This window comes from Mustela lutreola, chromosome 2 (assembly GCF_030435805.1).
Source record: "Mustela lutreola isolate mMusLut2 chromosome 2, mMusLut2.pri, whole genome shotgun sequence".
Classification (NCBI taxonomy): domain Eukaryota; kingdom Metazoa; phylum Chordata; class Mammalia; order Carnivora; family Mustelidae; genus Mustela; species Mustela lutreola.
The window spans coordinates 64209308-64277883 of record NC_081291.1 but is presented as its reverse complement, the minus strand read 5'-3'; the positions used below and the strand labels follow the sequence as shown (position 1 = coordinate 64277883).

At 43.2% G+C, this 68576-nt stretch overlaps 1 long non-coding RNA gene across 1 annotated transcript; it reads right to left on the bottom strand.

Moving 5' to 3' along the window:
• Positions 1-28792: 28792 nt before the first annotated feature.
• Positions 28793-38532, bottom strand: LOC131824333 (uncharacterized). The gene is made up of 3 exons (XR_009350828.1): positions 38454-38532; positions 29956-30060; positions 28793-28963 (listed from the first exon to the last, which is right to left on the bottom strand). It is a non-coding gene; the product is annotated as an uncharacterized LOC131824333 (long non-coding RNA).
• Positions 38533-68576: the final 30044 nt, after the last annotated feature.

Below are 68576 nucleotides of genomic sequence, written 5' to 3'. Positions count from 1 at the left end.
CACCCAGGCGTCCCTGGGACTTGGACTCTTTAGGCTGCCTTTGGTTTGTCCTCTTAGGCTCTGCCAGCAGAGGGCGCAAGAGGGAGATGCATGGCTGGAGGAGGCTGAAGGGGCTTAGGTTTCTGAGGCTGCTTGGTTTCTGAGGACTTTCTGTTTCCTTGAAGTTCTTCAAGCATTGCCCTACCAAAACTCCTTCATCTTGGCAGTAGCAGTTCCTTTATGGCATTGCAGCTGAATGGCGTTTTAAGGACCCATATTCAGCCAGAGCGGCCCCACCCTGGTTGAAATGCCATTTTGTTGTAGAACTTAAATTGTCTCCCCACCGCCAGGGGAACTTACTTAAAAGCAAGTCCGGGAAACCAGCCCCAGGTAACAAAGTCCAAATACAAGTGTGGGTCAGGCCAGGTGGAGGTATTCAATCAGGGGGGCGCATACTGTCTCCTAGCTGTTGGGCTGGCAGAAAGAAAGGGCTACTTAAGATGGCGAAAGTCCCCACCACAAAACCTGAGCTCAGACAGGAGAACAAAGACCCAAGCAGGAATCTGAAAACCCTCCCGCCCGGGGCTCCCGTGGACCAATGGGACCCTGACAAGGGGGAATTTGAGACCCCCGCCCCAGGTTCCAGTGGACTAATGGGACCCTGACAAGCAGGTGAAATATCCAAATAAGGGAAACTTGCCAAAAGACCCCTGAACTCCCCTTGAGGCCCCTTAAAAGCCCCCTTCTCCCTGCCTTGAGCTCGACTTCCGCCACTCTGCTTTCCAGAGTCGCGGAACCTCGCCCGAGGGTGCCCACGTCCTCCCGGCACAACTTTCCTGGCGCCCCTTCTCCTGAGCCCTGAACCTTTGCAAGAGAGTGCTTTTAATAAATCTTGCCTTGCACCCACTTTGCCTGGTGTTGTGTTTATCTCGCCAGAAAAACTTTATACTAGCTACCAAGAAGTATGGGCCCCGCCCTTTGAGCACCTTTTGGGTGCCAATTCTGTACTAGGTGATAGGCTGGTTCAAATGTCTACTAGGGTAAATTGTAATTCAAATGGTTACCTAGCATCACTCTGGAGTTTCCTGTGTGTGTTACAATCTCATTGGCCACCTGTGTGTGGCCAGGCCCAATCACACGGCCTTTGCTCTATAAAAATTAGTCTGGGAAGCAGGGAGGGGTCGTCCTCTCTGTAGGGGCAGCCCTGACCAGTCTGTTTGATGGTCGGTCTGATTCTTGATGCTTGGCGTGAAATAAAGCTTTGCTTGACCTTCACTTTGTATCAGTCTCGCTCCTTTAATCACGGAGCCATTATTGGGGTACCCAATTATGGGGGTCCCAGCAGGGTCTTCAGTTTTTCCTTCACTTACCAAACCAGCTTCATTGTGTTATCCCTTCCCTTCACCCCCATTTCCTTATGTTTCCTCAGCTCTGGGGGAAGAAGCTGCTTTCTACTGTTGCTACTTTTGTGATGTGTTAGAATTCTCTTTTTTCTCTACTTAAAAAATCGATAGGGGCACCTGGGTGGCTCAGATGGTTGAATGTCTGACTCTTGGTTTTGGCTGAGGTGGTGATCTTGGGGCCTGGGATCGAGTCCCATGTTGGACTCTGAGCTCAATGGGGAGTCTCCTTGAGATTTTCTCTCTCTCCCTTCTACGTTTCCCCCTTCTTGCTCTCTTTCTCCTTCTTTGTCTTCGAAATAAATCAATAAATCTTTATAAAAAATATATAATTAGTTAACAATTATTTATGTAACTTTTTCTCAGTTCAAATAACTCCTTTCTGACTGGATCCGGACTCACAGAGAGAGGAAGAGTTGGCTCGTGTTGTGCGGCCCCAAATGCACAACTCCCCTTGATCATTTACATATAAGTTTAATTTAGTCAAAAAACTAAAATTAAAAACTTTTTCAGTTACATTAGTTACATTTTAAGAGCCCAATAGTTAAACTGTGCTTACTGATCGCTCTATGGAACAGTGTGGATATAGAACATTTCTGTCACCACAGAAAGTTCTATTGGACAGTGCTGGGCTAAAGAAATGGGAGGTCTTTCAAGTGGGGAGGAAACATGAGGGGAAGACCTTTAGTAGTGCCAGGAAATGAGGTGGAAGAGACTCTGGATGAGTTCTTCTCAAAAATGTTTGAAAAATATAGACAGATTATCTGATCATAATGCAATTAATCTAAAAATCAATACAAGGTAGAAAACCTTCATATATTTATGAATGACTGATACGATAATGAAATTATAATAAAACACTATTGGGGTTAATGTAGAGCATGAAATCAGCCATAATACCTGGCTTGCTAAAATATAACGCTGGAGCAGGATGGTTTTGAAGAATGGACCAGGCCTTTGGAATGCGGAGGCCTGCATGACCACTCTGCCTTTGGAATACTGAGGGAAGTCACCTTCCCCAAAACTTTCTTTGCTTAAACAGCCACCCTGTGATCTATGAGATGTATGCATTGTCCCTGAGGCTACGTTTAGCATATCCTATCTGTCTGGTAAACAGGTCCTCCTAGTTTCAGGAAGACTCTTTGTCACACATTATTTGCTTGAGAAACAGTGATAAGGATGTGTGATTTTCCTGAAGGACCAATAAAAATGGGAGCAAAGAAGAGCAAAAGGTTTTTGTCTCTGAGCGCAGGCCCCATGCCTGCCCCCATGCCTTCTCCTCTCTTTCACAGCAAAGTCTGGTGTAATCTTTCATCCATCTGTACAGGACTTGCTGGCCATTCCTGGAAAAATATTGTGTATTTAAATTGGAGATTGTAAGTAAGTAGTATTTGCAGGGACATTTAGAAACTTAACTGAATATTTAGGAAAGAAGAAAACAGCAGGATTAATAAGTTAAACATCCATCTCCCAAGAATGAGAAACAGAGCTACAGTTGTAATAGTAGATACTAGAAATTAAAACAAAACAAAACAACAGAATCATGAAAAATGCTCAATATCCTTCATCATCAGGGGAATGCAAATCAAAACTATAATGAGATGTCACCTTCCTCTTGTCAGAATGGCTAAAATTAAAACCACAAGAAACAATGAGGGTTGATGAGGATGTGAATAAATAGGAAGCCTTGTGCAGTGTTGGTGGGAATGCGACCTGGGGCAGCCACTGTGGGAAACAGCATGTGGAAATGCCTAAAATGTTAAAAGTAGAACTCTCCTATGACCCAGTAATTCCACTACTGGGTATTTACTCCCCAAATACAAAAACATTAATTCAAAGGGATACATGCACCCCTATGTTTATAGCAACACTATTTGTAATAGCGAAATTATGGAAGTTGCCCATGTGTTCATCAACTGATGAATGGATAAAGAAGATGTGGTATATATACCAAATGAGATATTACTTAGTCATTAAAAAAATGAAATCTGGCCATTTAATATAACAGATGGAGCTAGAGAGTGTAAATGTTAAGTGAAATAAATCGGTCAGAGGAAGACAAATACCATATGACTTCATTTATATGTGAAACTTAAAAAGAAAATAAATGAGCAAAGGGAAAAGAAAAGAGAGAGGCAGACCAAGAAACAGACTCCTAACTGTAGAGAACAAGCTCATGATCACCAGAAGGGAGGTGGATGGGGTGATGGGGATTAAGGAGGGCACTTGTAATCAGCACTGGCTATTGTATGGAAGTTTGAATCACTATATGGTACACCTGAAATGAATATCACACTCTTCGTTAACTATACTAGAATTTTAAATGAAAACTTAATTAAGGGGCGCCTGAGTGGCTCAGTGGGTTAAAGCCTCTGCTTTCGGCTCAGGTCATGATCCCAGGGTCCTGGGATCGAGCCCCACATCAGACTCTGTGCTCGGCAAGGAGCCTGCTTCCCTTCCTCTCTCTGCCTGCCTCTGCCTACTTGTGATCTCTCTTTGTCAAATAAATAAAATCTTTAAAAAAACACTTAATTAAAAAAAATTCTAAAACTAAGTATATTAGAACAGAAATTAATTAGATAGCAAAAATAATAGAGAAGGCTAACAAAAACAATTGTTAGTTTTTATGAAATGATCAGTAGAGTTGGTAAATCCCTGGGAAGATTGATCAGGGAGAAGGTAGAGAAGACACAAATAATAAATGTCAGTAATGAAGAAGGGGATATTACTATAGATCTGGAAGATACTAGAAAGGTAGTAAGAGGATATTTTGAACAACCCAAGGCCAGTAAACTTGAAAACTTAGATGAAATAGACCTATTCCTAGGGGGAAAAAAAAAGAAGAAGATATTAAAACCCACTCTAGAGGGGCACCTGGGTGGCTCAGTGGATTAAGCCACTGCTTTCGGCTCGGGTCATGATCCCAGGGTCCCCGGATAGAGCCCTGCATCAGGCTCTCTGCTCAGCAGGGGGCCTGCTTCCACCTCTCTCTCTGCCTCTCTGCCTGCTTGTGATCTCTGCCTGTCAAATAAATAAATAAAATCTTTAAAAAAAGAACTCACTCTAGAAAAGTAGATAATAAGAATGGTTCTTTAACTCTTAAACAACTGATCCATGATTAAATACTTTCCTTCCTTCAAAGACAATTCTGGGCTCATCTTTCCTTATTCAATTCTGTTAAACATTAAAAAAATCTTAGTGGCGATCATTTACAAATCTTTTCAAAAAATAGTGGGGGAAGGGCAAACCCCAATCTCATTTCATGGAAGTCTCTAAACTTTACTACCAAACCAGACAGAAGGAGAAAAGTTGGAAAATCTCATATGTGAACAAATATCTAGAGGTCCTAAACAAAATGACCATTAATCAAATCAGGCAGAATGTCACGCAGCTAAGTTTTTTTTTTTTTTTTTTTAATATTCTAGTATATGTGCTGCTGAAGCGAGCACTTTTTTTAATATTCTAGGACTATAACATTGATTGAAATTTTGAAGACACATCCATGTAATTCATCACATTAAAAGATTGAAAGACAAAAGTATTATAAATATATGTAAAATAATTTGAGAAAATTTATGATTAAAAAGATTTTTTTAGTATTATGGTGCCTGGGTGGCTCAGTTGGTTGAGTGTCGGATTCTTGATTTCCACTCAGGTCATGATCTCAGGGTTGTGGGATTGAACCCTGCATTAGGCTCTACCCTGAATGTGGAGCCTGCTTGGGGCTTTTTCTTTTCTTCTTCATTTGCCTCTTCCCCAATTTGCATGCATACAAAGTTTTCTAATCTGATAAAGGGTATTTACCCAAAACTTTAGAGTTAAATTTTACTTAAAAGTAAAACAGGGAGAATTTTGAGTTCTAGAAGACAATGAAAAGAAGTAACAGCTATGAAGTTTACATGAGAACAAATGAAATTATAATTATCCACAAATGATATTATTAGGTAGAAAAACCCAATGACAAATTATGGGAATTAATTTGAAAACTTAGCAAAGTTGTTATAATTTAGCTCAATCAATTTTATTTTATACCCCAGGAATAAAACAAATGAAAGGTAAAAAATTAATAATACAGCCATTATAATAATATAAAAATATGAAGTTCCTAGGAATTAATCTATCAGCTGTGCAAAACCTCTATACACATTATTGAGAAACATTAGGAAAAGATCTAAATAAATGGAAAGATACATTACATTCAGTATTTCTTTTTGTGTGTGTGTTTAATCTTCTTTTATTTAAATTCAATTAATTAACATATAGTACATAATTAGTTTCAGATGTAGAGTTCAGTTGTTCATCAATTGCATATAACACCCAGTGTTCATTACATCTATGCCTTCCTTAATGCCCATCACCCAGTTACTCCCTTTTCCCACCTGTTCAGTATTTCAATTCTCCCTAAATTGATTTAGAGTCAGTGTCATCCCCCCCCAAAATTCCATCCCTTTTTTATGTGCTTGCATTTATGTGTGTGTAACCTGGTAGGATAATTCTAAAATGTGAAAATGGAAAAACAAAACAAAACAAAACAAAACAAAGATAATTAAGATGATATTGAAGATGAATAAGGTTGGTGATGATGAAGATGAGTAAGATAATATTGAGGATGAATGAGGATTGACTTTAGCAGTTATTAAGATTAGATACCAAAGCTTGAGTAATTCAAAGAATGGATGGTGAAAGATGTTATCCTCTGAGCTGATCTTGAAATGTTCTATTACCTACTATTCCTGTTTTGTTAGAAATATTCAAAACAATTTTCAAATCCAATCTATTCAGTCTTCATTATAATGCAATGTTGAATCCATGGGACATGAATATGGAAGAGAAGGCTGTGTTCACATAGCCCTCTTTGGTTTCTACATTTCCTCATGAACAGAGAAATGGTGGTGAGCTTCTAACTAGTTTTGACATTTTGGAAATGTCTAGGACAATGATAGAGGTATTGAAAAACTGGATATGGATAAATACTACTAAAATAAATATTAAATTCTGAAATTAAAATATATTTTGAACAATATGGATTGATGAGCTCGATTATCACTTTAGAATGAAATGCCCCAATGGATTAATTAAAATATATCTTTTGAGCTCTTTTGAAAAAGCAAAGTGCTTGTTGTTAGTGATTCTGAGTTTACTTAGAATAAGGTCCTTCAAATTTCCCAAATTCCTTTGCTGAATAAAGCTTGTAAGTTGATTGATGAAAAAAGTGTTACAGATATTCTAGCCTGTTCTGTTTCTGTGCAGTGGCTATTTGAGGTTATGCCGGCTAAGCATTGTTGATGTGTTCAGGAAACATGGGGTTAACATGGACTTAGAAAATTTAGCAAATGTATTCAATGACAGAATAGAGATTTAGAGCTAGCTTGAAATAAAGGACTAAGTTCAAGAAGCTGAAGTGTGATAGGGATTAATGGAAACTATTACAGTGAATTTACAAATCAACTAACCAAACATAGAATGGACGAGATGTGTCCTAACATTAATTCATAAAAGAAAAAAGGACCAGAGTTTGTTTTCTTTCTTTCTTTTCTTTTTGTCAAATATGAGCTCATGACAAGTCAATGATGTAATATGTCTGCTTAGACCCTAATTCAATCTTGGGCTTCATAAATGGGTAGGTAGGCCACAGTGACAAGAAGGTGATAGACAATAATAACAGCCCATGGCAGATCTCACCTCATTCATCTCACTTTACTGAGATGACACACTTGGCAGGTGATTCTGATAAATGGAAAACATTTAAAGCACACAAAGCCAACTCCCCAGTGAGCAGGAATCCAAATGCAGGGCTTGGTCCCAGGACCCTGAGATCCCACCTGAGCTGAAGGCAGCCACTTGAACAGACTGAGCCACCGAGGGACCTCTTCATGTGTCTTAGGTCATCTTCACACTTGTAGAGCAAGTGTTTCAATTTTAAAGATAAGCAGATTAGACTTAGAGAGTTTAGAGAGTCTAAGGAGCTACTTTATGGTCAATGTGAACATTAACTAAGCTCTTCTACCCCAAGTATAGTGTTTGTTTTCCACTACCTACACCAACTGAAGTAATTAATAGCATGAAGTAATTAATAGCCTCATTTCAACATCTCAATAAATCTCTTATTTCTTCAGTAAATATCTACAAGATTTCTAGTATTCCTGAGATCTCTGTGTTATATCGTTTGGCTGATCTCAAATAAATTTTGTTCTTCTGTATGTTGTTTAATATGTTGTTTTTCTCTGGCTTCATTCTTCAGATTTGCTGGGGAATGACTACTCCCTTTAATTTCCATGGAAATAGAACTGGCTTATGCATGTACACAGGCACTTGCTAGATAGGAAACTGGGACTGAATTGAATCTCTCAATCAAGGTGGGGTCAGTTGAAACTTTACAATGCCCATCATCCAATCGATGATCCTGTTCTTTTAACCTAGGTAACATGTTAACATATTGGACATCCCATTGATTTAGACCATAAATTCCCCCTGAGTAATCTTTGATGGTTTTCTGGGTGGAGACTTGCTGTATAGAGACTGTATAAAGTCTTTGGATAGATGAAGTCCTCGTTTTGGTGCTCTCATCAACAGGATGTTCAGCCTTTGTTTGTATGTCCCAGAATGCCAATGAATTTTTCTTCTTTTTAAACTTATATCTGATGACTTTGATTCATTCACTTCCTGATTCTAATACCTTGTACATTCTCTTAGAATATCTTTCTATACAAATTTCACTCATTTTACCCAGTTGTTATACCTTTCATGTTTCCTCCATCACTCCTAATACTCACTAGGACGTCCCCGTCTAGGTTTCTAGAACAGTTGTTCAATTTTAGGTGTTCAATACTACCAAATTTTGTTTCTGCCTTGGTGGACTGATTAGGTATCTTGTTGAAGCAGCACATCATTATATGTGTATGTGGGTATTGATGCAATCTAACAAATTTAATGTTTTTATTAGAGTATAGAGACCATTGATATTTCATGAAATGACTGAGCCCCTCAATGTTTGTCTGTTGTCTTGCAATTTGTTTGCTTCATCCCTTTTTAGACCCCTTTTAAAAATATATTTTTTTCATTATGTTTTTTAAATGCTGAAAAATGCTGTCAGCCTCCAAATCTCTGGTCACTTAAAGTACATACCAAATGAGAAAAAGGAATGTAGATTTACAAAGAAGAACCATATAGCTTTTATAGGTCCTTCTTTTAAACACTAGAGAATTTACTTTCCCAAAAAGAAACAAATTCAGAAGGAAAGAGTAGGATGAAAGTCACTTTTATCAGCCTCTAAACAGATACTCAATACCAAAAAAACTGTAAACTCCAAAAAGATGCCAGCTGTTTTTAAAAAATATGGCAGATGACTTTAGGTAACAATGACTTTCATGAAGATTGAGAAGGTAGAGGTGGTCGAATTGTTCAGGAGGCACCATGCGAATAACCTTGTAATGAAAGGAAGAAAGACTGAGATTCTTACCAAAAATGTTTTACTAGCCAATAAATAAATAAATAAATAAATAAATAAGTAAATAAAAGTGTGTGTGTGTGTGTGTGTGTGTGTGTGTGTATGCATATAAACTATCCCAGTCCTAAACCCCAGCACCTGGGAATGTGACCTTATTTGGAAATAGAGTCCCTGGAGATAGAACTAGCTAGGATAAGGTCATATCTGAGTGGGCTGGGCCCCTAATTCAGGAGGACTTGTGTCCTTCTAAGAAGGGAAACTTGGGATACACAGATATGCGCTGAGGGAGGCGGCCATGTGAAGAAGTTCAAAGCCAGGGCAATCCTGCAAGCTGGGAGAGCAGCCTGGAACAGATCCTTCCTTAATACTTACAAAAGGAGCATGGCCTACCAACATTGTAGCCTCTAGAACTGTGACACTGTCCAGTGTTGTTTCAGCCACTAGCCTTGTGGTAACTTGTTATAGCAGCCCTAGAAAACTAATACAAGCCTTGTTAGAGGAAAAGAAACCAACCATAAGCCCATGGGGAATTGGAAAAGAAAAAAAATCTATCTATCTATCTATCTATCTATCTAATCTAACTCTTGAAAACATTGAAAAGGAATGCACATTTGTGAACCCTGTGAAAAAGAAAACAAGCAAACAAACAAACAAACAAACAAAACTGAGCCCCAGGAGTCACTCGGCTTTTCACCTGGAGTTCTGGATGGTGGGGGTATGGAGGAGATTCCAAGGAAAAGATGGGAGTCTCCCTGGTGTGAGGAAAGAGAGATCGGAATTCAGGAAGGCTAGAGTGATGAAAAGGCCATGGGTTCCAGAGAGAAGGAAGTCAAGTAGAAAACAAGCTCTTGAAAATACACACTGGAGTCCTCTTGAGTCCTTGCTCCATAGGAAGCAGTGTGTGTCTAAGAAAATGGCCCAGGTTCTAACAAAGAGTCAAGGCAACTGAACCAGATGGTTGCCAAGACTCATAAAAGGCGAGAGGTCATTGGAGTTCCAACAAGCCATAGGGAAGTGTTCTTTTGGATAAGTCAGAATATTCAGGGAGACCTGGTAAGGAGCATGAGTTAGGAGCAGGACAAAATGATCCCTCAAAGAAAGCTTCCTCTACAGATTCCCTGAACAAGTGGGAGAACAATTTTAGAAAGGGTCAGAATTACCTACTAATCTCTCACTGCCCATGTGACAGCCAATAATAGAAGACACAGAGCAGCCTACAAAGAACTCAGTTCATTGAAAGGAAGACAGTTCAAAAGGGAAGAAGGAACAGACGAGAAAAAGAAAACACGACTAGTGAGGTAGTAGACTTCCACTTCAACATTTCAACAATGACCTTCAGAATGAACTACTAATATTCTATGTCAAGAAAAGACCTAAATATGTCAGTGAAATATAAAATATACATAGAAGGATGCAGAGGATAGTATAGATTTTGTGAAAAGAAAATGGTACAACCTTGTTTTTCTTGGCCTTCACACCTGGAGCTGGTTTCTGGGACTTGTTTTTAAGTCACCTGGGGGAGGGGAGCAGGGACAGTAAAATAGGTCCTTACAACCATTACTTCAGATGTTGGAGATCGTGATTCAGCCTCTGCAGATTGGTCCTGCCATGCCCTAGGTCCTAAACCTAAAACTAGCTTGTGTTTTCAGACTTCCATCCTCACACTTCTGCCCCACAAGACCTCCAGATTGGAAATTCTGGAGGCACAACACAGCATTCTGCATGTCGACCAGAAGGAAAAAGTGGCCTATGGGGATGCACAAACACACAAATGAGGATCAACGTGCACAGACTTCGACGGAACTGCAATTTCATAGGCCGCCCTGTGCACTGATGCTCTCTCTGACACAGCCTGAGTCCAGACCACCTGTCAGCCACCCAGTTAGCTGAACGCATATCCAGCAGATCCGAACTGCCAGGGCCCTCGGCTGTCATCTCTATGGAACCTAGGTTTTGAGACATCTGTTCCCAGATCTTATCTCAAATCCCTGCACCTGGGGGAACCTGATGCTCAGAACAGAACTCCTCCTTTCCCATTTCAAGAAAGCTTGCTGTTGGGATGCTGATGAAGGTCAAAGTGAAATACTCAAGAGTAGAATAATCCTGAATGGCCCATGAGGCCACACCCATGCTTGAGGGTCACCTTGGGCACAAACATGCATTGTGACCCTCAACAAGAACCCATAAGGCCTCTCAGAGGCTTGTCCAATCGCTCGGGTATTGGGCTGGCCATGACTCTAGGCCCCAGTCTTAACCAAAGGTGGGGTTTTCTGGTCGTCCGTACCTGGGGCTCTGCTCTGGAATCCCTCTTTTGGAGGGACCCCTGAGATAGAAAACAGGGCTCCTCCCTTCCCACAGAATGACCCCAAACGATTGGGAGCTGGGCGAAATCCGCAGAAAGGGAGAATCGTTCATGGCCCATGAAGCCACCCCTACATTCCACGGCCATCCTTGACACAAAACCCAGAGACAAAAGCCTGAGCTACGGCCTCACACTTTCCCTTATTTCCTATCCAGAGGCGCTCCCCTCAGTCTGTAGATCCAGCCTGCCTTGCCCTCGGCCCAATACCTAAGCTGAGTATGTGTTTTTACATTTCTGGCCCCACAGCCCTGATCCACACAGCCTTGAGGCTGGTGCCTCTGGAGCAACAACACAGGACTGTGCCTTCCCTCTCAAAGGAAGCTTGGCCCATTCCATTGGCCACAACCCTACAGATTAGGAGAAACCTATAGTTCCCCCGAGGCCACCCCAGTTGCTTAGTCCACCCTGGACAAAAAGGTGCTTTCTCACACAACCTGAGCAACTACCTCCACTCAAACACGCAGACAGATGTCCCACAAACAGAATATTGAACCAGACATGCCCCTAGGCCCTAATCTAAATGCTAGCTTAGATTTGCAGGCATCTCTCCTCAGAGGACTGGTCTCCAATACTAGCATATGGGGTTTCCTGAGGCACAAAACAGAGCACCTCTTGTCTCCACATGGGAAGCTTGCTATGGGGAGCTGTGTAAAACCCTCTGGGTAGGAGAATCCTGCAGGGCCCCTGAGCCACCACCACATTCCAGGGTTTCCATGGACACAAACCCACATTATGACCCAACCTCATGAGAGTCCATTTCAACTCAGCCCCCTCGGTAGCTCTGCCCATAGTGAGCAGATCGAATCTCCCTTGTCCTTAGGAGCCAATGGAAATGTGAGCCAATGAAAATACAGGTATCCATCCTTAGAACCCTGTTTTCAAGTCTTTCTGTATAGTGCATCCTTGAGCCATGCAAGAGGACTCGCCTGTCCCACTGAAGGAAACGTTGCAGTTTGGAGCAGCTCATATCCCCCAGAGTAGGCAAACCTCCATGGCCTCATGAGGCCCCCTGTTCATTAAAGTGCCATCTTGGACACAAACTCCAGCCTGAGCCAATGTCTGATCCTTCCCCTTACTTCAGAGGCCTGGGATCTCAATTCAGACTCTGCCGAGTGGGCCTGCCATGCCCTCGACCCGAAACATACCCCTAGCTTGTGTTTTCTGGAATTCCGTCCTCATATTCCTGGCCCCAAAGGCCTCCAGATTGGGAATTCTGGAGCCACAACTCAGCACTCTTCCTGCGCACCAGGAAAAAAAAAAGTGCACTATGGGCCTGCCCAGAAACCCCAAAAGAGGATCAACCTGCTCGGCCCACGAACGCACCCCAATTTTCTAGGCTGTCCTGTGCACTAAGGCTCTATCTGACACAGGCTGAGCCCAGACCTCCCATCACACGCCCAGATTGCTGGCAGCATATGCTGCAGATCGAACACGCCAGGCCCTCATCCATCATCTCTTCCCAACCTAGGGTTTTAGCCATCTGTCCCTACACCTTCTCTCAAATCCCTGCATATGGGGGAACCTGATGCACTAAACAGAACTTTTCCTTCTCCATGGCAAGATAGCTTGCTTTCCGGTCGCTGTACCTGAAACTCTGATCTGGAATCCCTTTTTTGGAGGGACTCCTGAGACAGAAAATAGGACTTTTGCCTTCCCACACAATGACCCCAAAAGTTTGGGAGCCGGGCCAAATCCCAAGAGAGGGAGAATTGTCCATTTCCCTTGAGGCTACTACCTCTACATTCCTCGGCCATCCTTGACACAAAATCCAGAAACAAAATCCTGAGCGACCGCCACACACTCACCCTTCTGTCATATCCAGTAGAGTTCCCCTCAGTCTGTAATTCAGGCCTGCCATAACCGAGGTCTAAAACCTAACTCGAGATTGTGTCTGAGCGCTCGTCCGTAGGGCCCTTTGGCTGAGGCTTCTTCAAGTAGGTTTGGAAATCACGTCTGTCTACCTAGAACAGGGTTCTCGTGGATGGCGCAGGCCGCGCGCACCAGCCTCCCAGGTGAGATGGCTGCACTGCTCCCTTTTGCCTCACACATGCTCCCGAAGGCATCTGTGTTCTCTGGCAGGAGCAAGTTTGTGGAGGTACCTTTCCTCAACAGCGTTGTTGGAGGGGCTACTCTCCCAGCAGACCTGTTTCTCGCTCCCAGGAAAGGGCCCGGCACATTCCTCGAGCCTCCACACACCCTGTGGAGAGTGCTGCCCTCTTCTGCCTGGGTGGATGCGGTTTCGGGGTGACCGGTACTCACGGCAGTTTGGGCCCTGGGCCTCGACGGCACCGGGCATGGGCTCTGGCTTCCAGAACGATGCTAGATGAATGGCGGCTTTTCCCGCCCTGTAAACTCCCCAAAGTGCACCAGGAATAAATTGACAACCTGAATAGACCAGTATCTAGTGAGGAGATTGAAGCAGTAATCCAAAACCTCCCAAAAAACAAGAGCCCAGGACCTGATGGATTCCCTTGGGAATTCTACCAAACTTTCAAAGAACAAAGAACACCTATTCTCCTGAAGCTGTTTCAAAAAATGGAAGCAGAAGGAAAACTTCCAGACTCTTTTTATGAAGCCAGCATTACCCTGATCCTCATACCAGGCAAAGACCACACCAAATAGGAGAATTTCAGACCAATATCACTGATGAATATGGATGCTAAGATTCTTTTTTTTAAAGATTTATTTATTTATTTGACAGACAGAAAAGGAGGCATAGAGGCAGGCAGAGAGAGAGGAGGAAGCAGTCTCCCCACTGAGCAGAGAGCCCGATGCGGGGCTCGATCCCAGGACCCTGGGATCATGGCCTGAGCCGAAGGCAGAGGCTTTAACCCATTGAGCCACCCAGGCACCCCTGGATGCTAAGATTCTTAACAATATCCTAGCAAATAGGATCCAAAGCACATTAAAAAGATTATCCACCATTGGGTGCCTGGGTGGCTCAGTGGTTTAAGCCACTGCCTTCAGCTCAGGTCATGATCTCAGGGTCCTGGGATCGAGTCCCACATCGGGCTCTCTGCTCAGTGGGGAGCCTGCTCCCTCCTCTCTCTCTCTCTCTCTGCCTACTTGTGATCTCTCTCTTTGTCAAATAAATAAATAAAATATTTAAAAAAAAGATTATCCACCATGACCAGGTGGGATTCATTCCTGGGTTACAAGGATTGTTCAACACTCACAAATCAATCAAAGTGATAGAACAAATCAATAAGAGAAGAGAGAAGAGCCACATGGTCCTCTCCATTGATGCAGAAAAAGCATTTGACAAAATCCAGCATTCGTTCTTTATTAAAACGCGTCAAAGTATAGGGATAGAGGGATCATTCCTGAACTTCATAAAATCTATCTATGAAAGACCCACAGCAAATATCATCCTCCATGGGAAAAAGCTCGCAGCCTTCTGGTTGAGATCAGGAACATGACAAAGATGCCCACTCTCACCACTCTTGTTCAACATAGTATTAGAAGTCCTAGCAACTGCAATCAGAAAACAAAGAGAAATGAATGGTATCCAAACTGGCAATGAAGAAGTCAAACTCTCTCTCTTCACAGATGACATGATTCCTTATATGGAAAACACAAAAGACTCTACTCCCAAACTACTAGAATTCATACAGCAATTCAGTAACGTGGCAGGATACCAAGTCAATGTACAGGAAACAGTGTCTTTCTTATACACTAACAAGAAAATACAGAAAGGGAAATTAGAGAACTGATTCCATTTACTTTAGCACCAAGGACCATAAGATACCTGAGAATAAACCTAACCAAAGAGGTAAAGGAACTGTACTCAAGGTACTACAGAGCACTCATGAAAGAAACTGAAGAAGACACAAAAAGATGGAAGACCATTCCATGTTCTTGGATTGGAAGAATAAACATTGGTAAAATGTCTATACTGCCTAGAGCAATCTATACTTTTAATGCCATTCCAATCAAAATTCCACCGGTATTTTCCAAAGAGCTGGAGCAAATAATTAAAAAATTTGTATGGAATCAGAAGAGACCCCGAATCGCTAAGGGAATGTTGAAAAACAAAAATAAAACTGGTGGAATCATGTTACCTGATTTCAAGCTTTACTACAAGGCTGTGGTCACCAAGACAGCATGGCACTGGCATAAAAACAGACACATAGACCAGTGGAAGAGAGTAGAGAGCCCACATATAGACCCACAACTCCATGGTGAAATAATCTTTGACAAAGCAGAAAAAAATATACAGTGGAAAAAAGACAGTCTCTTCAATAAATGGTGCTGGGAAAACTGGACAGCTATATGTAGAAGAATGAAACTTGACCATTCTCTTACACTGTACACAAAGATAAACTTGAAATGGATAAAAAGACCTCAACATGAGACAGGAATCCATCAGAATCCTAGAGGAGAACATAGGCAGTAACCTCTTCGATATCAGCCACAGAAACTTCTTTCAAGCTATGTCTCCAAAGGCAAAGGAAACAAAAACAAAAATAAACTTTTGGGACTTCATCAATATCAAAAGTTTCTGCACAGCAAAGGAAACAGTCAAGAAAACAAAGAGGCAACCCAAGGAATGGGAGAAGATATTTGCAAATGACAGTACAGACAAAAGGTTGATATCCAGGATCTATAAAGAACTCCTCAAACTCAACACACACAAAACAGACAATCATATCAAAAAACGGGCAGAAGATATGAACAGACACTTCTCCAATGAAGACATACAAATGTCTTTCAGACACATGAAAAAATATTCATCATCACTAGCCCTCAGGGAGATTCAAATTAAAACCACATTGAGATATCACCTTACACCAGTTAGAGTGGCCAAAATTAGCAATACAGGAAACAACATGTGTTGGAGAGGATGTGGAGAAAGGGGAACCCTCTTCCACTGTTGGTGGGAATGCAAGTTGGTGCAGCCACTTTGGAAAACAGTGTGGAGATTTTTCAAGAAATTAAAAATAGAGCTTCCCTATGACCCTGCAATTGCACTACTTGGTATTTACCCCAAAGATAGAGATGGAGTGAAAAGAAGGGCCATCTTTACCCCAATGTTTATAGCAGCAATGGCTACAGTCGCCAAACTGTGGAAAGAACCAAGATGCCCTTCAACGGACGAATGGATAAGGAAGATGTGGTCCATATACACTATCAAGGATTATGCCTCCATCAGAAAGGACGAATACCCAAATTTTGTAGCAACATGGATGGGACTGGAAGAGATTATGCTGAGTTAAATAGTCAAGCAGAGAGAGTCAATGATCATATGGTTTCACTTATTTGTAGAGCATAACAAAGAGCATGGAGGACAAGGGGAGATGGAGAGGCGAAGTGAGTTGAGGGAATTGGAAGGGGAGGTGAACCATGAGAGACTATGGACTCTGAAAAACAACCTGAGGGTTTTGAAGGGGCGGGGGGGGGAGGTTGGGGGAGCCAGGTCGAGGGCACGTATTGCATGGAGCACTGGGTGTGTTGCAAAAATAAAGAATACTGTTACACTGCAAAGAAATTTAAAAAAAATCTGTATTTTGGTTTGTCTCTTTTTTTCTCCTTTATGTATGTATGTTTGTTTCCTCAATTCTACACAAGAGTGACATCATATGGTATTACCTTTCTCTGACTGACTGTTTTCACTGAGGATAATCTTCTCTAGTTCCATCCATGTGGCTGAAAATGGCAAGATTTCATCATTTTTTTTGCCTGAGTAATATTCCTCTGTGTGTGTGTACGCATCTCATTTCATTTATCACTTTATCAACAGACACTTTGGTTGCTTCTGTATTGTGATCCTTTAAATATTGCTGGAAGAAACAAAGGGGTGTATGTATCCTTTTGTGCTCTTGTTTTTATGTGCTTTAGGTAAATACCCAGTAGTGTTGTTGCTGGATCCAGGGAAACTCTATGCTTAACGCCTTGAGGACCCTCCATACTGTTTTCCAGAGTGGCTGTAGCAGGTTGTTGTTCCACCAACTGTGCACGAAGGTCCCCTTTTGCCACACCCTCCCAGCACCTGCTCTTCCTTGTGTTGTTGACGGGAGTCATTCTGATAGTATGTGGTAATATATCATTTTACTTCTGGTTTGTATTTTCCTGAGCTTGGGTGATAGTGAAGCAGCTTTTCATGGGACCGTTGGCCATCTCTATTTCTTCTTCAGAAAAATGTCTGTCCGTGTCTTCAGACTATTTTTTAACCAGATTACTTGTTTTTGTGGTGTTGAGTTGTATCCATTCTATATATTTTGGATACTATCCCTTTATTGCATAGGATATTTGTAAATACCTTCTCCCTTTCAGTAGGTTATCTTATTATTATTACTTCTTCCTAGTTCTCCTGTGTGGAAACTTTTTATATTTTTTTTATATAGTCTCAGTAGGTTATTTTTGCTTTTCTTTCCTTTGCCTCAGGAGACAGTCTAGAAAAATGCTGCTTGGTCCATGTCAAGAAGTTACTGTCTGAGCCCTCTTGTAGAGTTTTTATGGTTCCTGATCTTTCACTGAGGTCTTGAAACTGTTTTGCGTTTGTTTGTCTCTATGGTGTAAGGAAGCAGAGTAACTGCATTCTTTTGTTAGTGGCCGTCCAGTTTTTCCAAAACTGTTTGTGGTAAAGACTGTCTTTTTCCTTTTTGATATTCTTGCCTGCTTTGTGGAAGATTAATTGGGCACACAACTGCGGGTTTATATCTGAGCTTCTGTCCTGTTCCCTTGGTTTCTGTGTGTATTTTTGTGCCAGGACCATCTTGTTAGGATGACTACAGCTTTGTAGTAGAACTTGAAATCTGGAATTGTGACTCCTCCAGCTTTGTTTTCCTTTCTCAGCATTGTGTTGACTGTTCAGTATCTTTGCTGGTTCCATACAGATTTTTAGGAGAGTTTGCTTGAGTTCTTTTTGTTTAACTTAAATTCAATGAGCCAACTTAGACTACATCATTAGTTTCAGATGTAGTGTTCAATAATAGATCAGGTGTGTGCAACACCCAGTACTCCTTGCATCCCATGCCCTCCTTAATGTCCATCACCCAGTTACAGCATCCCCTAGCCACCACCCCTCCAGCAACCCTCAGTTTGTTTCTGTAACAAACCCAACAGTTTGTTTTTGTACTGAAGAATCTCTCATGGTTTTTCTCCCTTTCTGGTGACTTCCCATTCAGCTTTCCCTCCCTTCCCCTCTGATCGTCTGTGGTGTTTCTTCTATTTCACAAAGGAGTGAACCCATGTACAACTGTCTTTCTCGGATAGACTTATTTTTCTCAGCATAACACCCTCCAATTCCATCCAGGTGGATGTGATGCTAAGTCTTCATCCTCTCTGATGGCTGAATAATATTCTGTTGTAGATATGAACCACATCTTCTTTATCCATTCATCTGTCCATGAACATCTGAGCTCTTTCCATACTTTGGCTAGAGAGGATAGTGTTGCAATGAACATTGGGGAGCAGGTGCCACTAGTTTTTATTCAATCTGTGTCTTTGGGATAAATACCTAGTAGTGCAATTGTTGGGTTGTACGATAGCTCTATCTTTAAGTTCTTGAAGAAACTTGGTAACATTTGGCAGAGTAGCTGTATGAGCTTGTTTTTCCACCAGCAGTATAAGAGGATTCCCCTTTCACCACGTCCTCACCAACATTTGTTTTTCCCTGCCTTGATAATTTTAGCCATGCCAGCTGTTGTAAGGTGGTATCTCATTGTGGTTTTGATTTGTATTTCCCTGATGCTAAGTGATGTGGAGCACTTGTATGTCCTTTTGGTAGAAAGTTGTGTTCATGTTTATACCTACGTCTTAATCTAGGATAGGGGTGGTCCAAGGAGCATGGAAGGTGTGATCTGCTTAGGTGTGGAGACCTTCACAGACATCTGAATTGAGGGCTAGAGTTAAGGAGAGTATTAGGCTCAGGCTTTGCATTCAGTATGGTTTGGAACTATAAATAAGCAGGGATTGGTTCAAGATTTCATTCAGATTTCTTCTCTAAATCTTTTCTGCAGTTCCAAAAGGCATGATTTCTGACTTTGTTGTAGGATGAGCCCTCTGCTTTGCTTAGGTGTCCCCATTCCCTGGGGATCTGGAGCCAGGCCTCTGGGCATGGTCCTTTAAAAAGCCAATCTAGGGTGAGGGTTGGGGTCTAGGATCATGGCAGGTTCAATCTGCCAGCTGTGTGGCAAGACTACTGAAGGGCTGAGTTCAGGGCATGGTCAGGGTGAGTGTCAGACTCCAGGTTTGAGTCCAGCCAGCACTGAATGTGGGGGTTGCTTTAGGTGGGCATGCAGATTTCTCCTGCTCTGAACCATTTCTGGAGTTCCAAATGGCATGGTTTCCTTCTGGGTGGCAGGAAATCCTCTGGATTTGCTCAGGTGTCCTTAGTCCCTGGGGCTTTGGCATCAGGTCTCTGGGAACAGACCCCTCTGAGCCCAACCTAGGGTCAGCGTTGGGGTCAAGTTTACAGTCAGGTTTTAGGGTCACAGGTTAGGGTCAGGGGTTAAGGTTAGGGGTTTGGGGTAGAGTTAGAGTCAGGGGTTGAGGTAGGAGTAGGTTTAGGGTTGTGCTAGGGTTAACTTTTTGCCATTCTTGTGGGACAGAAAGCACACTACTGTATTATATCCTCCTTGCACACTGTGGCTAACAAAGGGGAAGCACACACTCATCCTCATAAGTTCACACTTACACCTTTGTTTCTGTGCATCACTATCATGTACAGTGAATTCCTGTTGGGCTGCAGACATGTAGATGTGCCATTTAAGGTTTAAATAGAGGAGGATGGAGATGGAGTTCTGGCTAAAAGGATGGAAGTCCTTGCCTCTGGGGGTGAAGAAATTACATTTTACCCAGAAGGCGCTATGCTCTGTTCAAAGAAGTGACATGATCCTAGGACCTTTGAGACCAGGGATCGACACAGACTTTTCCATAAGGTCTCTGTAAAAATTTTCTGTCAGGTTTGCTGTCCATGTGGTGTCTCTGACAATGACTCCACTCTTGCACTGTGGCTTGAGAGCAGCCACAGACCATCCATAACTCATGTTCCATCCACACTTTATTGACAGAATACAGGGAGAGGTCCCATTTGGCCCATGGGTGATAGTCTCCCACACTCCAGATCTGCAACATGATGGATGATGGGGGAGAGGGCTCTTCTTTTCCGGTGGCAGAGTGGGAGTACACTGGGCCATATCCTGCCTGACCCTGGCCCTTCCACTTGAAAGGAAAAAAAGATGATAGTGAGATTGGCCAACAATGAAGGCCTCAGGGATTCTCCTGCCTTTCTCTGTAGGCCTCAAGTTTGCCACAAGACGTTTGTCTGTGGTTGAATTCCATGTGGGTATTGTTTGGCTGAGACAGTCCCCATTGCCTGGTGGGTATATCTTGCAGGTTATATACCACATAGATGGTCATCTTATTCAGGCCAAAACCATGAGCACATTTAGGGTTCTCCTGAGTTAGCAGAGGTTGTAGCATGTGTGGGCTTCAGGACAAGTCTGATTCAGCCCTCAGCAATGTAATGGAGCATCTGGCTTCCTGAGCTCTCTGTGGCACTGGCACAGGCCTGGCTGAGGCTACTTCTGCGGTCATGATGGAAAACCCCCCTGGCCTGGGCAGTTCACCCCATCCTTGGCCCTGCAGGCTAAGACCAAAGGTTCCTCCCACCTCATTGGCTGGGACCAGGTCACATGCCCATGAATGAACCAATCCCTGGAGTCAGAGAGTGGAGCCATGGAGGTTGGCACATGTTGTTAGGACTTCTGTTGTGGTGGCAAGATCTTATGGGATGTATCTGTTAATAAAATGAATATTAATTTCTGATAGTAAGTGGGTCCAAGGTGCTGGCTTAGCACCTAGCACCTCAGTCCCAGCACCTCAGTACTGATGTACTTCTCTGCAGAGACAATGGCTGAGGAGCAAAGTGGATGGAAACTGGCCCAGAGTGCACAAGAGAAGTGTGTGTGTTTAGGGGATTGGGGATAATAGCTCTGGGCAAGCTATAGCTCCAACTTACCTAGGTTCAGGAAGGTGCAGGGAATACGTGGTGTTTCACCATCCATCATTTTGCAGATGGAGAATATGCCTTTGCATAGAGTCTGGCAAGACTTGTTCCAAGACTTTTCTAGTTGGTACGGAAGTCGGGAAGACAGTACCCTCCATCTGCTGGGATAGGCATGAGAGGCTGAGTGCTCTCAAGAAAGTGTCTGGCTTTCTGTGAGGCTGCACACAGGCCTGATGAGGACAGTTCACGGTTTTGTTCTGAGGAGGGAGTGGTGCCACGTTTGATCCCGGGAAGAGGACAGACCTGGAGTCTGCTGTAGAGCTACTTCATGAGAGTGGGGGTGATCTGCAGTATACGCTCCATGGGATGTCTGTCCTTTATTGAGTTCTGGGTATGGTTTATGTGACTGTGTCCTAATGGCTGGGATTTCCAAGGAGCAGGATTTTTTGGCTTTACATTAAGAGTTGGTCCACCCGGACTGGGCAAGTCCCATTCTGCTGCTGAGAATTGTGTCTCCAGTGGTTGGAGTGTGTATTACAGGCCTAGAGGAGGTCAATGGTGGGGTGGTTACAGTGGTCAGTAGACTACTGTTATTGAGGATTTTTGTACGTGAAATCTATAGGATGATATGTTAAATCTTATGGTTAGGGATCCACATTAGGTGCCCATAAATGGTGCTTTTTCTGAATTTCATATTTGGTATCTTTTTACTACTTCTAATAGCCCTCCTTGTACTTGGTATTCCAAGAAGCAATGCATCACAACGTTGCCTGCATTGCGTTGATGGGAATTTGAGCATGAAAAGGTTATCAGTGCTTCCACAAATTGTCCACTGGAACAGCCAAAAAATAAAATTTTATTTTTGACACTAAGGAGGAAATATTCTGCTGTGATTCTTAATTTAAACCAGGGGAGGGGTCCTCTTTTGGTACTGGTAATGAGTACCATAGGCCTTCCTAGGGAACATTATCAGATTCTATTGGAAATTTGGTCTTTGTTTTTGTGGAAGAATCAGGAGTCAACCAGTTATTTGTGTCCTGTCTCATTTTCCATGATAGTTCCACAATATCTGGTTTCACACCTCTACCATTGTGAAATCCCAACTTTGGCACCAACTTGCCCTTCTCTGTCAAGGGCAGAGAGCCAAGTTTGAGCCAAGACAAGAGCTGCTTCTGGGTGACTGGGAGACTCTAGGATCAGAATGCTGTTGGTAGGGAGTTACTGGGATCCTAAATTAAAAACCAGCTCCTGATACCCAGCTGAAATACATTTCTTTTTTTTTTTTTTAAAGATTCTATTTATTTGACAGACATAGATCACAAGTAGGCAGAGAGGCAGGCAGAGAGAAAGATGGGGAAGCAGGCTCCCCGCCAAGCAGAGAGCCTGATGAAGGGCTCGATCCCAGGACCCTGAGATCATGACCTGAACCCAAGGCAGAGGCTTAACACGCAGAGCCACCCAGGCACCCCTAGATGAAATACATTTCTGACTTAGACACTTCAGATAGAAATGTTTTGTCCATGATGACAACTGAAGAAAATGTGTCATCCCTAAACATAACCTTAACCCCTAACAATGCTGAAACCTAAGCTGACCTTAAAGCCCAAACTAGAACCCTGAATCCCAAACCTGAAATGGAACCCAAAGCCTGTACCTGAGCCCTGGATCCAAGCCCTGAACCATGAACCCAAACCCTAAACCAGACCTCCAAGTCATGAACCCTGAACCCAAATCTCAGCATGAAGCCAAACCCCAAATTTGACCTTGAACTTTATCCCATAAGCCCTGAGTCTTAAAGCCTAAATCATAAACTTAAAGCCCTAAACTATAACTCTGTTCCCTTGTCCTTCACTCTAAATCCTCACCCTAACACTAAACCCAAAGCCTGATCTAGAACTCTGACTAAAACCTGAACCTGAACCCAAATTCAAACCCTTCACCACACTTTGCTTATGCACTTGCCATTGATGGATATGTGCAGTTTCTACCTTTTGATTCTTGTGAACATTGTTTGGGTTGGGGGCTAGGGTTAGGGTCTTGGATTAGGGTAGGGTCCAGGCTTGAGACCAAGTTGAGGTCAGCATGTGGGTCTGCATCAGGGCCATGTTCAGTGCCACTGTTTGGGTCAAGGACTGTTGTAATTCCACATTGTTTCCAATTCATTGTTCCTTAGCTATTTTGGGGGATGTTGGGGGATATTGGGCTCCATGCAGCTTGAATTTCCGGAATGAAATGGCATCAGCTGGACCCCGGGAGGGAGCAGGACCTTCCACTGAAGGGTGAGCTCCCACAGTCCTGCACCACCTTCCACTGCCTGCAGTGGGCGCCAGACCCCAGCTCCTGCCCTGAGCCCAGGCTGGGCAGCCACAGCTGGGACCGGAGGCCCGCCTCTTCAGGACCCACTGTGGAGACTTCTGGAGAATGTGGGGCCGCTCCCACCCTGACAGGACAAGCTGAGGAGGGTGTGGCTCTGCATCCACACTGACCGGACCCGTTGTGGAGGACGCGCCCACACTGACAGCAGTCCAACCTCCTAAGGACCAGACGCTGGAGGAGGTGAGGAGAAGCCGCCTGAGTGGACTGCCAAGGGGTTCGTGGTATCAGGACCCTACAGAGGAAGGGCGCCCTGTGTAGACACTGGGGCTTCCGTCGTTTTGTGTGAGGAGACGTGGCCTCCTGCTGTGCTGTGCGTGGGGCTGTGGGGTCCCCCCTATCTGGGCTCGGGTGCTCCTCGGTCCTCCTCTGTGTTTGTGTGCTCGAGGATTCGGTTCCTGGGGCTCCTCAGATGGTCTGCAGTTAGGGAGCGTCCGCCTGCTTCGGTGCTTGTGCTCCCCCCACCTCAGCCCTGCAGGGTCCTTCCCGTGTCCACACCCACTCCGGGCTGGCGCCGAGTCCGGAAGTTCGGGAGCCAGAGTGAGGACTCTGTAGAGGGTTTTGGGGAGAGTAGGTATTTTCCCAGTGTGGGCTCTTCCCTGAGCACAGTGCCTCCCCATCTCCGTGTGTGCTCCTCCCTGTCTGTCGTCATTGTTGCAGGGCTGTCAGAGGACAGGTCTGTCACCTTCTTGGTTCACCGGCCTCCCGGGTATCTTGCTGTCTTGGATGCAGGTGTAAATGAGATTGTTCTCCGTAGTCTCTTTCTGATGGTTCCTTCCGAGCACGTAGGAGTGCCACTAATTTGTGCATATTGATTTTGTTCCTTGCAAGTTCTTGAATTTATTAGTTCGATTTGCCTTAAGCTCAATCTGCCAGTTATTTGACCAGCAGCATGGGTTTATTTGGGAAGAGCAGAGAATGGCAGTCTGGGCTGAGCAAGCTACGGTCCCATCACAGGCAAGTGCGAGAAACAAAGGAGAGGAACATTATTTCATGGAGGAGGAAGAAGTTGGGAAGGGTGCTTGAAGGAAAGTCCCCTGGAGAAAGTCAGGGTGATGGAGAATTCTCACCAGCTGAGCTGCAAAGCTCCTACAAAAAGTCAGGAGATGAACCTCCAGCTTCCCCTGTGGGGCCTGGAATTGGTGAGTCTCTCCTGTGGGGGATTGCAATGTGGGGTCTGTAATGGGCACTGAGCACCAGGCGCCCCCTTCCAGCCTCCCCTTTTGGCATCCCCAGTCCACTTTACTGGGGCTTCCCTTCCTGCTTTTTGCACAGTTCTAACCAGCTTGTGGTGGAACGTTGTGGAAAACTGGAATTCCAAATCCACTGCTTCTACTGCACCTGAGATACAGGGGCCCATGATTTAATCCTCCCACGAGTCTCTTGCTAACATGTGTCTTCTCCATGTTGGGTGACCTGGATCTGGGAGGGCTTGGCCTCCATCCCAAAGTCTGATGTCCTCTCTGCTTCTGTGTCGTCGTGGTAACATGGATGTTTGGAAGAGTCATTTCCTCTGCGGTGATTTCAAAGTGCAGTCAACTTGTTATAGCAGCACAAATACGTGCTGTCTCCACACTCAGATTCCCCAGCCGTCATTTCTTTACCATGTTTGCCACTTCACACGGGATGCTTCAGTGTGTTTGACTCCACACCAGGACAATGTCCTGCAGAACCACCATATAACCTGAAATGAGAGATCGTTACAGAACCCATCCAAGGGTTAGTGTTAGGGACCAGGGACATGGCAGGACTGACCTGAAGACCCCATGGAGAGCTGTCTGGGTGGCTGAGTTGACAGTGTAGGTGAGGGTGAGTGTCTGGCTCTGGCTTTGTGTCCAGGAGTCAGCTCTGTGTGGGTGTGTCCTCAGCTGGGCATGCAGATTTCTGCTCCTCTGAATCCTTTCCGCAGTTCCAAATGGCAGAGTTTTCCTTCTGGGCGGCAGACTGAGTCCTCTGGGATTGCCCAGGTATCCCCAAATTGTAGGGCATCTACTGCAAGGCCTTTGGGGTCAGAATCCTGAGAACCAAACCAAAGGTTATGGTTAGGGCCCACCACATGGCAAGCCCGATCTGCCAGCACTCTGTCCATCTTTCTGGGGGGTGGCAGTTGAGGGATTGGTTCAGGTTGAGTGTCAAGCTCCAGGTTTGCATCCAGGGGCCTGCTGAATATGGGGGTGTCCAGAGGTGGGAATGCAGATTTCAGTTCCTCTGAATCCTTTCTGGAGTTCCAAATGGCATGGTTTCTTTCGGGGTGGCAGGGTGAGTCCTATGGTGTTCCTCACTGTCCCCAATCTCTGAGGCTTTGGAGCCAGGCCGTTGGGGACAGACCTCTCAGGACAGAATCTAGGCTTAAGAGTTTGTGCCTATGGGCATGGCTGCACTGATCTGAAAGCACTGTGGTGAGGATCACAGGGGTCTGAGTTGAGAGCATGGTTCAGGATCAGTATCAAGGTCTGGGTTTGTGTCCAGGGGACCACTGAGTGTGGGGGTGGTCTCAGATGTCCAAGCCGATTTCCCCTACTCTGAATCCTTTCAAGCATTCCAAATAGCCTGGTTTCCTTCTGGGTGGCAAGCTGAAATCTCTGGGATTTCTCAGGTCTTGCCCTTGCCCTTGCAAGACACTTTTTACAGTAAAAGAATTCACCAGATGAGCTGAACAGCAGAAAAGACACAGCTCAGGAGTAAATCAGTGAACAGGAATATCATGCCAAAAACTTCTTTGAGAACACACTACAGAGCAAGGGAAGATAGGAGAGAAAGCTGAGATATAAAGGACAAACCCTCCAACTTTCCAACATCATTCCCTACTTGTTTATTTCCATTGCTGTCAGCTCCTTCCCAGCCAAAAATAAGTCACCTGAGTCAGCCTTTTTTCTTCCTGAGTTTGGGGCACTGCAAAGCCCACCAGAAGGGCCAAGGGCACTCCTGTACCCCCTCACCAACAGTGAGCAGGTACCAGCCTGGCCCTCTGGTACTCCGTGGTCTGTGGCAGTCCTTCATTCTGGACCCTGCTTTGCTGCTCTTCCTTCCCTAACCCTGGTCTCAAACTAGGGATTGCTCCTGGAGGAGGAACCCAGGAAGATGAGGCTCAGGAGGGCCTCCCTGCCTGGAATCTCCGTGTGGGGAGTGCACAGCCAACAGATTTTTCCCAGGGACTTGCAAAATGCAGAGAGGCAGATTTCTTTTCTCTCTCTCTCTCTCTCTCTAGCCTCATACCAACCAGGAGTTCTTAGAACTTTCTTCAGTGACTTCTAGGTGTAGCCTGGCCACTGTTTCCACAGAAAGGCCACTTGAGCATGATCAAGCACACGTATAAGCAATTACATTTTTTTAAAAAACAACAAGCCAATGCACACAGACCTTTGACAGCAGCACAGGACGCTCAAGGGACCAGAGTCCCTACCTTGGGCAGTAGTGGTAGAGGCCGGGTTCTGCCACACAGGTCCCTAGACCTTTGGCAGTTTCCACGATTGCAAATCCAGACATGCAGAATCCTGAGGGACAACCTACTAACTGCAAAAGAGCAAAAATTCATCAGGATTCAGAGAGTGAAATCCATTTGTACTGGAAAAGAAAGAAGCAGGCTTGCTGTGAATCCAGCAGGGAGGACAGGCATAGATAAAGGCTGCTGTATGAGTCACGGAAACTATTGTTTCTCAAGGGTCATGCTGTCTCTGTAAAATGCTATGAGGACTCTCTCTTAGGGAACTCCTGCTTTCCTACCAGTGACGCCCCCAAATTCTGCTTTGCTAGTCCCATGGACTCCTGGGGATACTCAGTTGATAAGCTACGCTGTCCTCAGGACAACACTTGCTAATGGACTGAATGTTTGTGTCTTGTCCCAATTCAGATGTTGAAGCCCTAACCCTCAAGGAGTGCCATCAGGAGGTATGGGCTTTGAGAGGTGATGAGGTCATGAGATTGGAACCCTTGTGAATGAGATAAAACCCCTCCGAGAAAAGACCTGAGAGATTGTTCTGCCAGCTGTCAGCCGTGCAAGGCTACAACAGGAATATGGGCATCTATAGATAATGAAGCAGTCTCTTGCTAGATATCAGATCTCCCAGGATCTTGCTTTGGACTTCTCAGCCTCTAGAACTGCTAGGAATAGTACATGTTTTGCTGTTTCAGCCACCCAGTCTGTCATCATTTGTTGCAGCAGCCTGAAGCCTGAACTGAATAAAGCGGAGCCCAAATCCTGGTTAATCCCTGCTTCTACTCATTTCCCCTCAGAAAGAGCTTCTAATCCAGAATTGACCTCTGCTTTTCATACACGTGCTTCAGACTCCTTCTGTGAGAGCCCAGACTTTGTAAAAGACTCATCCCTCATAGCAACCAGCATTCTGTGACTCCTGAGGAATGTCCTCCCTGACTGTCTTGAGTCAATCAATCTGATTTTGATTCTAGAGTCCCAGGATCAAGCCCTGCATCAGGCTCCCAGCTTCATGGGGAGTCCGCTTCTCCCTCTGACCTTCTCCCCTCTCATGCTCTCTCACTCTCTCTCTCTCTCAAATAAATAAATAAAAGTCTTTTAAAAATCTGATTTTAACAGACCATAAGCTTGTTCTTGCTGGTCTTTGGAAGATTAGGCATTAGCCCTTCTGAGAAAGTTCTGAATGGCTGCTTCATGAAGGGGTGAACTGTGTCCCCAAAGTCTCTTTCTGCTGCCTTCTAATCACAGATGCTGAGACAAATCCTCCCAGGTGCTGGTTTTTCAAAGCACTTAATGCTTTGGCTTTGAAGTTCCTCACTTGTCAGTTCTGCTTTAGTCAGTTTGTGACAAACAGCCAATTGGTGGTGGATGCAAAGTGCACTGATAAAGTTAATATCAGGGAACAATTTTTTGAGTGTCAAGCATGTGCATGTGTGTGCACACACATATCCATGTGCTAAGCATTATGGTAAATGTCTGACAAGAACTAAAACATCAAAAATTCAGGATACCCCATTAGCTGATATTTTTATTATTCCTACATCATAAACTATGAAAAACAGGGTCAGAGAATAAGAAGTGGCAAAAAGAATCAAGATTTGAGGCAGTTCGATTTCACAGCCAGCCTTGATCAATAAGCATGTACACCTGTGTCTAGTTTCAGCTCTCTGTAACCTTGCCATAACCTTGGATAAGCCATTCATCTCTCAAGTTCAGGTTCTTGGTCCAAAGAGGGAAGGGGCACAGGTTGAGTACCTCCAGTGGACTTCCTGGCAGGCTTGTTCATTCAAGCATTCCTGTTTCAGTTTGAATAATTGAATTCAGTCTTTGTTTTACCGAAGGCCAAGCTTGTCCAGTGTGTCCATGCCACGAGCCAACAGCATTTGTCCATGCCATGTAACAGCTGAGCAACATTCATAGGAATGGGGGGAGGAAAAGATGTCCATAGGTGTTGACAGATGTTCTGCATGGAGGGACAGGAGCTGGGGCCATCACCTGCTGTTTCTAGTGGCCTTCTCTGTCGAGTTAAAATAAATGGCAATTATTTGCAATGACAGGGATGAAAGTAGAGGGTATTATGCCAAGCAAAATAAGTCAGTCAGAGAAAGACAATTATCATATGATCTCACTCATATGTGGAGCTTAAGAAACAAAACAGAATCATAGGGGAAGAAAGGAAAAAAAATAAAACAAGATGAAGTCAAAGAGGGAGACAAACCAGAAGAGGCTTTTTTAAAAAAGAGATTTTTATTTACTTATTTGACAAACAGAGATCACAAGTAGGCAGAGAGGCAGGAAGAGAGAGAGAGGAGGACGCAGACTCCCCAGGGAGCAGAGCACCTGATGCAGGGCTCGATCCCAGGACCCTGAGATCATAACGTGAGTTGAAGGCAGAGGCTTTAACCCACTGAGCCAGCCAGGTACCCCTCAGAAGAGACTCTTAATCACAGGAAACAAACTGAGGGTTCTTGGAGGGGAGGGGGATGGGTGGATGGCGTAACTGGGTGATGGACATTAAGGAAGGCATGTGATACAGTGAGCACTGGGTGTTATAAAAGACTGATGAATCACTAACCTGTATGTCTGAAACTAGTAATTGTAATTAAATTAAAATTTTCTTTAAAAATAATTTTAAACTAAAGTAAGTAACAATCAAATAATGATCAGAGTTATCCAGCAGGGAGTATCAGATCTAGATGTCAGTTAAATTTAAGGGGCTTGCCGAAGTTTAGGAGAGTCACACTAGGTCATTTTCCTGTGTGGGGAAATCTTCAGGGGAAGTTCCAAAGACAAAGATTATTAATATTTCTCCTTCCCCCATTCCTCCTAGAGCCAAAGATGTTTCCTCCACTCACTCACTGGCCCTGTATGTAGGTGTTGCTTTCTCTCTACCAATCACAAAATCAGTGAGTAGCTATAACTTCACCTTTTCCAATATCCCCCTACCCCCGACCTTTTGTTTTTAATGGCCATGGGCAACAGGGACAAAGACATTTTTTAAAAACTTACAGAGATCTATTATGCTCTACTACCTTGGCCCGCATGGGCCACTGCAAAGGGATTCTGCGAACTGTGTACTCAGATGAGTGGTCATTATCTTCAAAAAGGCAGGGGCTGTGATAGACACAGGAACCCTCTCCCCTTGCTAAAGGCTTGTTTAAGTAACCTGATGTCCCCACAGACCCCCTCTCCCCTTGCTGAAGGCTTGATTGTCCCCATAGCCGGATGGCAACACATACCAGGATGTCTATTGTCTGTGATCACCCGGTCTGTCAAGAGAAAAGACAAATGAGGAATAGAGTATACCTGCGACTTTCCAGAGTGCTGAGCCAAGGCCCACCAGAACAAACCGTTGTGTCCTTGCCTTAAACCCAGTACCTGACAATGCTTGATTTAAATTTACCAATCAGATTCCTGTAACCAAGCATCTGCTTCTGTAAGCTCGCTTCCCGCCACCCCAACCCTGCCCTATATAATCTGCTCCCCAACCTAGCCTGGCGCGCTCAGCCCACAAAGGCTGATGCGTCCGCAGGCGCCTGTGTAACCAATAAACCTCTTGCAACTTGCATCCAGTGGAGACTTGGTGTCTGCTTCTTGGGTGCGGATCGAGGGTCTTTCATTTGGAGGTCCCACCGAGATCTCTTGGAATCCCACCCAAGACTCCAGCCAATCCCCACCGGGAGGTAAACTGGCCAGCATCTGTGTCTCTGTCTCTCTGTTTGTCTGTTTTTATGTTCTTGCGCCGCAACCTTTCAGCAACTACGTAGTTGATCTGTGTTTGTGGGCAGCTGGAGAAGGAGTTGATGAACTCGGACTTCTCCCCTGCCACCCCGGGGGACGCCTCGGGGGTCTGTGAGTTAGGAGGAAACCTCTGTGCTCTTCCTGACCGTCTGTGAGTCAGGAAGGAGGCTCTGTGCTCCTCCTGACCCTCTGTGAGTCAGGAAGGAGCCTCTGTGCTCCTCCTGACCATCTGTGAGTCAGGAAGGATCCTCCTGACCGTCTGAATCAGTTAGCTGTTTGTGTCTCTTATGTCTAATGTCTAAATTGTCCTATTAATGTCTTTAAATGTGGTTATATGTTCCTTACACTGGTCATAAAGGTTACATTTTGTTTAAAGGGATGGTGTCTAACCTGTTTGAATCTGAGGAATGCCTGACTGTATGAATGTTTGTGTGGCTCCACCGCCTTCGGCTACGGAGTCTGAGTGGGCTGCACCCTGAGTCTCGCGGAGCATCATACGGCATAACGGTGATCTACTTACTCCATGGAGTAGCCTGGACCGGGGTTTATACGGATAGACCTTAGCTAAGACACTCCTAAGTTCCTGCGAGGGACGCGAGCAGAACAGCATCTGAAAGGTCCCCCTCCCCTTGTCTGCAACATCGTACATATCAGGAGGGAATATAAGAGATAGGTATTAAGAGCTAAAACCAGATTCAATGAGTCAGCTAGTAAATTTCCTCCTGACATATTGGATGATAATTACGTAAATAAGCCTTCTTCTAGTAAACCCAGGTTGCTGGGCCATCCCTAGCAAAGGGGACTCTGACTTTATTTCTCTCTGCTTCTCCTAATAGATGTGGGAGCTTCTCCCTTACTCACTTCCTGTGTTAATGGCTATAACTGGAGCAAACTGGGGTTGGTCTGACTCGAGACAGAGAATATAGGGAATATCCCCAAGCAGCTGCCGAAATTCTTTGTTTCGGGGAGGTTTCCCTGTGTTCTCTGGCCCGACTTAGACTGCCTAACCCCTCCCCCCTGGCTAATGAAAAAGCATGGCATCTGCTCCTCTGTTGGGGCTTAGGAGCTCCAAAACTGGGAATCCTTTCTCTGCCTCCTGGCAACACTTTGTTTCTTCTGTTTCCCTCTTCTCCTATTTCTGTACCAACGTGTGTGCAGCCTGCATGACTGGCCTCTAGATCATGCACCACAGCTCCTTCTCTCTTCACTGTCAAGGAGCAAGAAGAGCACCCCCTGGACCTAACACACCCCCACTCCAGATCTTCCCAACCATGTCTCAGGTAAACATTCAAAGTGGAGTGGGTCCAGATGGAACGTAAATCAATGTTGGAACTAAGTTAAGTTTGTTGATTTAATTAAAATAAGACCTGTCTTTTAAGTTATCAGCAGTAAATGTGAAACTTCGAAGTTTACCGAAGGTCAAATAAACTCATGTTATTTATTAAAATTTGTTAGCAAAGAAATAACTAAACTGATGGTTAATTGTCTATCTCAAAGTTCTAATGGGTAATTGCTGAAGTAGCTTTCAAAGTCTTTGATAATCTAAAAGCTTTAAAGTTTTGCTTGGATGACAAATGAAATTAAATTATGGACATCTAGGTCTTAACCAAGCAGGATAAAATGGTAGGTCATTAATTACTGGATATAGGTTTGTGCTTTTGACTTCTTACTGCAAAGAAACTAAGAGTATTTAAATCTGTTGGTAAACTTGTCTGCCACTTAACTGATTCATAAATTTACCACCTGAAGAATTCTGTTGTAACAGTTCACAATTGGTTGATACTTAGTCTTCACTAGAGATTAAGGGGTTTCTAAGAGTATCAAATTCTGCTTAGTGTAACTAAGACTGATGGAAATAAGGGAAACTCTATAGAAAAATAGATAATAAGTAAGAAAGATTTAAGGAATGGGAATACATTTTGTTAAAGGTAAAGGAAGGTCATTTTATCCTAAATGAGATGGTTACTTGGAAAGAAATGGCTTAGGACAAGACCTGAATGCAAAGAAAAGTTATGAAAGGTTTATGAAGGGTCTTTCTGAAATTCTCTGTTCAAAGGATAAAATTTTCTTAGATTAATTGATCTCCTGTTACGAGAATGTAAATGATTTTCTCTTTGCCTGCCCAGAAAAACCAGTTTCTATGCTTTGTTTTATCAGGTATTTAACATCCCTATTATATTTAGGCATGTGCTTCAAAACTTTCTAAGATCTTAGCAAACGTTGACAAGATTTAAATTGTAAATCTCTTTGACTCAGGCTTTTCCCTGATATATGAAGTTGCTCATGAAATACTACTGAACCGATGATAAACCTTGGATTACATTTGGGAAAATACTATAACTATTCTAGAGATTCTACGCACTTCCTAAAGTTTTAATGTTTTGAGAGATCATCGCTTGATACTGTAATTATGGAAATGTTATGTATCACAACAATAACCTGATTTCCTTGCAGCTAAATTGTAAACTCCCCTGTCTCTTTAGCTTTAACCATATCCATTCTGAGTTTTTGTCATTTATAATTGTTTTAATTCTCTTGTAAAATGAGTTTTATCTTCAAGGAGATTCCTATAAAGGACTTTCAGGACAAATACAGATATTTGATATACTTGAAAATCCTAAAACTGAAATGGGTAAAAATTTCCAAAACTGACTAAAGCCGCATTCACCAGATTTGGTAACACGGGACTAAATAAACTAAAAAAAATATTATAATGTTATATTTCTTAATGTTTTGTCTTACTTTAAACATTGCTGGTTCTCTCTAATGTTTGCTCTTCCAGACTAGGGATACTTCCTCCTAGTTATCTGTAACTTATAGAGATGTAAAAGTGCTCATTTATAAAAGAGCTCAAAGCATTCAAGCTTTTCTCTCTATCTGAACCCTCTGAAACCAAAAGGTCTCAGTAAGTAAGCATTCTTCCATGGCAATCAGTCATTTGCATAAGTTTAATAAGAATCTGTTCTCCTTGTAACAGGAAAGAATTGGAAACACGGGTTATTTTACCAAGGCTTTGACTGGGATGTCATATTTGAAAAGACTCAGATAGTAGCAGACAGTTTAAAGAAACTAAGGTTGACTTTATGAAACCTGGAGCCATAAAGCCCCTTGGGACTGTTGGCCTGATACCTTGCTTACAGAGTTCCCAGCAGCCTCACCAGGTGAGTAAAGAATGTCACTCCTTGGTAGGTGCGATCTCAGAGGAGGAATTCGCCCACTGAGAAATTCGCCCAAATCGACAGGTATTGCAGGCATGCCTGATGGCCAGTACAGGGCTTGGCTTCTGGCCCAGAGAGGCTACTAAAAGTTCAACCTAGAGATTCCTTATTAAAAGTTCCAGCAAAGCAGATGCTAAAAGATCTATTGATCACACTCATTGTTCTTGCTGAGCTTATGTAAATAATAGGCCAAGTTTGTTAAAACTGAACTTGTTTCACAAGTAAATTAATCCTGATTTGGCTATCTCTGTAAATGAGGGTTATTTTAGAGAGAAAAATTCTGTTTTAATAACACACCTTTATGGATGTTAAATTCTAGATTTGATTGTCTTTAAATGTTTGTTTACCTAAGCTAAACAATTTGAGGTAAACTTCAGAGAAGTTGTACAATAGCTTCTTTAGTCAATCTTATTATTTTGTGGGGATATTAGCAGACCCCACGGCACGTGATTAAACAACTGGAATAATGAAATTGCCTAAAAGCCAGCATACCGCACTCTTCTCCCACTTGACAGTGATCCTCTGTAATCAGGATATTGTTAAGGTTGGACCACTCAAAGGTCTTATTATTGGTTTCATCCCTTAGTCATATTTATCTAGAGGCCACCTCCATTGAGGTGCAATTGCAAACAGATGCTTTAGCAAAGCCTAAAACAGCCCTCATAAAAGAGCCTCAAAGCTCACTATGGGACAGTCCCTAACTGTAATAATGTCACATCAGGTCCAGATTTGTTCTAGTAGCCAAAGGCCACCAATGGATGATGGAGGCCGACTTATTAAATACTGGGCTACACTAACAGAGATGCCAGAAATAAAACTTAAAATTTGTCAAACTTTAAACCTAGTTACCTGTATGCCTGAACCTGACCACTGTACTTCTTTCTCTATAGAGCAAAAATGTTCAGAGATTATTAATCTAGCTTATTCTATATGGCCAGGTTTAAGATGCCCCTGTTAAAATTACGAATGACAGTTGGTTTTCTGATGAAAACAGTTTTAATAGAAAGAAGAAGAAAAGTTAGGTGTGCCATAGTGCTCACTAGCACTTTGCAATTGCCAAAAGCCTAAGAATTAACATTTATACTGACTCCAAATATGCCTTCCTGGTACCACATGCCCATGGAGCTATTTGGAAGGAAAGGGGATTTTCCTGGAATCATGGGCGCATTACTAAAACCATTAAAACTCCTACTAATCTCCCCAACTTAAAACAGAGATGAACACAATCTGTTTTTAAATGGTATGATCACTTAGCATCCATTTTTGTTCCATCTGCGGGACTAGGGGATATCATGTGGCATGTAGAAGTCCTTAATAAATATACTACAAAGGCACTCAATAATTCACTAAATAGCATCTCCCAGCTTAATGCCGAAGTGTCACAGATACGCAAGGCAGTCCTACAAAATAGGATGGCCCTGACAGCAGCCCAGGGTAGCACATGTGCAATTATCAAGACAGAATGTTGTGTGTACATCCCAGACTATCACAAAAATGTCACAGGACTAATAAAAGATATTAATACCCAAATTAAGGCCTACAAGATCCTTCTCTCTCTCTCAGTAAATGGTTAAGTTCCTGGTTTGAAGGAGGACTATGGCCGAATCTCCCTTTCGGGCTTCTCATTCTGATCGCCTTATTAACCTTAATATGTTGCTTTGTTCCATGTTTCTCTACTTGGTGCCGAGACTCCATTGCTACAATGGCTACACCATGACAGATGATCCTTGTCGCGCACAAGGGCACCTCTTTACTGTCAGTGCTGGATTCAACTACCTCCACCTTTCGAAACTCCCTTATACATTCCTACCCTGATCAATATTGACCCCAGTAAGTAGGGACAACTCTACGCCCCTATTCAGCACGAAGAAGTTATAGAAGATGAGACCTTCCACCTTCAACCACCTTAAAGATTTAAGGGTCAAAATTGTTCAGGGGGGAATGAAGGAGCAGGAGGCTGGCTGAGGACAAAGCAAAAGCTGGCCCCCTTTACCCGCTCCCCTCCATATGTATAGCATTCCTCAGACACCCCTGACTGCCATAAAATGATAAATAGTTGACTTGCTGAGATCACAATCCTGCAAGACAGGAGCCTCCCTTGGTTTGCAAATGTCCTTGAGATTACAACAAAGAAGTTACCTTATCAATAGCCCAATTTTCAATCGTCCCTTGTATCTTAAATAAATTCGTACAGTTTATAAAAGATCACTTGTCAGTAATCCAGACAATGATGCTGACACAGCAATATCAACTAATGAAACAGACCGGCTCTCAGACTGACTTACTTCATGAACAAAGAGAATGGATATAAGATTCTATCCATGATAAAGAAAAAAGGGGGGAATGAAAGACCCCTCTCCCCTTGCTAAAGGCTGTTTAAGTAACCTGATGTCCCCACAGACCCCCTCTCCCCTTGCTGAAGGCTTGATTGTCCCCATAGCCAGATGGCAACACATACCAGGATGTCTATTGTCTGTGATCACCCGGTCTGTCAAGAGAAAAGACAAATGAGGAATAGAGTATACCTGCGACTTTCCAGAGTGCTGAGCCAAGGCCCACCAGAACAAACCGTTGTGTCCTTGCCTTAAACCCAGTGCCTGACAATGCTTGATTTAAATTTACCAATCAGATTCCTGTAACCAAGCATCTGCTTCTGTAAGCTCGCTTCCTGCCACCCCAACCCTGCCCTATATAATCTGCTCCCCAACCTAGCCTGGCGCGCTCAGCCCACAAAGGCTGATGCATCCGCAGGCGCCTGTGTAACCAATAAACCTCTTGCAACTTGCATCCAGTGGAGGCTTGGTGTCTGCTTCTTGGGTGCGGATCGAGGGTCTTTCAGAACCAAAAAAGCAAGAGTTAATGGACCATCAGAATAATGGAGTACCAACACTTTTTCGTCCTTGGCTTGAATCCTCAAGGTCCAGTGTCTCAACAGAATTTTCATTTTGGTCTCATCTGACTCACTTGTCCACCTCTGGGCCAGTTGGCAGTTATACTGAGAACTGGAAATTTTCCTTAGAAGAGAAAAAGAGTATTTGTCAGGTAAACCCAGAAAATGTCCATTATAGGAAGTTAGGCCTTTTGTCATGGTACTCCATTAGCACCCTCCTGACTGTTAAAGAAAAAAAAAATTTGTGACACCCATTAAAGACAGTAAGGAAGATTTTATTCAAGGGATGATACTACGATGGGATTTTATTTTATAGTATGGGAGAGAAATCTGGCTCAGCTCAGACAAATGGAGATTTATAGCTAAAGAGCATGGTGGGGGTCACTGAATGTAAAATTAAGATGGAACATCAAGGGTAAGGATGAAGGGATTCTGGCTAAACCATCTGGACAGTAATATTGTTGAAGGAAGTCTAGGGTCATAAACTATTGAGAGCAGGGGATAAGGAATTTATTAAAAAACCTATTAATACATTTTAGAGAGAGGGAGCAGGAGTAGGGGTCGAGGGAGAGGGAAAGAGAATTTTAATCAGACTCTTCACTGAACATAGAGCCTGAGGTGAGACTTAATCTCAGGACCGTGAGATCATGACCAGAGCAGAAACCAAGAGTCAAACGTTCAACCAACTGCACCAACCAGGTGCCCTGGGAATAAGGGATTTGATCAGATATTAAGCGTTGTAGATACTGAAGCACCTGGGTGGCTCAGTTGGTTAACTCTCTGGCTTTGGCTTAGGTCATGATCTGATCCCAGGATCAAGCCTGGCATTGGGCTTGCTGCTCAGTGGGGAGTCTGGTTCTCTCTCTCCCTCTGCTACTCCCCCTGCTCATGCTCTCTCTCTATCAAAATAAATAAATCTTTAAAAAAAAAAAGAGTGGTAAGATACCAGGGGTGAGAGATAAGGAATTTGATCAGATATCAAGAGTAGGATAGGAGATTGCTGAAAAATTGAAGAAACAGGTTTCTTGCTAAAACTGGGCTAAGTGGGCAGAGCCCGAGGTCAAGGCTGGACAGAAAGAGGACTCAGAGGAAGTTGACTCAAGTCTGGTCAAGGAGAAAATCTTCATCATCCATGACCATTGTATTTTCTGCAGTCACACATTTTACTAATTCTTTTATCAGACATTCAGTGAACGAGAAACATAAACACAGCAGCAATAATATAACAAATGTAAGCACTCTAGCAGAGACAAAGGCAGTATAGGAATCCACCTCATCAGATTTAGAATATGCATGACTCCATGACTGAATTACTACCACTGCTTGACTTTACTGTTGAGATTAAGATGGAGTACAGAGGATCAGAGGGAAGGGAGGGAAAACTGAATGGGAGTCTTCAGAAAGGGAGACAAACCATGAGGCACCTTTAACTATAGGAAACAAACTGAGGGTTGCTGGCGCGGGAGGGGAGTGGGAGACATGGAGTAACTGGGTGATAGGCATTAAGGAGGACACGTGATGTGATGAGCACCAGGCGTTATCCACAACTGACGAGTTACTAAATTCTCTAAAACCAATGATGTACTATCTAATGGCTAATTGAATTTAAATACCTAAAAAAGACACACAAAAAAAATAAAAGATGTAGCATAACTCACAATATCCTTTGAGTGGAAGAATGTGCGGACTTTCCACACCTCTGCTGTCCAAGCCCAATGGCTAGTAGCCACCTGTGGCTAATGAATTGTGATCACTGAGCCAGCTATGTTCTAGTAACTACCCATTTACCCAACATAACAGATAAAAGAAGGTAAAAGGCTTCTAAGGAGACTGGTTATTTATATTTTGAACCACATCTTGGCAGGTATAACTTGCAACTTGTGCTTAGTGGTAAGATTTCTGATATTTACTTTCTCTTTCCCTTGGCAAGTCAAGTTAGTTAAAAAGTAATTAGAGTTGAGTCCATTGTTTTTCTTAAATGTTTACAGAGCTATAGAACTCTCAAGCTTTCTTTACTAGACAGGATTAGATCACATTAGTGATAAAGATCAGAATGATTTGCATTGCTAAAATGAGAACTGCCTGTCAGTTTGGATACAGCTCATTTTTATAACCAACAGATTGGCTGGGCTAGAGATTAATGAGTGCTATGGGTGGGGTGATGAAAGTGATACATTCAATGACCTGTGGAATTTGTTCTGTAATTTCCCCACTCCTCTGGTCAGCAGAGCATCTTCTTCAGTACTGCCCATAACTGCATTCAGAAAATCACTCTACAAAAATGGTTATTTGTTTTGCCTTTTTTTAAAATCATTTTTAAAAACATTTGATTTATTTACTTGACACACAGAGAAAGAGAATGAGAGCACAAGCAGGGGGAGCAGCAGAGGGAGGTGGAGAAGCAAGCTTCCTGCTTGGTGGGATTGCACAAGGGCTGAAGAAGACAGAATGGGAAGGGGACAAGGAGAATAGTGGGTTTCAGCTTCTTGGAAACAGAACTCACATCTATTTCTTGTTTATCTCACTGCTCTAAACCCAGGTTACAGCACAGTGCCTGCAGCAGAGTCATGTCATGCAAGTGCTACAGAACTGATAAATATTGCTATTTATACTACTAAAATTCCCCCACAAAGGGCCAAGTGTCATAGCTTCTCCCAGTTCCCCACACTGAATGCAATGAAGAATCAAACTATCGGGTTAAGGATGGCGAGAGGCATTTAACAGGACCCAGATCACAGGAGCCATATTGTATTGCAGGACCAGGGGTCTTACCAGTGACTAGGTATTCACTCCTCTTAAGAGGCTAGCTCCTTGGATCTCCCTCTTCAATACTCTGAACCTATGTATGGCATCAGAAACAAAAGTAAACATAACTTATCGCCCTTGTTTATTTTTTACTATTATTTGTTACAGAGGAAGAGAGAGATCACAAGCAAGAGGAGCAGCAGGCAGAGGGAAGGCAGGCCCCCCACTAGAGCCTGGTATGGGATCCATTCCCAGGACCCTGGGATCATGACCTGAACCAAAGGTAGATGCTTAACTGAGTAAGCTACCCAGGCATCTCTTATTGTCCTTCTTTAAAATTTAATGTATTCTCTCTCCCTCTCTCTTTGTCCCCACTCTGTCACTCATACTCACACAATCACAGAGTCACAGACAATAGCAAGGTATTTCCCATGCTAACTCGCTAAGGCATTATGAGCTTAAGCTCAACAGAATCACTTTGCCAGCTGCTGCTCTACCGTGCCCTGATCCCTTCTCTGTCCCCAAGCTCGATCTAGAACTCAAGTGTCATGGTGGTGGCTCTTTCTGCCCTCCCTCCACAAGGCTGTCATCAGCACACTCTTCCCCGTGGCTCCACTCCCCGGCACTGGCTGCCTTTGGCCTACTGGTATGCCCTCTCCTAGAGCCTTTCCACTCTCCCTGAGGGGAAGAGAACCCTTACTTCTCCCCTGTGGCTGTCACGTGTCCACTATATATTGTGACGATCAGCCCAATTAAGAGATTGGGAACTAAAAGACCGGCTTCTGGTTATGGATAAAACTAACTCTGGAGCTTGGGACACATGACAGCAGCACATGGTGGTAGAACTGAGATGCTTAGGGAGTTAATCTGCATTTTCACATCTGGTCAGCAGCAGAACAAAGAGGACACCCCAGATCTCCTATCTCCCAGAACAGTACTCTTCAAGTAACTTACAGCACCATCCTTCTCCAGCTTTGGGAGTGGCACTTTTCCAACCCCAAAGTCTTGATTCTAGGCAGCACTCTGAGAGATATTCCCTCCAGAATCACCCCTGGCTGGAAGTAGTGGTTGGCCAAGGCCTCCCAAATATCTTCCCTTCAGAGTTGCGCTTGCATCAAACTCAAAACTGTGGCACGTACGGGACTTTCCTGTCGGCCTCTAGCTCTAATGACCTATTGGACTTCAGAGGTGCTCTTTTATACCCACTTACCTTATAACATCACCGTGTGACTCCTCTAGAATTCTCTCCATGGTTTTACTCCTGTACTGATTGTTATGGACTGAATTGTGTCCCCACAAAAGTCATATGTAGAATTCCTAATCTCCAGTGTGACTGCATCTGGAGATAGGGCCTACCTAGAAGGAGGTACTGAAGGCTTGGTGAGGTCACGGGAGTCCTAATCTGATAGGACTGGTGTCCTCATAAGGGGGAAACACATGAAAGAACTCCCCCTACCTCCCCTCTGGGGGCCCACAGAGAAGAGGTCATCTGAGGGCACAGTTGAAAAGATAGTGATCTATAGACCAACAAGAAAAGGCTCACTGGAGACCAACCTTGCTGGCACCTTGATCTGGAACTTCTGGCCTCCAGATCTGTGAGAAAATACATTTCTGTCATTTAAGCCGCCCAGCCTGTGTTTGGTATAGCAGCCTAAGTAGACAAAAATATACTGATAAAGCCTTCTTTCAAGCTTGGGAGAAACTTTCTATACACTGTGCTCCATGCTTTTGGGTCTAACCCTTCTCTCCATAATCATTGCTAATATTTGAGCCAGAGAAGTCATAAATACTAGGAATGTTGGAATTGGATAGGGGATCAATAACAATCTAACTCAATATCCCCAGCTATGAAGAATTAACACACACACACACACACACACACACACACACACACACACACCACTACAAACATGGTTATCCCATTTAATTACATTGGTGATTTCTTGATACCCAAGCCCACATGCCAGCTCCCCTTCGGGTACTAACCTCACTATCTCCCTGTAACCTACCCACCTCCATGCAGACCTAGGACCTTATACCTCAACTCCTGCCAAGCTAACGACAAAAGTTTATGATTCAGTTCCTACCTCTCCTGCTTTATTCATGACCTCTTAAAGTCTAGTGACCCATCCTCCTCTTCTTTCTAAAAAACAAAACAAAACAAAACAAAACAAAACCCACTGCTTCCTGGGAACCTTTCAGATTTTTTAAAAATTTTTTTATTTCTTTTTTTAATACATTTTATTTTATTTTATTATTACTTTTAAAGATTTTATTTATTTATTTGTCAGAGAGAGTGAGCACAGGCAACAGAGTGGCAGACAGAGGCAGAGGGAGAAGCAGGCTCCCCACTGAGCAGGGAGCCTGATGTGGGACTCCATCCCAGGATGCTGGGATCATGACCCGAGCCAAAGGCAGCCGCTCAACCAACTGAGCCACCCAGGCGTCCCTTTAATTTTTTATTTCTTTTCAGCGTAACAGTATCCATTGTTTTTGCACCACACCCAGTGCTCCATGCAATACGTGCCCTCCCCAATACCCACCACTTCGTTCCCCCATCTCCCCCACCCCTTCTAAACCTCAGATTGTTTTTCAGAGTCCATAGTCTCATGTTTCACCTCCCCTTCCAATTTCCCTCAACTCCCTTCTCCTCTCAATATCCCCTTGTCCTCCATGCTATTTGTTATGCTCTACAAATAAGTGAAACCATATGATCATTGACTCTCTCTGCTTGACTTATTTCACTCAGCATAATCTCTTCCAGTCCCGTCCATGTTGCTACAAAAGTTGGGTATTCATCCTTCTTTCAGGTGTTTTTTACCTCTATAATCTACTGGAGGATAACAATGTACCAGAACCCTTGAGTGACCATTAATGCCTATTGGTCACATCGTGCATGCTACGTAGGACCCTATTCCGTGTTCTTAACAATCATGGCTTTGACTCGTAGCTGAAGGTGGACTTTAACTGGAATCTATTGTGCAAATACCTGAAGCAGGAAGTCCCCTGCCCAGTGAATGAGGCATGCAGACTTCCAGAGGTCTTGAGGTCCTCTCTTCAAATATACACATTCACTTTGAGCAATCAGGATTCCCACGCAAACAAGAGACAAAAGAAAAGAAAAAGAAAGAAAAGAAAAGAAGAAAAAAGAGAGAGAGAGGAAAGAAAGGGAATATGGAAAATAAGGTTCAGCCCAGTTGGGCCCCAAGGTAATATTTATGAAGTAGACAAACAAAAAGAGATAAAAAGACTGATACAAGTATATGACAAGAGAAAAAAAATATATATGCAAATAAAGAAAGAACCTCGTCAAAAAGAACCACAAGAGTAAAATTTATATGCTATCAGGACAAACACAAAAAACACAGAAACACTGGTGGAAGAAGATGGGAGAGTTCTTATAAATTCTCAGTGTGTGCGAGGAAGGTTGTTTTGATTCTTCCTGGATGTATCTTAATATCTTTGTTAAAGGACTCAACTTTCCTAAGAGAAAGGGGATTAAAAATTGGTTTACCTATAGGGGTAGTATTGATTGGGGAAAGGGGATTACTTTGAAGTTTAACTCTATATGAATATTAGAGGATAAAAATAAAAAGGAATAAACTAGACTAAACTAAAATTTTAAAAAAAGGAATTCAAAAAATAAAAATGCAAAAGAAAAACATAGGTGTATGTATCAAAAATTCAGGTTAGAAAGGTATTATGGAATTTGATGTACTGCACAACTCGCTGTGATGGTAAATAGGTTAAAAAAATTACCTATGTGTAAAAAAAAAAAATAAAAATGAACCGGAATGGTGGGAACAAATGAACAATACAAGTTTTCCTATGAGGTAGTGGTTGTTCTCTTGTAGTCCTTTTTTTTTTTTAATTTTTTTAAAAGATTTTATTTATTTATTTGACAGAGAGAAATCACAAGTAGATGGAGAGGCAGGCAGAGAGAGAGAGAGAGGGAAGCAGGCTCCCCGCTGAGCAGAGAGCCCGATGCGGGACTCAATCTCAGGACCTCGAGATCATGACCTGAGCCGAAGGCAGCGGCTTAACCTACTGAGCCACCCAGGTGCCCCGTCCTTTTTTTTTTTTTTTTTTTTACTTGGTTTGTTTTCTGGGGGAGGGGCCTGCCACGTGGGTTGTCAGTCAATGATGTTTCCTGAGTTAAGTCCTCCCGCCCCCCCAAGGGGGTGGGCTCTGAGGAAACTGGTTTTTTCCAGGCATTTGTTCTCTGGCGGTTTTTATGCTTGTTCACTTTTTATTTCCTCTCACCTTGACCGCCTTTGATGGTTTTTGTAGTTTTAGAGGAAAACAAACCGCACCCCGATCTCCCTCTCAAAGAGAAGTCTCAGTCTGGGTGCAGAGCCTAAATAAGTTTCCTCTTGGCCACTGACAGAGCAGGTTCCAAGTTGCAGACCCTGGGGGCGCAGGATCTTTTGCTTGTACCCGAAGCCAAGGCAGTGGCAGCTGTCTGGGAGCTCCCGACTGCCAGAGAGGTTCCAAGCAGTGATCGCACACTGAGATTTTGCCGCTGGCCCAGGCTGGGAGTGCCCGGCTTGCGCGCACCTCTTTCAGAGGCGGCGCGCATCTCGGGCACTGAGAACAGGGTGCTGGTCCATAAGCACCAGGCTGGGCTTTTGCGCACCTCTGTCGGGAGAGTTTGGGGCTTGAGGCTTAGGCTTTGAAACAATGGCGCGGGTCACAGAGCGCCAGCCGGGCCTTTGTAACTCAGGGGAGCACGTGCGCGCGTTATCTCAAGCTTTGTGGTAGGGCTCGCACGTTCTGCCTACCGGCGTGGCTCCCATCTCCTCACAGGAACTAGAACCCACACATTCTCGGGCGCGCTGGCAGCTTAGGGAACAAGAGCTGGTTTCTCCCCCGCACTCTCTCTGCCTCAGCTCCGGGGAGGCTGTCCTGGGACCGGGGACTTAAGCCCCTGTCCCTAGCTGCCCTGATTCCCACAATCCCCCCCCCCCCCCCCCCCCCCCGCGATCCTTTGCTCTTTTGGAGTGCTTTCAACCAGTCTCCAAGTTAATGCTGGTCCCCAGATGCAGGGCACTCTCGCTCTTATTACTTTCCAACCAGTCGCCTCTGGTGGCTCCCTCCCCCTTTTGTTTATCTAACGATAACAGTCCACCACCGTTCCCATTTCGCTTTACCTGCCCACTGGCGTCTTCTGCCCCTATAGAGATCCAGACGTGTATAATTCTGATCTCAGGCTGATTTCATGGGTGATCGGAGTTCTTTGGTAGGTAATCAGCTCACTTTGGGGTACCGGCTGAAAAGGCGCCTCCTCCTACTCCCCCCTGCCATCTTGTCCCCCCCAACACACATTCACTTTCAACAGTCGTACCCTCCCCGAGGGAAAAGACGACCATCCAAAATCAGCGTGTGACCTCAGAGAGTTGCTGCTAGATTGCAGGCAGTGTTAGCGTCCTCCAGTTTGTTGGCCCCTCGGTGCTAGAAATCCCCGTTTCTATACACAAGCTTCCTCTCAAAATTCTAACCAATTAATGGAGGCAACTGGGTAATTTTCTATCGACATAACAAAAGTCCAAGGCTATGTATTTTGAAACAAACAATTTTGTCCTCTATTGGGTTTGCTATTTTAGTAGAATTATGTGTAAGAGAGACAGTTCGAAAGAGCTTTTGATGTACAAATTTAAATTTGAACTTATTCTAATTTTGAACTTTATTCTCTTCCCTCTCCCTGGAGAATTTCTTTCATGTCCTTTTTAAAAAAGATTTTATTTATATATTTGACAGAGAGACACTGCAAGAGAGGGAACAGAAGCAGAAAGAGTGGGAGAGGGAGAAGCAGGCTTCCCACCAAACAGGGAGCCCGATGTGGGTCTCAATCCCAGGACCATGGGATTATAACCTGAGCCTAAGACAGATGCTTAACAACTGAGCCACTCAGGCACCACTTGTTTCATGTTCTTAATAGAACTGAGAGTTTTTGTATAGAATATGGATGGTCACCATGATTCTATAGTGCCTTGCTTGACCGAGATATAAAAGTATACAAGCATCAGCTTTCAAAGGATTACCTCCAGCAAATTCTTATGTTTACCATAATGTTAATTTTTAAAATTTACTTGTTTAGATGCAGTACAAAAAACAGATGTTTGTCATTTCAGTAGCAAATTATTACTGGTTTTTCATTCATCTTTGAGAGTCCTGGTGAAGACGTGTGGTTCCCCTTGAAGTACTGAAAAGAAGATATTAAAAAATATTTGGGGGTGACTGGGTTGTTCAGTCGGTTGAGTGGCTGCCTTTGGCTCAGGTCATGATCCCAGGATGCTGGGATTGAGTCCATCTATAGTCTCTCTGCTCAGCAGAGAGCCTGCTTATACCTCTCCCTTTGCCTGAAGCTCTGCCTACTTGTGCTCTCTCTGTCAAATAAATAAATAAAATCTTTTTTAAAAATTGGAAGGGCTCCTCAGTCACTCTTTCCTACTATCCCCATTTGTACATAAGGAAAGGCAGTGCAAACCTGGAGGAAGGAGCCCAGAATGAAAATGAAAGAAAGAAAGAAAGAAAGAAAATGAAAAAGAAAGAAAATGAAAGGGGAACTGGCTGAGAGACTAGAACCGAAGATTCACCAAAGTATAGCCTTCCAGGAAGTAGAAAATGGGATGTTTGCTTCCAGCTTGGAGAGTATGGGAGCTTGGGTAAAAGAAACAAGCAAAATCCCGATGATTACGAGGCTCTGGAGGAATGGGGTGGGGTACCCAGGTGACCAGTAGGTTACAAACCCTGATTCTACCCATTTTTATTAAAAAGAAAAAAAAATACCCTGCAATTCATTCTCTTCATGCCCCTCCCTCTTGCAAAGATAGGACAAAGCAGTGACTCTCGAGGTACATAAAAATGAGTGTGACATAAACCACCAATCACAAACTTTTCAGAAAAATCAAGGCACGGAAAAAAAGAACAGCTTTAATATGTTTTATCATTTCTTTCAAGAGAGAATATGCACCTAAGAGGAGAAAAAAAAGTGTTAGACATTAACATCAATGTAATTAAATTAATCATATGGATAAGTCAGAATATCTTATGAAATGAGAGCAGACAGTTATAAAAATAATTAACTGATATCTTAGAAACACAAATAGCAACAGCAGTAAAAAGAAACCTTTCAAAGAGATGGGTTGAATAGAAGAATGAGCATTGCTTAAAACCAAACCAGAGAGATGGAATATCAAGCTAAGGAATTCTCTAAGAAGGCAACCCAAGGAAGAAAAAGACAAAAGCTCTGAGTGACAGGTAAGGAATTATAGAAGACAGACCTAAAAGTTCCAGTAGAGGTCTACAGACATCCCATTGGTTTGTCATCTTTCCTGTTTATCTTCTCAGCCAAAAGTAAAGCACCTCAGCGCCATTGGGCTTTTTCCCAGTTACTGTTGGCTTCTGGCTCAGATTCTCAAAGTGCTGGTTTGGGCCCCAGTTTTCTCCCAGGATTCCCCTACCAGCACCTGTGACTTTTTTAGACAGCCTCCTCAGGAAGCCCAGGACAACCAGCAGCTTCAGCGCTACCCTGTACCTAGCACTGCACCTCCTAAGCTAGCACTTCGTTACACTCTACCTGTCGAGAGCCGGTCCGAGGCGATGCCCCAGTACTCCAATGAGTCCAGTTGCCAGATGCCAATCCAGCGATGAGAAAGCTCCTGAGCTCCAGAAAGCCGTAAGGGGACGCTGAGCCCCAAGGCCCCTGCATCCTGGTCCTGCCCCGCCACGCAGACCCCGCCCCTTTATCAGCCAGGCTCTGTTGGAGTGCAGGGCCTTGTGGGAGTTGTGGTCCACCCAGGGCCTCCAGCCTCCTGTGGGAAGGTGGGGCTGGCAGCTGGAAGAACCCGGGAGCCACAGCTGCGAAGGACGCCTCTGCCTCCCTGGAAACTCAGGCTCTAAGGCGGCCAATTAGGCAGCACCACGTGAGTCTCCAAAACAAGAGCAGGAGCAGGCTGGGCGCCTTCCCCTAGGCCCGCTGCCCTTCCCGCCCTCCCGCTCTCTCGCACTCCCTCACTCCCACGAGCCCCCTCTCAGGTTTGGAACTTGATGAGGGAGCAGGAGGCTAACTGAGGACAAAGCAAAAGCTGGCACCTTGCACCCCCTCTCCACCCGCTCCCCTCGGTAATATGTGTAACATTCCTCAGGCACCCCTGACCGCCATAAACTAGAAACAAAGAGTTAACTTGCAGAGATCACAATCCTGCAAGAAAGGCATCTCCCAACTATCTTGTTGTTAATGGCTTGGTAAAAGACAACTCCTCTTTAGCATATGAAAACTCCTTTGAAACCTCCCTTTCCCTCACCTTCCCCCAACCACAGAGTACTTAACCTGCCATCTCTGATAACCCAGGGCAGCAGCTCTTCCTGCCCACAGGTCCTGTCCCCTTGCTTTAATAAACCACCATTTTGCAGCAAATATGTCTCAATAATTCTTTCTTGGTCATCAGCTCCGGATCTCAGCCCACTGAACCTCACCTAGGTTCTAGAACTTCATCAACTCTTTCCCTTAAAAATTGATGGTCCATATGGTTTTAAAATTAAATATACTAAGATGTTATTTTCTTTTTAGAATCCTGTCCTTCACATCAATAATCTTTCACTACAAGTTCAGGTTACTTTTGTATTACTAAAACACATATTGTTAAGGGAAAAAAAAAAAAAAGCTGTCTCCCACTGAGTGTGAGCTAATGAGTCTAACAGCTACTCAGGTGATACCAAAAATCCATCATGGTTTCTCATTCCCAAAGAAGATTCACTGCCTTTGATGGGGGACAATAACAAGGTCATTCTGGAGGTGGAATGCCTGGCCATGGTTCCTCACTGGTCTGTCAAGCTTCAAACAGGGAACTCCTTACGGTAAGATGCCAGGTTTTACCACTGTCCCAGCTGCTTTTCTTGTAGCCCCTACACAAGTTTTGGATCTTCTCCTTCAAGGAATTTTCCCTCCAGCCCAGTTCTCAAGAGCTAAAGGTTGCTCAACTCCCTTGCAACTCCCTGGTGCCAGCTTCAGGCCCAGGTCCTTCAAGCAAAGTCCTTAGTGCCTCTCAGTGATGAGGGAACATGAGGCTGGCTGAAGACAAAGCAAAAGCTGGCGCCTTGCACCCCCCTCACCCCCTCTCCATCCGATCCCCCTCAGTCCTATGTGTAGCATCCCTCAGGCGGCCCTGACTGCCATGAACAATAAGCAAATAGTTAACTTGCAGAGCTCACAATCCTGCTAGACAGGAGTCTCCCTTGGCTTACAACTGTCCTAACTCTCACTAACAAAGACGATTGATAGCAGGATTGTGACATCCCACCAAAAAGTCTCCCAACTATCTTAATGTTAATGGCTGGTCTAAAGACAACATTGATCAAACCCCAAGGGCAAGGGCCTCAGGTAGGCCTGGGACCTCCTGGCACCTTGTAGGCCCTCTTTAGCATATGAAAACGCCACTGAAACCTTTTCCCTTACCTTCCCCCAACCGCAGGGTACAGAACCTGCCATCCCTCACAACCTGGGGCAGCTGCATCTCTGCCTGCCCATGGGTCCTTGTCCCCGTGCTTTAATAAACAACCTTTAATAAACAACCTTTTTGCACCAGAGACGTCTTAAGAATTCTTTCTTAGCCGTCGGCTCCGAACGTCACCCCACCGAACCTGACTTAGGTTCTGGGACTTCATCATCAGCACCTACTGCTCTCCTCTCCTGGTGGTCTCTCTGGAAGGGGTCTTCTCTAGCTCTTCTAACAGGAGATGGGCACTTCCCCTCTACCCCTGTTGCCGGACCAACCTTACCTATCCTGCAGGGTCAGGTCGGCCTGGCCTTTTATCTTTTGTTCTCTTCTGAGTGGTTAGTTTTCCATAGATACCGTGCTTTGCTTTTGTCAGGATTTACCCTGGACTATCAATCCCTTTTCTTGTGCCAGTGAAGCCTAAGAAACAGTCCTGATGAGAGAACCAGGAACTCGAACAGATCATATTTATCCTGAATGTTCCGTCCAAAATGAAAAATACATTTCTGAGGAGCCTCACGATCTCTGAGAAGGGAAGTTTCACCAACTCTGTCATGTAGTGGCATCAATTCTGATTCTCTGTCAATTTTCCTACTTTCCCAGCTAGTAATTCTCTACCTCAGAAAGCCTACTCTCAACCGTTTCCTCTCTCAAAGGCAGTTGCTCTTAGAGTCTGCACATGGCACTTGGGGCCTGCTGGTTGTTGGCTACTGCCCTCTGTACCTTGGGTCTAACAGCTGCGGGGCATCAAGACAAGAACGTCTCTTGTTCTAAGACTTAATATAGTTTGGGGCACATGGTAAGCAATAATCACTTTTTTAGTTGATCCAAGTGTTCCACCTTTCTTAATTATTCTAGTACCACAATTTACTTGTTCTAAGATTTGTCCTCCCCCACCCCCATTTTAATATCTCTTAAGGTGGCACTCACCTTGCACTTAATGACATATCCTAGTTTAACTGACAGCATTTCTCTTTCTTAGTCGAACATAAACTATAGTGCATCTTACCCTTGATTAAAGCAATTAAATACTCTATTATGGTTACGATTCTGATATTTGAAATCCTCTGGTAGCTCCCTGTGCCCCCACAGTGTAGTACCTCACCTCCTCGGCATAGTATACAAACCATCTCATCCCCAGTGTTAACCCCGGGGCTCAGCCTCCATCCCCAGGTGATGCTGCCAGATCAGCTGTCCATTGTAATGAACTTGCTGTAGTTTCCCAAATGCACTGTGCTGCCTCCTGGCACTTTGAAACTTGACACACTCATCCTCATTCTTCGCCTTGCCCTTGTCTATAACCTCCCCTGAAAACCTGTTCCTAAGTGGCTTTTCCCAGCTCCAACCTACCCTTGGCAGTCTTTTATCCCCCTGTGGTAAAGCCTGTCACACTGCACCATGGACATGCCCGTTGTCCCCCTGAGAAGGGAAAAGGGACAGTGAGGGCCCCCCAGCATTTGCAGCTCTAGTGCAGAGCCCCAGGCCTGGCTTGCAGGAAATGCCAGATCATGAAGACAAACAGAGATCATCCTCTGGCTAAAACCAGCTCTTCTTTGCCTACCGCAGGATCTGGATCAATAAAGAGCAGCCAGTTATTATTGCTGTTTTTCTAGGGATTTTTTCCCCATATATTTCCCAGGTCTTTACTCTTTTTATAGCACTTTATTTCAGGCTTCAACCACTTCCTAGTCAGATCAGGTGAAATCATTTTCCTTCCCATACCCTTGATGTATTACACACCTAGTAAATTTTTTATAAAGATCTTATTTACCCATTTGACAGATCAGGTAGAGAGGCAGGTGGGGTGGGGGCAAGCAGGCTCCCCGCTGAGCAGAGAGCAGAGAGCCCCATGTGGGGCTCCATCACAGGACCCTGAAATCATGACCTGAGCCAAAGGCAGAGGCCTAAACCACTGAGCCACCCAGGAGCCCCCATATCTGGTAATTTTTAATCAACGTGGATTTGCTGCATCAAATAGTTCCTTCTTCTTCAAATATAAATATATAAATAAATTGATCAAGTCACTCGCATGTCTTAGGAGAATGTCATACCTTTAGTAGCAAACTTGAAATCTTGGCCATTGGTTTTGATTTTTGTTTTGGTTTGATTTGGTTTGGTTTTGATTCCATTTTCCTGGGATTGAGTCCCACAGTGGGCTCTCTTCTCAGCAGGGAGCCTGCTTCCATCCTCTCTCTCTGCCTGCCTCTCTGCCTTCCTGTGATCTCTGTCAATAAATAAATAAAATAAAATAAAAACATTTTATACCAGTTATTCATGTTTATTAACTAAGATATCTCAATACAAATAATACAAACAGTTGCTCTTTATTAATACCTTCTACCAAGATCAAAAAAATATGTCATATTTTCTCCAAAATTTTTATATCATCTGATAGGTCAGATATATATAAAATTACATTTAAAGTTTTAAAAATATCAGCAAATATTTTCATTTAAATGCAAATTTGAAAAATATCTACTTTTCCAAACACGACTTTTTATCCTATTTTTTTTAATTTTGTCAACAACCAATAAATTGTTTAGCGAGACTATAAATGTTAGATCGACAAAATGATTAATAGATGTAGGTTCAAAATATTATGTTCCATTAAAAATGATTTAGTCTTTGATGAACATCTGTTTGGTAATATGTTGTATCCAGATATAGTAAATTAATGACATATATAAAATTATAGGGAAATGACACCTCCGTTCCATTATGAGTAGAGCTTTTAAAATGCTATTTGTCACAACCTGTCATCTTGTCATTATGTAGCATTATGTAGCATTTAAAAAATGTATACTCTTCACTTTGAAGTCTTTTAGAAATCTAAAATATGACTTTCTATGGTTTGTGTTTCCATATTCCTTTATTGCCAGTTTGAACAAATCCACATGCTTTGATTCAAAGGTAATAAATTCCTCTTATTTGGAAAAATGATGTTTATTTTTGTTCTCTCACCCTTAGCAGGTGGTTTCATTTTTAGCACACTTCAGAGTTATAATTTCATGCTTATTAAAAACATTTATTATGATCTACATAGATGAATGAAAATTTTATTTTATTAAATTCTTTGCCAAAAAATCTGTTATTTTTAAAAACGTATTTCCTTTGAAGGGTTATTTTAGAGCATTCAGAGAGGATCTAGGAGTGTGGTATTATGCAATTTTTAAGTAGGTATGAAATGGTTATTTATATGATTGTTACTTTAAGGCTTATGTATATTGTCCATTATGTGCTATAAAATATTTCGAAAGTAAATTTAAGGTACGTTTTACATAGTTTATTTTTGGAAAAAAATATTGAAATGACTTATGAAATTCAGTATACTCTCAACATTAATTTTTTGTGAAATTTACCAATTGTCTACTGAACCTATTATATGGCAGAAATTACTTCAGTCTACACTGGTAAATGAAATACTTGGCTTTGTAGAACTTTTATTTTAATGGGTGAGACAATTAAAAGCTATAAACCTTAATAAAAATTGCATAGTGCATTCAAAAATGATGGGTACAATGGGGAAAAAGAAAAATTAGATCAGGGTGAGAAAAATCAAGGTTGCAAAGCAGGGGATGGGGAGTTAAAATTTTTAATAGGAAGATCAGGGTAGTTATAATGAAGCTGACAATTGAACAAAGGTAGGGAAAGGTGATGAATTTGCCCAGAACTATCAGCAATAAGGTCACTCCAGACAAAGGAATTGGCTATCTTGAAGGCCATAAGGTTGGATCGTGCCTGGCATATCTGAGGAATAGCAAGGAGGCCACTGTGAGTGACTGAAGAGTAGCAGAGAAAGAGGTCACAGCAGGTTAAATGAGTGGCTAGATCATGTAAAAGCTTAGAAGTCATTGTAAAACTCTGGCTTTTATATTTGGAAACTTACTGTGTGATAGAATTTCTGCTAATAACTGAGAGTTCAAATGTCCATAAAATTTCAAGGATTCTTTTTCTTGTAAGACAGAATAAAGAAAAAGAGTTCATATTTTCACATGGTGTAACAAATGCTCGGAGATCCAAGTGTAGGATGCTATGGGAGCACAGAAGAAGGCACTAAAATCACACCAATATATTTGATGACTGTGACTATATATAAATTTGTATTTTCTAGATTTTTTATAGTCATGGAATCACACAGTATATACTATTCATTGCCTGGCTTTTCTTTTCTCAGCATCATTACTTTGAGAATCTCCAATTGTAAATAGTTCATTTTGATGTTGAATAGTAATCTCTTTAATGAATAGATCATAATTTGTCTTTGCTCTATTGATGGACATTGATGAACATTTCCACTGTTTTCAATTCTTAAAAATAAAGCTGCTATGAAATTCATGTACAAGTCCTTGTACGAACATAGGGTTTGTTTCTCTTGGTTAAATGCCTAGAAGTAAAATGGCTATTTGTGTAACTGCAACATATTTTGCATTTTAAAAAATTTTCAAACTATTTTCCAAAGTGGTGCTATCATGATATATGCCAACAACAGTTTAGATTTTTTGTTGCTTCTCAATCTAGCTCAGACGAAGTACAATTAGCCTTCATAATTTTAGCCATTCTAATAGATATGTAAGCATGTCTCATTATGATTTTAATTTGTATTTCTTTAATGTCTAAATGTTGAGAAATTTGTCATGTGCTTATTAGCCATCCATATCCTTTTGGTGACATGTCTCTTCAATAATTTTCTTCACATGTAAAATTGGATACTCTGTTTGGTTATTAGTAAGGTTTTTTATTTTTATTCATTTTTTAATAATCAGAGTAGATGTCCATTATCAGATATATAATTTGCAAATCCCTTCTCCATCTTTACGGTTTCTCAATGGAACTTTAATAGCTGTGTCTTTCAAGAAATATGCTACTTCTTTCCTGGTACACGGAGGTATGACTAGAACATTATCAATGTTGACCTTTGCAAAGAAAATCATGGCTTAAGATATAGGTAGTCTGCGGTTGTTGGGAGTGTTCTGTAATATCAAGTTAGTTGATAATTTTGTTCAAGTCTTACATATCTTACCAATTTGATGACCATTTGTCTATATAATCTTAAAATAATGGTGTTGAAATTTTTTTCCATTTCTCTTCTAAGGTAGAAGTTATGATTTTTGTTCTTAGTTTTTCCCTATATATCCCCAAATCTGTTATTAAGTATTAAAAGTCAAGAATTATTATACTCCCTGATGAATTCATCCTTTAACTCTTCTGTAATTTTGACTTGATCTTTATGTCTGATAATGAAATTTGCTTTAAAATCACTTTTCATTATCTTGATATAACCACCTAAATTATAGTGTGATTAGTGTTAATATAGCATATTTTTTCTTTTACTTTTTAAAGCACTTCTATATTTAATCCTGACAAAGAAACAAAACACCTTTTTAAATCTGGAAGCATCTTTCTAAATTATCTTTTTTTTTTTTTTAATGAAGCACTAGCAATTTTTGTTAAGGGACCTAAACTGAAAGTAGGTTTAGAACTTTATTTATTTATTTATTTATTTAGTAAAAGATTTTATTTTGTTTATTGACAGTGAAAGAGAGAGAGTGAGAGAGAGAGGGAGACAGAGAGAGGAAGCGCACAAGCAGGGGGAATCACGTGCAAAGGGAGAGGAAGAAGCAAGCTCCTTGGGGTGCAAGTAGTCCCATGCAGGGCTGGATCCCTGTACACTGGAATCATGGCCTCAGCCAAAGGCAAACATCTGCTTAAACAACTGAGTCATCCAGGAACCCCTAGAAAATTAAAACAAAACAAAAAAATGACCTTTTAAAAACATTTTTTTCATTCTTTTTTTTAATATTTTACCAATACGTTCTTCCTCTCTCCACCACTATGAACTCCTCATTGGCCTCCTTGCTTTTCCTCAAACGTAACAGACAAGCTGTTCACACAAATTCTATTTACTTACTTGCTCTGCCTAGAGCAATCTTTTCCTTTAATATTTGTATAACACCCTCCTTCACTTCCTGGGTCTTTGTGCCAATAACATCTCATAAATGAGATATAACCACCCAACACAAAATAAAATTAACTTTCATCCCAGCATTCTCCAATGGCTTTTACCTTTCTTGTATTTCTTTGTAACACTTATCACCATCAACCATCAATCATTATTCTATTACTGGTTTATTTTCTTATTGGAGACAGAGAGAGAGAGAATTGGGAGGGGACGCAGAGGAAGAAGAAAACACCCCACTGCCTAGAAAGCCTGCTGGGGAGTTACATCCCAGGACCCTGAGATCATGACCCAAGCCAAAGGCAGTCACTCAATGGACTAAGCCACCGAGGTGCCCCTCTATTATTGGTTTATTTCACTATTATATTTCAAAAGAATGTAAGCTCTTTGTGGTCAGGTATTTTATATGTTTTATTAATTGAAGTATTCTCAGAAAGGTAGCTGGCAGATTGTAAGGGCTCACTAAACTGTATTTTGTTGTTATTATTGGGCTCCTTTATGGGCTTTACCTCTTACGCTAGAAGTCTATCCTTCAGATTTAAGCAATAAGAATAGAGCCCTGCTGCCTGTTCAAATGAGTAAAAAGCCTGTATTAAGTGGATATTTTAAAAGCTAAATGAATGGCTTAATAGTGGTATATAGGGGGAAAGGGAACATATTTTCCACAGTTTAGAAGTGGAGTTCTTTTATAGAGTTCTTGTACAAGCCTACACTATTGAACGATAATGGGCAGTTGTACATTCCAATTATACAAACACTTTAGTAATTTATATCCTTTTTTTGTAATTCATGACTGGATCATTTAATTCCTTAGGAGCATTATAGCATTTCAACTTTTCATGTTCAATAAACTTATTGGGGTTGCTACCTTTTTTATTCAAATGGAGAAATAGTCATGATTTAATCTAAAGAAAGTGTTATTGATTGTGTTGTTTTCTAGGAATGAGTCGCACATGCTAGTTTAAAAGTTTTGTTAAATTCCCAAGTCTGTCACCGATAAAGGCCTTTTGTAGATTAGTAACTTGATCAAAACAGAAAAGTTATGTAACACTCAATTGTTATACTATCTTTGTTTCCATCTTGCATTGTAATAACACCCATCTTAACTCTATTTAAGACAAGTCATCGCCAGATGGCTTTCTGGCATTGATTGCATGATATGAAATCTAGTATAACTAAAAGTTTTTGGTTTTAGTAGCATATAATTCAATTTAGAAAAATATATGTATTTGAATATAAGGTAAAGTTTTAAATTATTTGGCAATAGTAAACTAAACTTTTTTTTGGTAGATTTTTATTTTCTAAAATTTCATTGAGCTCTTTTGCAATAAGAAACAAGTTACAAGGGGCGCCTGGGTGGCTCAGTGGGTTAAAGCCTCTACCTTCGGCTCAGGTCATGATCCCAGCGTCCTGGGATCGAGCCCCACATCGGGCTCTCTGCTCAGCAGGGAGCCTGCTTCCTCCTCTCTCTCTGCTTACTTGTAATCTCTGTCTGTCAAATAAATAAATAAAATCTTTAAAAAAAAAAAAGAAACAAGTTACAAAAAATTAAGGTTTATTTACCCCAATTCAAAATTATTAGGAATATTACCATAGAGGTTGAAGTATTTAAAATGTTGAGCCCAAAATATTTTATTAGGTAAATTCATGAATGCTGAGCATTCACTGTTAAAATATACTAATATAATTGATAGACTGGTAGAAGCCTAAAATCAAATATTTATTAAATATTTATATCCATATCTTTTCATGGCTTGGTAATTCATTTCTCTAGCATTAAATAATATTCCATTGTTTGCATGTACTACACTTTATTTGACCTTTCACCTATGGAAGGATATCTTGGTTGCATCCAAGCTTTTGTCAGTTATGAATAAAACTACTATAGACATCTTTGTGGGTATAGATTTCATCTTCTTTGGATAAATACCAAGAACTGCTACTGCTGAATCATCTGGCAAGAATATGTTTAGTTTTGTGAGAAACTGCCAAGTTGTTTTCCATTCTTTATTCTCAATAGACATGGAAGAACATTCCTGTTGCTCCACATCCTCACCAGCATTTCGTGTTCTGTTGTCAGTGTTCTGGATTCTGGGTATGTACTGGTGTCTCTTTTTTGTTTTAATTTGCATTTTCCTGATGACATATGATGTGAAGCATCTTTTTATATGCTTATTTGCCATCTGTAATATTTTCTTTTGTGAGGTATCTGCTAAGGTCTTTGGCTCATTTTTAATCAGGTTTTCCCCCATTGTTGAGTTTTAAGGGGTCTTTGTGTATTTTTGATTAACAGTCCTTTGCCAGATGTGTATTTTGCAAATTTTTTCTCATAGTCTGTGCTTTGCCTTTTCATTCTCTTGGCATTGTGTTTCACAGAGTAGACATTTTTAAATTCAGTGCTTGTGCTTTTGTAGCTAAAGTTATTGCCAAAACCAAGGTCATTTAAATTTTCTTCTATATTACCTTCTACATGTTTCATGTTTAGGTTTATAATCCAATCTGAGTTAATTTTTGTGAAGAGTGTGTGATATCTGCCTGGATTTATTTTATTTTATTATTTTATTTTATTTTTATTTTATATTTTTACATTTAGCTTCACCATACTCCAGAACCATTTGTTTAAAAGATTGTATTTTGCTCTCTTGTATTGCTTTGGCTTTAATATTAAATATAAAATATAATTGATAATATATATTCTGTTCCTTTAATCTAGACTTTCTGTGGTATTACAATATCTTGCTTACAATTATCTTTATGGTATATATTTTTTAAAGATTTTATTTATTTATTTGACAGAGAGAGAGATCACAAATAGGCAGAGAGACAGCCAGAGAGAGAGATGAGGAGAAGCAGGCTCCCTGCTGAGCAGAGAGCCCTATGCGGGACTCGATTCCAGGCCCCTGGGATCTTGACCTGAGCCGAAGGCAGAGGCTTAACCTACTGAGGCACCCAGGAGCCCCATCGTTATGGTAAACTTTGAAGTCAGTCCTCAGTCTTTGTTCTCCTTCAACACTATGTTGACTATTGTTGAGTCTTTGCCTCTCCATATAAACTTTAAAATAAGTTTGTTAATATTAAAAAAAAAAAAGAACTTGCTGGAATGCATTAATTGTATAGATAAACTTGGAAACCAGTGACCTCTTGAGCTTAGCAGGAGATAGACCATGGACATCAGTTGTCACAGTGGTGCCTCTGGCAGAACGTATTGCAAATCCCTAGGCAAAATGAGACCTCAAGGATCTGAGAGAATGTCTAAGAAGTACTTGATACATCCCTTGGGTATGGTTTATTGAAGTGTCCACCTGTCTGAAAGCTGGGGAATCTAGATAAGGGAGGGAAAATTAGTTATGATAAAACATATCAACAAACATCAATAAATTTTGTAAAACTAATTGTCATGGCTCATATACAATATGACCAACAGAGGGACCATCAAAAGGAAAGCATCCGTTATGTTTATTGTGAAATGTTTTATTCAAAATAAAGCAATGAGAGGGGAAGACACAATGAGAAAATTACAATTTTTTAAATGGTAAACTTCTTACAAAATGGGATAGGTTTTATATTCTAAGTAGTATATTGAAAAGTAAAACATTGGGGCGCCTGGGTGGCTCAGTGGTTTGGGCTGCTGCCTTCGGCTCGGGTCATGATCTCAGGGTCCTGGGATCGAGCCCTGCATTGGGCTCTCTGCTCCGCAGGAAGCCTGCTTCTCTCTCTCTCTCTCTCTGCCTGCCTCTCTGCCTACTTGTGATCTCTGTCTGTCAAATAAATAAATAAAATCTTTAAAAAAAAAAGAAAAGTAAAACATTAAAAAATAAAATTTAAATTAAAAAAAATTATATAATTTTTTAAAAAGCTTAAAAATAGCAGAACCATTTTTCTTATAACTGGAAAATACATTGTATATATATCTATCAAAAATAACTTGTCGGGCTCCTGGGTGGCTCAGTGGGTTAAGCCGCTGCCTTCAGCTCAGGTCATGATCTCAGGGTCCTGGGATGGAGCCCCACATCAGGCTCTCTGCTCAACGGGGAGCCTGCTACCTCCTCTCTATCTTTGCCTGCCTCTCTGCCTACTTGTAATCTCTCTCTGTCAAATAAATAAATAAAATCTTAAAAAAAATAACTTGTCATGAGGGCACCTTGGGTGGCTCAGTGGGTTAAAGCCTCTGCCTTCGGCTCAGGTCATGATCCCAGGATCCTTGGATCCAGTCCCACATCGGGCTCTCAGCTCAGCAGGGAGCGTGCTTCATCCTCTCTCTCTGCCTGACTCTGCCTACTTGTGATCTCTGTCAAATAAATAAATAAAATCTTTTATAACAAAAATTTAAAAAAATTACTTGTCATGTCTGGAATCAGGAGCATATGGAAAAAAATAATATCTGAGGACAATACTTCTGCCATGTTTTGTGCCTTGTTAATATTTTTAAACAGTCAGGCAACTTTTAGCTTTATTGAAATACCTGCTAAGATACCAGCAGTGCTTTTTGGAGCCCTATGACTATAAAAATTAATTGCAAATATTCAAAATGTTTACTATGGTGTCACTATTTAGGGCCACCACCAAGCATGTTTCAGAAGTAAGCATAACTGTTACTTTTCCATAAGACAAAAGGGCATATTTTCAGGAGTTCCATCTGCTGTACCAGGAGGTGAAACAAGTAATGATTTTTGTCTATAAAATAATTCACTTTTCAATCTAACATTCCTCATTCCACATTATAATAATAAAAACTAGGAGGATACTTAAACAAACAAACAACTACAACTACAACAACCAGCTATTCCTTCAGTGGAAAAGTAAATATAATCTTATGAGTAGCCTGAAATTTATTTTTAAATATTTTTAAGATAAACGTTTTTGTTAGAAAACCATATATTTTATATTACTAAGAAATAACAGGCAAAGTTTTATTAACTTCTAGAAAGTCTAGTTACTTTTATTTATCTATTAACTCATCTCTTTATGAAGTAGAACATGATCACACCTAGTGTATCTACCCAAGTTTGTATGCTTTGGTTATTTTATATTTGCTATTTCCTTGCTTAATTTGTACAATATTTGATACATAATAGTATTTTTAAGTCCATCTATGGTTTCACAGAATTTGTTTGAACTTCATAAAAATGTACCATACTTTTTGCACTGTCCTTGTTTTACTTCTCTATTAACTTTCCAAGATTTATTCACTTTAGAGTGTGTAGCTATCATTTATTTTTATTCCTCCATAATGCTATGTTTACAAATATGTATTTATCTGTAGTTTTTAAAAATATCTTAATTATATTCCATTTCTCATCTCACATAACACTCATGTTACTTCTACACTTATCAGATATTATGTAACTGAAAACCACAACTCAGCAACAATATAGCACCATTTTTCAAAATTAAATGGCTTACCAGAATTCTTTAATTCTATCCTTTATTTGTATTAGATGACCCTTTATTCTGGTATTTGGCATTGTTCATATGGAGGAAAGCTTATAAGTTGATATTCCATAAATAGAAGGATTTATTATGATTGATTATTTTCATTTAGAATGCATAGAATATGGTTGATTTAATATTTCTTTCTTACTCTCTGCCTGGAACATAGTGCTATCTATGTAATAGCCACTAAAATATTAAGTTAAATACCTAGACTTTAAACTTCATATGAATAGGAATAACATACAGAACTCTTCTCAGATTGGGACACCTGGGTGGCTCAGTCAGTTAAACGCCTGAGCCTTTAGCTCAGGTCATGATCTTAGGGTCCTGGGACTCAGTTCTGCAACAGATTCCCTGCTTAGCCGGGAGTTTGCTTCTCCCTCACCCTGCTGCTCCCCCTGCTTGTGCCCTCTCTCATTCACAAATAAATAAAATTAAAAAAATGAATTCTTCTCAGATAGCTAATATAGAATATTGTCTTTGTATTCATCAAAGGGAAAGTGCCATATAATAATGAAATTCAGACTACTTCAAATTCATTTTTTAACCAGTAAGAAAGTACTGGAAACAAGCCAAAAATGTCTTTAATGAATTAAAGAAATAGATTGATTTTCAATATCTTAATGTTTCTAAAATAAATTGCAAGATTTTTATACTAGATATCAGTGTAAATATTCATTATACAAGGATATTCTAAAAATAAACCTGAGAAAACTACTTGACATATATGATGACAAAAACGAGTTTGACAAAAGTCAGTTTGGGTAAAACTTACAACACCTACCACCTGAAACTCTTGTTCTATAATTTAGTTATTTTAATTTACAAAAATACAAAAATAATATATCAGAGTAAGTCTATTGATAGCTTTGAAGGTATGCTCTGGTTGTGCACTGTTTACTATTTAAAGGGGAATCAAATATGTGATGCTTATGGTGTGACTATATTAAAATTCAACAAGTTCAGAAGCATACGAGGAATAGAATAAAGACAAAAGATGACCCTTACTTATCCTAAAGATAGACAATGGTATATATGTGCTAGTTGGGGAGAGAATCCAGTCAGTAGATGGAGGATGTGGTAGTGGAAAAAAAAAGACACAACGTTTTGGTTGAACGTTTAGCACTATATTTAACAAAGTGAAATTGTGTGTTAATAGCCTTGAATAAAATCCAAAAAATATTTTCAATTCATTGAAGATTATTTAGGAAAAACTTGAAAAATACAACTTGATAAGGATTCCAATAAAAGATTCATAAGCAATACAAGTTTCAGAATTTTTAGTATATTTTCCCTAAAAAGCCATTGGATTTAAATTAAAAAGAATTCTATTTACCTGCCACTTAAATAAGAGGGAATTATTTGGTTTTGTAATAAGTCAATAAAATAAATTAACATATCTTTAGAAAACAGATATGCACACTAAGTTAAAAATAATAGTGCTTAAGCTGTTCAGCAAACAGCTAGCTAGCTGTTGAGTTCTGCTAGGTGAGTAAGGCCATGTATGTTACTGCTCAGAGTACTGACGCAAAGCAATTGACCCCTTCACATCCATTTTTTGCCGTTGATATGTCATGTTATGTTGTTTAGAGAAACATAGATAGCCCTACATGAAGGCGTTTTTTTGTGTGCATATGGGTGACTGTGATTTAACTTTCAAATCAGATGGCTCCTGATTTACAATGATTCAACTTATGATATATTTGGCAATGATGTGAAAGTGAAAGTGATTCAGTAGAAACTGTACTTTGAATTTTGAATTTGGGTCTTTATAAAAAGGGCCAGTGACATGTGGTATGGTGCCGTCTTGTGATGCTGGGCAGGGGCAGTGAGCCACAGCTCCCAGTCAGCTAGAAGATTACAGGGGTGAACACTTGATATTCTTACAACCATTCTATATATGACCATTCTTCTTTTTTTTAGTGTAATATTTAATGAATTGCATGTGATATTTGATACTTTGTTATAAAATAGGCTTTGCTTAAGATAATGTTGCCCAAATGCAAACAAATGTAAGTGTTCTGAGTATGTTTAAATAAGCTTAAGGTAAGCTATGATATTTGATAGTTTAGGGGTAATAAATGCATTTTCAATTTTTTATGTGTTTCTATGTAAGCTGAGGAACATCTCTATATGTATATGTAGCCTTGGTATGACTTACATATTATTGGAATGAAACATGTAGAACAGTACGTGTGCTATAATAATTGTCTACAACATCAAACAAGATTCTTGAAAACTTGTGCCAAAGGGGTTATGTCTTTAAGGATTCTTATTTCAGAAGGGTTCTATCAAATGAAAGATTTTTCAGAAGTTAAGTGAAAATCTGACCAAACTAAAACAAAGAGGCTTTCGATGTACGCGGGTTTCTCCCACCACGAGACTGAGCTCAGGCAAGCAGCAGCAGCCCGCAGAACATTTCTCAGCGAATGCTGTGCTTTCGCAGAGGCTTTGGCTTGGAGCGAACAGCACTTCTCTGCTGCTTCCTCAGCAAGGCTTCAGTCGCGTCAGGGAAGAAGAGCTGCGGGAGAGCTGGTGCCACTTGGGCCTTGCTTTCCCGGGCTCCTTGTTCGCGTCCAGGGTTCACCCAGCCAGGCCGAACTAAGCAGACACAGCGAAAACCCCGCAGTAGCGTGCGTAGTCTAGGATGGCACTCTAGGCACACTACCATCTCCCAGTGTATGCATCGCTTGGCCTTTTACTCTGGCGCTCAGGCGGATTCTCGGATTGGCCAGTGCCTTCCCCACAGGAAAGGAGAGGTGACAGGATCCCTGAACACCGCACGTGCACTGAATAGGGAGCTTTGGGGAACTGTCCCCACTCCTTCCACTGAAACCCCGTGCCTCTTCCAAGCTTCCACATCTTGGGGGAAGTCGGCATCTGACACCCCGTTATTTCAGGGAGCTGTTTCTACGAGTTCAGCGTAGGCGCCTGGTGGCTAGCGCATGTCTGCCCCAGGGACAGTTGGCCAAGGAGCTACTGTCTCCTTGGGCCCAGAGGCTCAGGACAGACAGGTTCTCTGCCCAGACTCCTTCCTAAGAGTGGAGCACGCGCCTTGCCCACCTCATCACCTCCTGTCTCCTTAGCAGCCAGGCTTCTTTCTCTCTGCACCGGGAGCTGGTGATACTTGTATTGCCGGCTCTCCTGCTTCGCAACCGTTTCGAGACCAGAAGGCCAAATGCTCCTGCTCTTCTCCCCCGGCAGCGTGCTGCACATTCCATAGATATGCTCCTAGAGAGTGCAGTGAAAAACGTGTCCCTTTCCTTAAGGCTCTTTCCACAGGCGCCACCGCGCTTCACTCTCAGGCAGAGGGAATGCCCAGGCATAGACGGTTTCGCTCCATGCGGGTTTATTACACCGTGCTGAGGAGACCAGCTCAGGCAAACAGGAGCATCCCTCAGACCCGACTCTGATTTCCCAAAGAATGCTGTGCTTTCCCAGAGGGGATGCCAGGGCAAAGAGGATTTCGCTCTATGCGTGTTTGTCCCATGGTGCTGCGAATACTAGGCTAAGGCAAGCAGCAACAGCAGCCCTCAGACCCGACCCTGATTTCCCAGCGACTACTATGCTTTCCAAGAGGTTTTCAGCTTGGCACAAACCGCACTTTGCTGCTGCTTCCTCAGAAAGGCATTGGATGTTCACTCTGCACGGTAGGGAAGAAGAGCTGCGGGAGAGCTGGTGCCTCTTCGGACATGCTTTCCTGGGCTCCGAGTTTACTCGCGGGATTCACCTTGCTATGCCGAACTAAGCAGACACAGTCACAACCCTGCAGCAGCGTGCGTGGCCTAGCATGGCACTCTCTGCCTATTACCATCTCCTGGGGTAGGTTAGGCTTTGCTTTTTGCTTCGGCTCTCGGGCAGACTCGGTGTCTAGGCCAGTGCCTTCACCACAGGAGTTAGGAGGCGACAGGATACTTGCACACGGCCCGTGAACTGAATAGGGAGCATTGGGGGACTGTGCCCACTCCTTCCCCTTAAACCCCGTGCCTCCTCCAAGCTTCCACATCCTGGAGGAAGTCGGCATCTGACTCCCCGTTATTTCAGGGAGCTGTTTCTGCGAGGTTAGTGTAGGTGCCTGGTGGCTAGCGCATGTCTGCCCCAGGGACAGGTGGCCAAGAGCTGCTGTCTCCTTGGGCCCAGTCCCTCAGGACAGGCATGCTTTCGGCCCAGACTCCTTCCTAAGGGTGGAGCACACGCCATGCCCTACTCATTCCCTCCTGGCTCCTTTGCAGCCAGGCTTCTGTCTCTCTGCACTGGGAGCGGGTGATACTTGTATTGCCGGCTCCTCTGCTTTGCAAACGTTTCCAGACCAGAAGGCCAATGGCTCCTGCTCTTCTCCCCGGGCAGCATGCTGCACCTTCCACAGACATGCTCCTGGGGAGTGCAGTGAAAAACGTATCCCTTTCCTTAAGGCTCTTTCCACAGGCGCCACCGCGCTTCTCTCTCAGGCAGAGGAGAAGCGCAGGCATACAGGGTTTACCTCCATGCGGGTTTATTACACCGTGCTGAGGAGACCAGCTCAGGCAAACAGGAGCATCCCTCAGACCGGACTCTGAATTCCCAAAGAATGCTCTGCTTTCCCAGAGGGGATGCCAGGGCAAAGAGACTTTCGATATATGCGGGTTTCTCCCATAGTGCTGCGAATACTAGGCTAAGGCAAGCAGCAACAGCAGCCCTCAATCCCGACTCTGATTTCCCCGCGACTGCTATGCTTTCGGAGACGTTTTCAGCTTGGCACAAAGCGCACTTCGCTGCTGCTTCCTCAGAAAGGCATTGGATGTTCACTCTGCACGGTAGGGAAGAAGATCCGTGGGAGAGCTGGGGCCTCTTGGGACTTGATTTCCCGGGAAACGTGTTCACGCCCGGGGTTCACCTTGCTATGCCGAACTAAGCAGACACAGTCACAACTCTGCAGCAGCGTGCGTGTCCTAGCATGGCACTCTATGCCTAATACCATCTCCTGGGGTAGGTAAGGCTTTGCCTTTTTCTCTGGCGCTCAGGCAGAATCAGGGTTAGGTCTGTCCTTCACCACAGGAGAGAGAAGGCGACAGGGTCACTGCACACCGCACGTGCACTGAGATGGGGAACCGTGGGGGACTGTTTCCACTCTTTCTCAGGCACTCCCCCTCCCACCCACATCGCTGCCACATCTTGGTGGAAGACGTATCGGTCTGCCCGTTTCTCCATGTGGCTGTTTCTGCGAGTTCCGGGTATGGCACCTGGTGGCAAGCCCAAGTCTGCCCTTGGGACAGGTGGCCAAGGAGATGCTCTCCCCTTGGGACTAGAGGCCCAGGACAGGTCTGCCATCTGCCCAGACTCCTTCCTCAGCGTGGAGCACGCGCCTCTGCCCTAGTCGACCCCTCATGTCTCCTTAGCAGCCAGGCTTCCATCTCTCCGCACAGGGAGCGGGTGACACTTGTCTTGCCACCGGCCTGCTGTTCGTGCCACGGCAGCCTATCCTGCTTTCCGAGCGTTTCCCGACCGCAAGGCCAACGGCTCGTTCTCTTCTCCGGGGGCGGCATGCTATGCCTTCCCCACACTTGGCTTCTCTCTCAGGCAGACGGGATGCTAGGGCAAAGAGTATTTCGCTCCATGCGTGTATCTTCCACAGAGCTGCGGAGACGAGCTCAGGCAAGCAGCAGCAGCATCCCCAAACCCAACTCTGATTTCCCAAGGAACGCTGTGCTTTCCCAGGGGAGATGCCCAGGCAAAGAGGCTTTCGCTGTGTGCGGGTTTCTCCCACCGCGAGACTGGGCTCAGGCAAGCAGCAGCAGCCCGCAGAACATTTCTCAGCGAATGCTGTGCTTTCGCAGAGGCTTTGGCTTGGAGCCAACAGCACTTTGCTGCTGCTTCCTCAGCAAGGCTTCAGTCGCGTCAGGGAAGAAGAGCTGCGGGAGAGCTGGTGCCTCTTGGGCCTTGCTTTCCCGGGCTCCATGTTCGCGTCCTGGGTTCACCCAGCCAGGCCGCACTAAGCAGACACAGCCACAACCCCGCAGTAGCGTGCGTAACCTAGGATGGCACTCTAGGCACACTCCCATCTCCCAGTGTATGCATCGCTTGGCCTTTTACTCTGGCGCTCAGGCGGATTCTCGGACTAGGCCAGTGCCCTCCCCACAGGAAAGTAGAGGTGACAGGATCCCTGTCCACCGCACCAGCTCTGAATAGGGAGCTTTGGGGAACTGTCCCCACTCCTTCCACTGAAACCCCGTGCCTCCTCCAAGCTTCCACATCCTGGAGGAAGACGGCATCTGACACCCCGTTATTTCAGGGAGCTGTTTCAGCGAGTTCAGAGTAGGCGCCTGGTGGCTAGTGCATGTCTGCCCCCGGGACAGGTGGCCAAGAGCTGCTGTCTCCTTGGGCCCAGTCCCTCAGGACAGGCATGTTCTCTGCCCAGACTCCTTCCTAAGAGTGGAGCACGCACCCTGCCCTACTCATCACCTCCTGTCTCCTTAGCAGCCAGGCTTCTGTCTCTCTGCACTGGGCGCGGCTGATACTTGTATTGCCGGCTCTCCTGCTTCACAACCGTTTCCAGACCAGAAGGCCAACGGCTCCTGCTCTTCTCCCCGGACAGCGTACTTCACCTTCCGCAGACATGCTCCTGGGGAGTGCAGTGAAAAACGTGTCCCTTTTCCTTAAGGCTCTTTCCACAGGGGCCACCGCGCTTCTCTCTCAGGCAGAGGAGTTTCCGAGGCATAGAGGGTTTCGCTCCATGCGGGTTTATTACACCGTGCTGAGGAGACCAGCTCAGGCAAACAGGAGCATCCCTCAGACCGGACTCTGATTTCCCAAAGAATGCTGTGCTTTGCCAGAGGGGATGCCAGGGCAAAGAAGCTTTCGCTCTATGCGATTTTCTCCAATAGTGCTGCGAATACTAGGCTAAGGCAAGCAGCAACAGCAGCCCTGAATCCCGACTCTGATTTCCCAGCGACTGCTATGCTTTTGCAGACGTTTTCAGCTTGGCAGGTACCGCACTTCGCTGCTGCTTCCTCAGAAAGGCATTGGATGTTCACTCTGCACGGTAGGGAGGAAGACCCGCGGGAGAGCTGGTGCCTCTTGGGAAGTGATATCCTGGGCTCCGAGTGTACGCGCGGGATTCACCTTGCTATGCCGAACTCAGCAGACACAGTCACCACCCTGCAGCAGCGTGCGTGTCCTAGCATAGCACTGTACGTCTATTACCATCTCCTGGGGTAGGTTAGGCTTTGCTTTTTGCTTCGGCTCTCGGGCAGACTCGGTGTCTAGGCCAGTGCCTTCACCACAGGAGATAGGAGGCGATCGGATACCTGCACAAGGCCCGTGAACTGAATAGGGAGCATTGGGGGACTGTGCCCACTCCTTCCCCTTAAACCCCGTGCCTCCTCCAAGCTTCCACATCCTGGAGGAAGTCGGCATCTGACTCCCCGTTATTTCAGGGAGCTGTTTCTGCGAGGTTAGTGTAGGTGCCTGGTGGCTAGCGCATGTCTGCCCCAGGGACAGGTGGCCAAGAGCTGCTGTCTCCTTGGGCCCAGTCCCTCAGGACAGGCATGTTCTCTGCCCAGACTCCTTCCTAAGAGTGGAGCACGCACCCTGCCCTACTCATCGCCTCCTGTCTCCTTAGCAGCCAGGCTTCTGTCTCTCTGCACTGGGCGCGGCTGATACTTGTATTGCCGGCTCTCCTGCTTCACAACCGTTTCCAGACCAGAAGGCCAACGGCTCCTGCTCTTTTCCCCGGACAGCGTACTTCACCTTCCACAGACATGCTTCTGGGGAGTGCAGTGAAAAACGTGTCCCTTTCCTTAAGGCTCTTTCCACAGGGGCCACTGCGCTTCTCTCTCAGGTAGAGGAGATTCCGAGGCATAGAGGGTTTCGCTCCATGCGGGTTTATTACACCGTGCTCAGGAGACCAGCTCAGGCAAACAGGAGCATCCCTCAGACCGGACTCTGATTTCCCAAAGAATGCTGTGCTTTGCCAGAGGGGATGCCAGGGCAAAGAGGCTTTCGCTCTATGTTGTTTTCTCCAATAGTGCTGCGAATACTAGGCTAAGGCAAGCAGCTACAGCAGCCCTCAATCCCGACTCTGATTTCCCAGCGACTGCTATGCTTTCGCAGACGTATTCAGCTTGGCACAAACCGCACTTCGCTGCTGCTAGCTCAGAAAGGAGTTGGGTGTT